The sequence below is a fragment of the Lissotriton vulgaris genome, chromosome 7 (genome assembly GCF_964263255.1).
Source record: "Lissotriton vulgaris chromosome 7, aLisVul1.2, whole genome shotgun sequence".
NCBI classification, from domain to species: Eukaryota; Metazoa; Chordata; class Amphibia; order Caudata; family Salamandridae; genus Lissotriton; species Lissotriton vulgaris.
Genome location: NC_141695.1, coordinates 1,370,386,963 through 1,370,459,051, shown reverse-complemented (window position 1 = coordinate 1,370,459,051; position 72,089 = coordinate 1,370,386,963). Strand labels below are relative to the sequence as shown.

The 72,089-nt window shown below is 46.2% G+C and overlaps 1 long non-coding RNA gene and 1 pseudogene across 1 annotated transcript; both read left to right on the top strand.

Moving 5' to 3' along the window:
- The first annotated feature begins 28,300 nt into the window (after positions 1-28,300).
- Positions 28,301-63,654, top strand: LOC147703732 (uncharacterized). The gene is made up of 3 exons (XR_015297315.1): positions 28,301-28,351; positions 43,851-43,986; positions 62,734-63,654. It is a non-coding gene; the product is annotated as an uncharacterized LOC147703732 (long non-coding RNA).
- A 4,957-nt stretch (positions 63,655-68,611) lies between these two features.
- Positions 68,612-69,661, top strand: LOC147703731 (uncharacterized; annotated as a pseudogene).
- Positions 69,662-72,089: the final 2,428 nt, after the last annotated feature.

The window sequence follows — 72,089 nt, the reverse complement described above, 5'->3', positions numbered from 1 at the left end:
GATCGATGAAGGGATTTACATTTATTTCTTCAAGCGAAGTTTTTGAAAACATTGCTTTTAAAAGTATTCAAAAGTTAAAAGCAGTGCAAATTTATATCAGACAACGTTTTCGTTTGATTAAAAATTAAGAAAAATAAAGGATGAATTGTGAGAGGTGTGAATGGATGGAAAGAATAGATAGTGACGATAGGGTAGTAAGAAGGAAGGAAGGATTGATGGATGATGAAGGAAGAAAAAAGGGTACGGGAAGGATAAAAATAAAGAAAGATGGAGAGAAGAGAAGGAAGGTGGGGATGGAAAAGACACGGATGGATGGATGGGTAGTTGAATGAATAGATGGAAAAAGTACAGAAAGGATGGAAAAGGGGGGGAGAGCAAGCTTGAAAAAGAGGAGGAAGGACAAACGAATGATGGATGGAGAGAAGGGATGACGGAACTGTCAGTATTTCTTCTGGGGAAGCAATTTCCTGAAAAACTGTCGACTTTCAACAAGGTTCAAAGTGGGTAGATGTTTTAATTTTAGTGCTACTTTCCTGCCTACAAGGGCCTCAAAAATTCCAAATACCAAATGAAAATTAATATTGTTGATAACTTTGCACCCTGCCGGGAGTAATAGTAGTATATGTGAGTATTACAAGAAGTATGTGAGAGGACAGTAATGAAGCCATGCTAGGTGTGTGTTGTCAGCCATTGCGTTAAGGATGACAGCTATGCAGACCCTCAAGGATTTCGCGATTTGCAAAAAAAAATGCGAATTTGGCAGTTTTGCAAAAATGTGCGATTTTTACAAAACTGCTCACGAAATTTGGAAATTGTGATCCATGCCCTGAACAGTCTAATGCTGGGGCCTATCAGCTGTCCTAAGATGTTGCAATGCCAGTGTTTTACTCCTGTTATCCGCGTGTGCTTGTGCTCACAGATGAGATGTACACCTTTCATCATACATTCCACCGCAGACACTGTTACTTTAAGTGGAAATAGTGAACTCTGATGAAATATATGTCTTATCGGACTACAGCTAAGTGAAGTCACCGTTCCACAAAATCCAGCCGCTTCTAAACAGAGCATGAAATGATTGCACGCGCAAAACTTTCAGCCTAATTCATGAAGCCTAAATCGGCTCGCAAAGGGCCAGATTCTGAGAATCTGGCCCTTTGTGAGTGCGTTTTTTGCATTTGGGATTCAACATCCCAAAGGCAAAAATCGCTATTTGCTAATTCGCATATTTGCAAGGAATTAGATTTAAGGAATCTCTATTTGAGATTCCTTAAATGTAATTCATCATCCATTTTCCAATTGCGAAATCGCAATTTCGGCCCGCAATTTACCGTGAGGTCAAACCTCGTGGTAAATTGCGAAAACTCAGAAAAATGCATTTAAATGCATTTTTCTGAGTTGCATGTTACACACACACATGTCCTTTGGACATGTGTGTGTGCAACAACTGTGTTAATTTCCATTGCAGGGGTGCTACAGGGTGTCCCTTGGACACCCCTGGCACCCTTGTACTCGCAATCTCATTTGCGATTAGCTAATTGCTAATCACAAATGAGGAATGACTCCCCATGCATTCCTATGGGCCTTTTGGCCCATAGGAATGCATGGGGAGTTATTCCTTATTTGCGATTAGCAATTAGCTAATCGCAAATAAGGAATCAGTGGGAATCGCAATTAATATTGCGATTCCTACATGAATACCGTTTTGCGAGTCTCAAATAGCGATTCCTTATGAATCGCTATTTGAGCCTCGCAAAACGGTACTTTGATGAATCAGGCTGAAAATCTCTTAAGAGCTGCGTGCGCTGTGACACATTATTGTGAATGGGCTGGTATCAATTCTACTTTGAGGCACTATTCTGTCGAGTGGTGATGGTTAAACAGCAGTACGGAATTACTTCCGAAAGTCTCAAAGGAATGATTCTCCCGTGTGCTGATCTCGCGATAAATTGATTCTGAGATAGAATACTGGAATAAAGCAGTGGCCTCATTTCTTAGTTTTAATCTGACCACCTCCAAGTAGATGCTGTTGCGATGGTTGTCAGTGTATGGGGTGGTAAGTTGCATGTGGATGCTCCTGCAGTACTTGCTTTTCAGCGAAGTGCCATCTCGTAGAAAAGGTCACATCTCCTCTGGTTGATTTTGGACCCCAATATGGCTACTTCCCTTAAAAACAGGCAAAGGTAAAGAAAAAGAAAGATTGGTTCAAGATCCAAGCACTTCCTTTGGTGCCCTGTCTATTATTATCTATGGACTCAGAGGTCAGGGGGGCAGCAATAGGGGCAGAAAGCAAGCAGAAGTCAAAGAGGCATGTTTATTTTCTGCAGTTTACACCCCTCACAATTCTATCTTGCTATATTTTGATAGGCTAACGTTGGGACAAATAGCTAAACTCGTAATGTCAATGGGAGCGAAAGCCATTTGGGTTATACTTCACTTAGGCTACCACTGTCATTGGTATGAATTGACATCCAGACTGCACACGGAGAAGCCTCTCAAGACTGACTGCAAACCTTGGATCACAGCCATATGGGAGTACCTATGTTACAGCAGGTCATGAATGACGCTTGGAAGTGACTGACAAATCTTTCTGAGATGAGGGTGTCTGTTTGTCAACCCCCAATGGCTCCCTGTCCACAGGACCACTGCTTAAGTCTCCTTACCCCTGTCTTGCGAGCATAAAATATACTATGCTTGTGCGGTAGAGGGGCTGTGCCCCTCGTGCTGCTGATCTCCAAACCACCTCTCCATCCAGGGAGTCACATAATCTTCATAGATTTTTGATTTTGGGAGTCTCTCTTTTGAACGTTATATGATCATTTTTTCAAGTGCATTTTTTAAAATGCAAGCGCACAATTGTAAGAAATGGGGTAGTTGGTTAACAGGGGTGTGCGCCCTGGAGAAACAGTAACTATAATCATTTTCAAGATAAGGTACAAGCAAACTCTAAATTAAGCTGTACGTTACTCCCTTGGTAGCTTGACACATAGGGGCCGATTAGGATGGCGGTGAATCGGCATCCTCCGGGCCGGCAGAAGCCACCGCCGGCCTGAAGGATGCGGATTCACCGCCACGGCCACAGAAAACACCCACCGCCAGATTAGGATGGCGGTGGGACCAGCGGCGGATGGCAGGTCCGTCTGCCGCTGATCCGCGGGGTGTGGAGGGCTATTTGGTGGCGGTGTCTGCAAGACACCGTCAGCCAAATTAGGATGTGTGGTGTAACATGCTTTTCCACGGCGGCTTTCCGCCGTGGAAAAGCATGTGGTCTTTGGTGTTTGGGGGCCTGTTGCGGGCCCCCAGGGTGTCGGGGACTGTGGGGTGCACATGGGGGGTACCTATGGTATCCCCCAGCATTTACATGCACATAGCGGCAGGCACCGCGCGGTGCCTGGCGCTTTGTGCATGTATATGTTAAACATGCGTTTTTAACCTTGCGGCGGGTGCTGCTTCAAGCATCACCCACCGCAAGGTTAAAGATACAGGGTGTGACCGCCAGGGTGGCGGTCAAATCCTAATTTCACCGGAGGGACCGCCGCTGCCCCTGCGGACGGTCCCTACACCTCAGGGGTGGCGGACGGACGCAGGTCCGTCCGCCATCCTAATAGGCCCCATAGTTAGTAAGGCTTAACTTAGTGTCGTGCGTAAAGTATTTGTGCAACACTTCAACCAGTAAATCAGTGAAAACACACAGCTAAAGGAGCCCACCACAGGTTTAGGAAAATAGAATATGTTTTAATAAATAAAACAAGACCAAAATGACAAAAATCCAATTAGTAGAACCAGATATATCAAATTTCCAAAGTTTTAGTGAAAATAGCACAGAAAAGCACAAAGCAGCAACTGGGCATATTTGATACCTCCAGAATGGGTCAAAGTCACAAGTTCAGTCTGACCTTGATGGAGTGTGGGCAGGCTTCAGGAACCCAGTTAGGTTTACTGAACAAAGAACCTTAAATCCTGGTTGTGGCGAATTCCATGGATCCGCATAAAAAATGAGCTGCTCAGACGAAGCAATGTGATGGTTCTGAGATGCAAAGAGGCTGCAGTGTGAGGTACTGCTGCATTGCTATCGAAGATTTTGTCGTCGGAGCTTGGGATACGGAGTTCTGGCATCAGAGATCCGGTGTGCAGCTGGCAATGCATCGGTTCTGAGAAGCTGCGAGGCTGTGTCTTGCATCGTCATCGAGGCTGACGATGATAGATGCGCGGAATTGGTTGTAGAGGTGCCTTGCATATCAGAGATGCCTTGATTCCGAGGACTGTAAGGCTGTGATGCGGGTCTTTGCGATGGTTCCAATTCACACAGCAGAAGAGATGCTTCGGTTCTGTTCGCACATTTGCCACTCAGCAGAGAAAATGTGTCGGTTCTGCTCTGAGATGCGCCGATCAGAAGAGGAGATGCATTGGTTCTGCTGCCAAGCACCCTAGATCCATTTCCAAGGGTCCAGGATTGGGGTGACACCACTTGGCAGGGTAGACTCCCAGATGGCAGAGTCAAGGTGTGGGTGCAAGGTTGTTGGAAGCCTTTTATGTCCCTAAAGCTTCAGATCAGGAGGTCAGCCAACTAGCTCTTGGAGTCACTGTGGGATTTGAGCCTGCCAGATGCTGTGGAGGCTTTGCTTACTTTTTATTTATTTATTTATTTAGATTTGTATAGCGCCTTATCACCCAGGGGTCTCTAAGCGCTTAACAGGTCTGATGTTGCTTCTAATTTTCAGTGAAGCATATGCCACACCCAAGTGTTACTTAAACATTTTCAATACCTATTTGACTGCATATAGGAAAATGAAGACCCCTCACTAATATTCTAGCAAACATGAAACGTATTCAAATTAATCTTGGATGTCATCATCATCAAAGCTTTATTTCGATATAAATATATCATAAAAGCATTTTACAAATTATGCAAAGAGGGTACAAAATATATTTAAAAAAATTGGACAAGGGTACCATAGTATAAAAAAATTAAAAACTCAGCGAGGTGATACAAATTTACTTTTTCCTTTCTCCATACCTCCCATACATATTTTTATACAATCAATAAATAACAATTAATCAAAACAAGAACACACAACACATGTTTTAAAAATAGATTAAACTATCTCAGCTTTGAAACAAAATAAAATCAAGATTTAAAAAGGATCTTCATCCAGAACATATCTTTTTAGATCTGATCAGCCATGCCCAACTGAGAAATTTGGCCACACAGCAAGCCAGAGTGGTATTAGTCTCTGTTCGTAATATTCTCCATGCCTCACGGTGATTCCTGGTTCCTAATTGACGACAAACAGGATTCAACCATTTTTCTCTTGGATTAGAATAAGCAATGCATGCGAACAAAAGGTGCGGAATGCTTTCAACCACTCCATCGCAGTGTGGGCAAAATGAAGCTTTATTTTAATCTAATTTTAAATTTGGTTTTATCTGCAATTTTAATCATTGTAATTATGAGGATAAATGAAATTAATAACTCATGTCATAAATCAGTAATCAAATCTATTGATGTTTTAAAAATTGTATTGTACTGTATCTTGTCCTTTTATGATTTTAACAAAAATCAAATAAAGTGTAAAAAAAATAAAAGAATGTGTCTGATAAGGAGGCTTCCAACTGCTAGTGTGTTCACGGACAGGAAGTGTGCCCAATCTAAACTGGATGTAAAGAGCCCTGTCTCTGGGTTTCTGGATAAAATCCAGGTAGGGTTCTAGGCTTGGAACCTGTTTATGCAAGTGAAAATCATCAGTCAGCCTACCTAGGCTGTGGTTTCTAGTCTCCTGACTGTCAACCAAAGCCCAGTAGGCACTTTTAATGACTGTCTTATTCAGCAGGGTCCCTGAGTCCCAGGATTCTCTGAATCCCAATGCTACAAGGAACTTTTTTATGTTTGAAAGCCAACTAATCTTATAGGATCCCTCAAGACGCATCACTTCTCTTAGGCCGTCCGCGTATTTAGATAACTCGGGTGTACGCCACAGGCGAGCCCAATAGAGAAGAGGACGTAAAATGACGAGATCTTTCAATGAGCGGCGCCCCAAATCGCTCAATAATGGCTTTGTTAGAGTTCCCTGTGGGAGTGAGATCAATTCTCTAAAGAATTTATTTTCTGCCTTTACCATATCATCGATTTTCTCAAAGCCCCAAAGCTCGGCACCATATAGTGCTGAGCCTACAGCTTTGGCAGCATAAATCACAAGGGCTGGAGCAATTGGCCTGGATCTTGAAGAGCGATGCTCTCTACCTATAACACCCACAACCTGCTTATGGTTCATAACCATTTAATTGATATGTGGTTTCCAAGTCAATTTATCTGAGATTCTAATACCCAAATAATCAAATGTTTTAACACACTCTAAGGGCGCCCCATTGAGTGTGAGGGTGGTCTTTACCTGCCTGCTAGGACGAGCTTGGTCTTGGAAGTGTTAATTACCAGGCCCCTCAAGTTATAGAAAAAATAAAACCTATTTAGTAATTTTTGCAGTCTGGCAGGGGTTTTAGAGATTAATAGGGTGTCGTTCGCAAAAAGAAAAGCGGGCACCTTATCGCCCGCCAGGACTGGAACGTCTGCATTTATCTCTAGTAGATAGGAGACCACCCCATTCACAAAAAGAGAAAAAAGGGTTGGGGCAATAACACAGACCTGACGGACACCTCTCTCAACAGGAATTTTCTCAGTCTTTTGTTCCTGTGTACCCCACCTGACTCAGGAATAGTTATCCTTATGCATGCGGACCAAGAAATTCAGAACGGGCAAGGGAATCCCCATCTCCTGTAAGACCAACCAAAGGCGATCTCGGGGGACCAGGTCAAAGGCAGTCTTCAAGTCGATAAAAGCGAGGTAAAGACTGCCTTTGCCAATGGTCACCACCTTCCAGTACAGGAGGGCCAGCCTAAAGGCCTGATCGATCGTGCTTGTGCATGACCTAAACCCTGCCTGGAAACTCGGCAGGATATTTTTCTCCTCGACCCAGGAAAGAATCCTCTCCAGTAGGACCCTGCCAACCACCTTCTGGCCAGCATCTATAAGGCTGATGGGACGATAGTTGGCAGGGTCCCCCCTGGGGCCCTTCTTGTAAATGGGAATTACATCTGCCCCCTTCCAAGAAGCGCGGACGGGGGCCCCTTCCAAGAGGGCATTGATCAAGAGGGCAAAATATGTGGCCCATTCTTTCGGATTCGCGCGATATAGGTCACCTGGTAGGCCATCTTGGCCCGGGGCCTTCACCGGAATGATCTTATCTATGGCTAACTCTCCCTCCCTCACCACTATTGCTTGAAAGGGTTCGTGGGGGACAAGGGACAGGGGGCAACAGGAGGACTCTCGATACTCCAGGTCAGCGACTCACTCATATAGTTTTTTAAAGTGATCATGCCACTCCTGATTGGTGATATGGTTCGGAATCAGGTCAGGGTCCCGACCATTAGATCTCCTAACCAGGCTCCAAAACAAGTCACCATTTTTAGACAGACTAGCTGCCTTCAAGTCTATCCAATGGGATTCCTCCCAGGCCCTCTTAGCCTCAACCATAGCTCGTCTGTAATCCTTTCTGTTCCGTTGGACCTCACTAATATTATGGTTCTTGATTGCGTATATCAGTGAGGTCTTTTTTTGTCTGCACTCCCTATTGAACCATGCCTCTGATGACTTACGAGCCTTGGATTTCTTATTGGAAGGGAAAGATTCCAGAAAGAGGGAACCTATCTGGTCAGTAGTGTGAACATAAACATCCCAGCAGTTAAGGCCCCATCCTTTTCCGTACATACTTTAAACAATTTAAGGGTCTGAACGCTCAAGATTTCTCTGAGGGCCAGCATTTTCCGTTCTTTGATAGCAACTTTTGGCCATTTGAGAAACCGCTTACAATTTGATGGTACGACCTCTTTAGTTGACATCATAGGGCTAATATTGGAACGGTGTACCTCACTGGGCCATACATCCATCATAGAGAGGGATAATGGATTATGGTCACTATCAGTTGACGGAACGATAATCATATCAACCACCTGTCTCCAGAGTCACTTGTCGACCAATATATAGTCGATTCTGGAGGGGCATGAAACTCTGTTGAATGTGTTCGCTCCTCTGGCATCCAAAATAGTACGTCCATTGACATCCCTCAATCCAAATTCTAATGCTAAGGCATTTAATTGAATAACCAACGGTGACCATTTCTTAACAGGTGGTAGTGTCAGTGATGGTATGCCCCATCTGGCGTCCTCATCCTCCATTCCAATAAGATCGTCAGAGGCCAGCGGTTCGAATGTACAGTTCAAGTCACCGGCCACCATGACGTGGGCACTGATGGGACAAGAGAGGAGTTCATTAGATAATGTGGAAATGATTGAGGATTTGGCACCTCCTCTTGTGCCTCTAGCATAAACATTAAATAATTCAATAGAGATACCTCCAATAGGCCCCTTCAAAGTTAATCTCATCAGATCCGGAATGGGACAAGGGTGATGGGTAACCCTGCAGTTAAGGGCAATGTTAACCCAGACCATAAGCCCCCCAGACGGACGACCACGCCCTACCGTAATTGCAGGTATAAAGAAAGACGAGTAGCCAGATTTGTGTAATGGCACTAAACTCCATGGGCCAGATGCATCAAGCGAAATGCGCTCGCAAAAGGGCCAGATTCTGAGAATCTGGCCCTTTGCAAGTGCAATTTTTGCATTTGGGATGCATCATCCCAAATGCAAAAATCGCAATTAGAGAATTCGCTAAATTGCGATTGTTTGCATTTAAGGAATCTCAAATTGAGATTCCTTAAATGCAATGCATGAAAGTATCAAAAATAGCGAATTCGCTAATCGGGCACGCAAATTACCACGAAGTTCAACTTCATGGTAATTTGCAAAAACTTTGAAAAATGCACTTTTGTGCATTTTTCAAAGTTTCATGTTGCGCACACACATGCCCTAAGGGCATGTGTGTGCGCAACATATGTGCACAGATCACATTCAGGGGTGTAACAGGGTGTCCTTTGGACACCCCTGCACCCTTGAACTCGCAATCTCAATTTGCGAATCGCTAATTGCGATTCGCAAATTGAGATTGTCTTCCCATTCATTCCTATGGGCCTCTAGGCCCATAGGAATGAATGGGAAGGTATGCATTAATTGCGACTCGCAATTTGCGAGTCGCAATTAAGGAATCGCTATTTTTTGTGTGATTGCATGATGCATTCCATTTTGCTATTCCTTATTAGCGATTCCTTATTTTTCGCTAATAAGGAATCGCAAAATGGATGCTTGATGCATCTGGCCCCATGTCTCTTGGAAAATACATAGGTCATAGCCATCTATGAAGCTATTCCAGTCTGGTAATGATAATTTGTTTCGAAGACCAGCTATGTTCCATGAGTTTATTTTGAGGTTTGCAGGAGTGGCCCTTTGAGGAATTACACTACAGCTAGGGGCCTAAACAGGAGGGGAGAAAACCCCAGCTCTAACAGAATCACCTATATCAATATTATTAAGTGGCATGGCTTTGTCTATTAGTTGGACAGTCAGATGGAAAGATGTTATATTTGCGGAATTAATGCTGACAGGTAGTCAATCATTTAAATCAAGTGCGGAACAACCCATCGTAGATGTAGCATGGACAGGATCAGATCTCTTAGTAGGTTCCATAATGGGAAACCGCCTAAACTGTATAGCAGATCGTCCTGGAGGAAAAGTTCTAAAATCAAGTGCTAATAAGCCCTCAGCAAGCACATGGTTAGTAAGGGTTAGCTCGATAATATCTGTGCAATTGTCCCCTGAACTTCTTCTTTGAGCCCTTGTTATGTCGTCCCTTATCAAAGACCGGCACCCCCTTACATGTCGAATCCAGTTTGTTGCCTTGTTAATCAAGGAACCCTCCTCTTCTTGTGAGCAAGATTTAGGAACATTAACCATATAAACTCTAGGTTGGCAGTTCTCAGGCCAAGTTCGAGCATTATGTGCTAATGAAGATGGTTGATCAAGGCCAGATTTAATGTGTACTCGTTGAGGGACATGGCTATAGCTAGGAAGGTGGCGGGGATTCTCGACTAAAGGCTGTTGTGTTGGTTTGTTTGTTTTGCGAGCCACTTGTCTACTTAGCTGTCTGTGATTACTATCTAAATTAGATGAAGATGTTAAGCTAGACAGCTCAACGCTTTTGGTATTAGAAATTAGTAGATTTTGACCCCGCTGCACTTCTCTATGAACTTTATTACCAACACCCCTAAGTAAGGGATTACTGGGTGGGTTCTTGATGACTCTTAGTAGTTCTTGCATTAGCAACCTTATCTCGCCTAGTTCCGATCTGAGGGAGGCAATAGACTGGACAACATCGTGTAAGCTCCCCACATTAGTGGATTCCCCCAAGATCCCATCAGACATAGTAGCTCTAACATCTGCTTCCGTCCCTGTTTCTTCTAGTATATCTATGGCATCAGCTAGTACAGGGTAGCGATTAGTACAAGAGATTACTATAGGCTCCAGAGGTATGTGATTAGAGATGGTTATAGAACAAGTAGGCTCAGGCCTACTTTCAGTGTGTTTGACTGGAGGTTTTTGAAACATTAACGGTACAATCAGTGGTCGGATGGGACTTGTAGTTTGGGGGCAACATGTAATAGAATTGCTCGTGGGGGTAGAGGGCTGTGTAGGGTCTTGTGACAGGATGCCCTCGCAATCATTGACTAGGGTCTCAATTCTATCGAGGGTCTGGGAGGTGCAAGGATTTTTTGAAACTTTCCTGGCCTTTTTCTTTTTAACCACCCCCCCCCCCCCCCATCAAGCCAGGTGCCCCTCCCACAGGGTCCATAAGTTTCCTTTTACCCATGTGTACTGGTAGATGGAATAAACCCCCGTGAAGCAAACACCCGCCCCTTAGCAAATACTACTATATTCTGTTTCAAGTAAAGTCAATGGGAGAGTTCCAATAACACAATCAATTACAATGGTTCCGCTGTATGGGTTAAAAGTACCTTTGCCACACTGTAAGTTAGCGGAATTGAATGTTTGTGGTGCAGACGTTAGGGAGGTGGCCCAACCCAGACTCCTCCGGTCTGTGACGGGCAAGGACGGGCCTGCCCTTGGCCCGGGCTTTGCCCGGGCGCTGCCCACGTGTGTCCCGCGCCGCGGGAAGGCAGCGCCGCTTTTAGGCAGGTAGTGACTCCTCCCCCTGCAGCTGAGATCGATAGCAATCAGCGCGGGGCTCCCTGGGACATGGAGTCCCACCAGGGAGAGCGCGAGTGTGTCAGAGAGCTGGGAGTCTGCGGGGAGATGCAGGTATGCAGTGAAAGGTCCTGGGACACAGGACCAGCAGGAAAACAGATATTGGCAAGCACAGTGCCCCCCAGCAAACAACTCCTTCAGGACCCGTGCAGCGGGAAGGCAGCACCGCTTTTAGGCAGGCAGTGACTCCTCCCCCTGCAGCTGAGATCGATAGAAATCAGCGCGGGGCTCCCTGGGACATGGAGTCCCACCAGGGAGAGCGCGAGTGTGTCAAACGCTGGGAGTCCGTGGGGAGATGCAGGTATGCAGCGAAAGGTCCTGGGACACAGGACCAGCAGGAAAACAGGTATTGGCAAGCACAGTGTCCCCCAGCAAACAACTCCTTCAGGACCCTGGATGTCACATTTGATAGCTTGTGGGCAGCCACAGCAATGCTGTGACAGCATTGGGTGGGGGCTTCAATAGCTGGTCCTAGACTGCTCTGGATGAACTCATGGAAACTAGACTCTACTCAGAGAGGTCTGCTGAAAGCATTACATTTAGAAATACAGCTCCCTCCTACGAGCTTAGGGCTGGAGCTGTGCTTCCGTAGAGCTGCACACACTTTAAACATGCCTATTTCAAAGTAGAATACTCTGCTAAAACAGTTTCCATTGATTTCAGGCTGAAAATGAATGATTATGAGTAAAATAAAGTGCCGCAAAACTGCAGCTAAATGTCCACATTTGTGTCGCTAAATTTCCATATTTGTGCCGCTAAATTTCCTAATCAATGTCGCAATATCCTGGGGGTTCTGGCTATTGGCGTTCTCTTGGGGAAGAGGTTGGTGTAGAGACGAGAACAGTGCCACCTAGTGGGCTATGAGACAGGTGTGTGAGGTTTAACTGGGGTGGAGCAACACCAAAAAGGCGTTTATGGAAGAAGCATCTAGGGGCCTCCATACACCTTGTTTAGAAAATGAGCGAGTTCCCTGCAGACATATAAATTCAATTAATTGCATTACTTTCTATTTCCGAGAACAGTGGATTGTATAAAACAATAGAAAAGTCACTAAATGTTCTTATAGGTGTCGCATATGAGTGGTGTGAGAGGATCTGTAGGGGAGAGAAGGAAGGGGGTGCAGCAGAGCACGGGCAATAGAGAAGGCTAGAAATGCGCCTCCACACCTAATTTCTGCACCCCTGTACTTTAAGTACAAAGGTAAAGAAAAAGCTCTGCCAGTGCACCTCTTCCCTGACCTGTATCACTCGCTGCAAGTTCAGAATTCTGAAGGCCCCTCACAGCTCCTCCAGTGCACCTCTAGCCTGTCCTGCGGCATCCCCGCAGCTTCAGTACTAAGACCCCTCACAGCTCCTCCAATGCACCTCTAGCCTGTCCTGCGGCATCCCCGCAGCTTCAGTACTAACACCCACACGCAGCTCCGCCAGTGCACCTCTATCCTGTGGCATCCCCTACAGCTTCAATACTAAGACACCCTCACAGCTCCTCCAGTGCACCTCTAGCCTGTCCTGCGGCATCCCCGCAGCTTCAGTACTAACACCCACACGCAGCTCCGCCAGTGCACACCTATACTGTCCTGTGGCATCCCCACAGCTTCAGTACTTTGACTCACAAGCAGCTCTGTCAGTGCACCTCTATCCTGTCCTGCTGCATCCACCGCAGCTTCAGTACTAAGACCCCTCACAGCTCCTCCAATGCACCTCTAGCCTGTCCTGCGGCATCCCCCGCAGCTTCAGTACTAAGACCCTCCCTCACATCTCCTCCAATGCACCTCTAGCCTGTCCTGCGGCATCCTCAGCAGCTTTAGTACTAACACCCACACGCAGCTCCGCCAGTGCACACCTATACTGTCCTGTGGCATCGCCCACAGCTTCAGTACTAAGACCCCCCTCACAGCTCCTCCAATGCACCTTTATCCTGTCCTGCGGCATCCCCCACAGCTTCAGTACTTTGACTCACACGCTGCTCTGTCAGTGCACCTCTATCCTGTCCTGTGGCATCCCCCGCAGCTTCAGTACTTAGACCCCTCAGAGCTCCTCCAATGCACCTCTAGCCTGTCCTGCGGCATCACCCGCAGCTTCAGTACTGAGACCTACACACAGCTCCTCCAGTGCCCCCCTAGTCTGTCCTGTGGCATCCCCCGCAGTTTCAGTACTAAGACCCCCCCTCACAGCTCCTCCAATGCAACTCTATCCTGCAGCATCACCGGCCTCTCCAGTACTGAGACCCACACGCAGCTCATCCAGTGCACCCCTATCCTAGCCTGCAGTATCCCCCGCAGCTTCAGTACTAAGACCCATGCACAGCTCCTCCAGTGCACCTCTATAATGTCCGGCAGCATCCCATGCAGCCTCAGTACTGAGGCCCACACACAGCTCCCCCAGTGCACCTCCATAATGTCCGGCAGCATCCCATGCAGCTTCAGTACTGAGGCCCACACACAGCTCCCCCAGTGCACCTCTATCCTGTCCAGCGGTAGAAGTGGAGGGGGATCGGTGGGCACGGCGTGCCCCTACTTCTAAAAATAATTTCAGCCCGTTCCCCTAGTTCTTTCTTTGAAATAAGCATCCCGGGACGGAGGGAATAGTCCTACTAAAAACGATAATTTTTTTTCAGCTTCCAGGGGCTGCTCGCACTTCTCTGTTGACCTCCAGAGGCTGCAGCAGCCCCTCCCTGACCTCGCACAGACCGAGGGCGGGCCATTGTCATTCCGAATGAGGCTGATTATCTCCTTTGGAATGACAATGCGCCCGCCCGCTGCCTGCCGTTAGCATATGCCAGCGAGATCTGCATGAGGTGTCTCTGGTATCTGGGTGCAGGCCATGGCTCGTTGTGCAACAAATATACGAGATGGGTCCGCAAATGTGTAATCAAAGCTTTAAAACAATCCCGCTGGGTTGTGAGAGGTGCGCTGTGGGCAGTGTAATCCGCTGTTTGGAAAACACAACCCTGACGTCGACGAGGCGGAGGAGGCGAGGAAAAGCATTACATCCGATCAAGCTATTTTTTATAGACAGCATACTTGTAAAAACACTTGTGGCTGTCAAAGGCGTGCCCGAAGGTGCTTGCTTCTTCTAATGCGTCTTATGGAATATATATTTTGCTTAGTGCTCTAAGCTGTGTTTTTATAAGTGTGTTTTGCTGCTCGGTACGTGATGTATTAAAGGGGAAATCCGGCGAATATTACATTAGTCTCAACACCCAGCAGACGTAATTGAACAAGGGAACATCGTGGGATGCCTATTGTTGGGGATTGTTCGAAATACAGGCCTTGATAAAGAGAACGGAGTTTTCCTTTAAACTACCAGACCCCTTTAACTGGAGGACAACGTGATCTTAAGCTCTCCTCTGCGATCCTGTGGCCTTTAAGGTGTGAGGCTCTGCTCAGAGGAGAAGCCAGAAAATCAAAATGCCCCAAACTTTGAACTACACTTATAATGGCAAGCAGCACGTGATGTGAGTGTGCTTTGCACTCCCTAAAAGAGAGGCCTCCACTGCTCCATCCAACCAAGGGAGTAGTCAGAAAATTAGAATGCCCCCCATTTTGCAGTAAACCTCTGATGCACACCAAGCAAAATAAGTAAATGTGCCCATCTTCCACTCGAAGAAGTGACGGGGACAGGAGAACTGACGGGACAGGAGAAGGAGAAGTGAAGTGAAGGGACAGGGGAAGGAGAAGTGACGGGGACAGGAGAAGGAGAAGTGACGGGGGCAGGAACAGTGAACGGGGCATTAGTGAAGGGACAGGAGAAGTGAAGGGACAGGAGAAGGAGAAGTGACGGGACAGGAGAAGGAGAAGTGACGGGACAGGAGAAGTGACGGGACAGGAGAAGTGACGGGACAGGAGAAGTGACGGGACAGGAGAAGTGACGGGGGCAGGAAAAGTGACGGGACAGGAGAAGTGACGGGGCAGGAGAAGTGACGGGACAGGAGAAGTGACGGGGCAGGAGAAGTGACAGGGGCAGGAGAAGTGACGGGGCAGGAGAAGTGACGGGGGCAGGAAAAGTGATGGGACAGGAGAAGTGACGGGGCAGGAGAAGTGACGGGGCAGGAGAAGTGACGGGGCAGGAGAAGTGACGGGGACAGGAGAAGTGACGGGACAGGAGAAGTGAAGGGACAGGAGAAGTGAAGGGACAGGAGAAGTGACGGGACAGGAGAAGGAGAAGTGACGGGACAGGAGAAGGAGAAGTGACGGGACAGGAGAAGGAGAAGTGACGGGACAGGAGATGGAGAAGTGACGGGACAGGAGAAGTGACGGGACAGGAGAAGTGACGGGACAGGAGAAATGACGGGGCAGGAGAAGTGACGGGGCAGGAGATGTGACGGGGAAAGGAGAAGTGAAGGGACAGGAGAAGTGACGGGGCAGGAGAAGTGACGGGGACAGGAGAAGTGACGGGGACAGGAGAAGTGACGGGGCAGGAGAAGTGACGGGACAGGAGAAGGAGAAGTGACGGGACAGGAGAAGGAGAAGTGACGGGACAGGAGAAGGAGAAGTGACGGGACAGGAGATGGAGAAGTGACGGGACAGGAGAAGTGACGGGACAGGAGAAGTGACGGGACAGGAGAAATGACGGGGCAGGAGAAGTGACGGGGCAGGAGAAGTGACGGGGAAAGGAGAAGTGAAGGGACAGGAGAAGTGAAGGGACCAGGCGAAGGAGAAGTGACGGGACAGGAAAAGGAGAAGTGACGGGACAGGAGAAGGAGAAGTGAAGGGAGAAGGAGAAGTGAAGGGGACAGGAGAAGTGACGGGGACAGGAGAAGTGACGGGGACAGGAGAAGTGACGGGACAGGAGAAGTGAGGGGCCGGAGCGGTGATGGGGGCAGGAGAAGGGAGGGGGACAGGAGAAGTGACGGGGACAGGAGAAGTGACGGGGACAGGAGAAGTGACGGGGGCAGGAGAAGTGACGGGGGCAGGAGAAGTGACGGGGGCAGGAGCGGTGACGGGGGCAGGAGAAGGGAGGGGGCAGGACTGTTCCCATTGGGCGCAGAATCTAGACTGATTTGCATATGGCTGGGTCCAAACTGGAATGGCATGGTGAGCAAAGAAACAATGGATTTAGGCCCAGATCTCTGTACTGGGGTGAATGTATGATACTGTTCTGCATTCAGTTGTTCTTTTTGCTATATTATGATTGAGCAGCTAGCTGGCGACATGAATATGAAGGAGCCTTTGTGGGTTTCCGTGAGTCTGGATTCTCCTGAAGAGTCCCTTTCTCTTCTGAGTCCTGCTTAACACATGTGTACAGGAGGAGCCCTGTATTCATGACCTCAATGTTTGAGACAAAAAATAATCATGGATTTCTGAACATTGAGTAAAGCAATAAGGTAACATGTTGTTCCTGCTTATATTTCACACGCTTTACATAAACCTGTATTCCCTATGACTGTTTGCTTTTTCCTGAATTAAACCTCAAACATGTTTATCCATTGTTTTAATTAAATAACGTTCTAAGCTGTAACTGGTCAGTGAAATGCTAAACGTACTAAAAATTGGTATGTTTTGCTATTTCTAGCCACGCCCCTGACTCCGCCCACTGATTTAATCTTCGGTTATTCCCGCCCCCTGATTCTCCGCCCACAGTTCCCCTACTTTTCTTTCCCCACTTCGACCACTGATCCTGTCCTGCTTGATCACCCACAGCGTTGCTCATTTTTGCTATAATACCATTTCATAATCTGAATTTTTGCTCCTAAATAAATCTATTAAGGTGTAAGTAAATCCGGAACTTTCAAAGCTACTTATTACTATACACCAAACAAGAGAAATGTTCGAAACGTTCTAAAAAATATTTGTATTAAACAATGGCAAGTTAAAAAACATACAATTTTGGAACCTAACTTTGGGAGCTCCCTTCGCAGGATAGCTCGGATGGTCACCACATTCGTTCACTGCACTGACTTCAGGATGATACTAAAAACGTCCAGCATACTCTCCCCCTGTTTTCTAGTTGGAGTACATTCCAGTGAGAGTTACCAGAGCAAGGGCAGAGGTGCGGGTGGCTGAGCGCCTGCCCGTTCCCCGTCACTTCAGGATGCTGCTGACCGCAGGACAACACCTCTCTGTCAGCGAGAGATGCTCTTGAACTATGACCCCCAACCCCGCCCCCCCTCCCCCATCGCTCTCCGTGGTTACCTTTGTTCTGCCCTCCGAGGACAGGTGAGTCCTGTTGTACACCTGAGAGGAGGGTTACCATGGAAGCAGAAACATGTCAACGCTAGACGCCCCACCAACCCCCCGGAGTGTGAGTGAAGGCATGTCCCGGAATTTCCCAGCATCCTTTGAAAGGGATATAAAATGCCTCCCTGGGTGCCACAATTGCACCTGTGCAGAGGGCGCGAGCCTTGGAGACAGAGGAAGCACAGAAGAGGGCAGCTCGGTAAGTTGGGGGGACCTACCCCAATCATGTGTTACGCACCCTAGACTTAGAGTCCTGGGACCAACAAGAAGCTCGGACAGTGCACCTCTGCCCTGCCTTCCCCTCTGATGTTGCAAAGTCGTGGCCCACAAGCACCACTACCAATGCACTACTAAAGCCATGCCCTGCAATCAGGGCCGCTGGAATTATGCGGCAGGGGATCACCAAATCATGCGGCAGAGTTGAGTAAATTATCCTGCAAGAAAAGGTAAATCATGTGGCGTAATGCATCACTTTCATGATAGCATTACTTCATTAGTTTGTCATATACTCGGGCCTTGTGCTACCTTCATTAAAAGGAGCAATCTTGTATATCATACATTTAAGAAGCCCCAAAAATGTGTCAAGTAGCTGTCGCCTTATTGCCTTGCTGGGTGCACGGGGGAAATTATTTGCCATACATCTATTTTCTCATCTACAGCTATAGGTAGAAAAAGCAAAAAGATTAACCTTTCATCAGCCAGGCCTCCACCCTAAGTGCCGTACATCAGACAATATCATAGTCCGGCCCATGATCGGGCAGAAAGCGTGTACCCAGCAAAACTAAAAATTCGATTGTTTCATATATTTTTCAACCGCCTTCGACAAGGTGAATAGAACTAAGTTGTGGAGGAAGCTTTAGGGGTGGGGTGCCCACCCACGGCTTTTACACCTGATAGCAGAGTGCTTGGTTTTATGTGAGAGGGGGATGTATGACGTTACAACGCATACCATTACAACTACCTACCATTACAACGCGACCATTACAACGCATACCATTACAACGCATAGCGCTTAGAGGTGCTGGATAGTGGTAAGTATAATTTACTATTCCAACTCCAGTCCCCGTGGACACTAGGGAAGGTGTTGGATAGTAAATTAAACGTATTCCCTATCCTAGAGCGCCCCCAGCGCAATGCGTTGTAATGGTATGCGTTGTAAAAGTTGCGTTGTAATGGTAGGTAGTTGTAAAAGTTGCGTTGTAACAGGTGTATACCAGTACAACTCCACAGCAACACATGAGTTAGAGTGAAGATGTCAGATGGTCACGGTCATTCATCCAAAATTCCCACCCTCAAAGGTCTAAAGGAAGGTTGCATCTTAGTCCCGCTTCTCTTTAACCTGTATACATCAATGTAGCAGATATACTCATTCACAGCCTAGACAATGCTCTGAGGCTCGGGAAAACTAAAGTCCCTTTTTTTGTTCACGATGATGATTTGGTCATTCTGGCAACAACCTAGATTAACCTTCAAAGGCAACTCAACCAAATTCAAGCACATAATCTACAAACAATCTTTTTGTAAATAGCTTTGGCCCAAATAGTTCAAAGTTCTTGTGGAAGATAGCCTTGTACCATTAAAATTGAGACGGTCAGAGAATACCAGTATGTAGGTTTGGATTTAGACAAAAATCTTTCCTGGGTTTGCCATGCGAGTATTAGAAAAATTAGAATTACTAGTAACTGCAAAGCTTTAAAAAGCTTTTCCACTCTCTATGGAGGGGGGGGGGGAGAGTTAGGTCTGGTATTGGATGCTATAAAGACAAAGGTTATCCCTGTACTTTTATACGGTGCCCTAATGGAGACTAGTTCACTTGTGCAAAGCCTGGATTGCATGTTCATGAATTGTATTACAAAATGATTTCACTTGAGGCTGTCGACCCTCTTAGGCTGCAAGAGGCTAAAACTAGGTTTGAAGCGGCTATCTGTGATTTTAATTGGATCCCATATTTCTTAGAGGCGGATGAGGCAGGAACCAGCACTTTTAGATCACTTATCCATGAAGCACTTACCGCATGCTGGGGAGGAGCATCCTCTTCAGAAAGGCGAATCGAAGAGCCACCAGAAGAGTACAAGCTCCCTTTGATGGCAGCACTAACTAGGGGTGGACGGAGAACTCTGCTCCGCCAGCGGCGCTTGTAGAGTTTCCAAAAAAAAAAAAAAAAAACAGATTCCGCCTCGTGGCGGAGGTTGCCCCTGCCCTTCACTTCTAAATTAGTAATGGACAAAGATTCCCACCGTACAAACTAATCAAGCCTTACTAAGAATCCTATAAATATGTTCATTGTTATTTATAATAAAAGGGCAACCATGTTTAATATCTGCAATGGTTCCTGTGGAGCCACTGCATATCCTCTTTCCCACTTTTTTCTGCACCCCCATCTCTGATTGCATGCACAGAACACTCGAACCTCCCACCCTCCCTCCCTCCCAGGGCAGAGATTGTAAGTGTGTAGAGGGCAGCAGGATGTTTGAGCGCAGAGAGGGATGGGGGTGTAGGTCTGGAGAGCGCACAGGGGCATGTAAAATGTCTGTTTAATGCTGTGCTTCTATTGCATCACTTCCCATTTGGTTACAAAGGTTTCACCTTTTGAGATATCAAGAGGTTGCAAACCTGCTTCAGTTGTGTGTCCAGCCTGGAGGTCCGAGGGGCTTCAGAACTTGAAGGGCGGAGAGGAACTCTCCAGAATTCCCCAGAGTTTTTATGCAACTCCTCGAAATTCCACGTAGTGCAACTCCATAAACTCTGCCCACCCCTATGTCTAAAGCAGCAAGCAGACTAGTGGTAAAAAAAGGGAGTGAAAAGCCTAATTCTGAATATGGACATTGACACAGCCTGCAGATAGAAGCATATTATATTCACTATAGAAACCATGTCTAGATTGAGGCTTCCCTATTTCAAATCTTTTATGCGGCCCAGGAGAAGATTGTGTTCATGCCTTTTAGGTTTTATTATCTACAGTTTAAGGTTGTTGACGGTGCGTGGAAATGAAAGGGTTGTCTAGTTGTGTAGGACGTGTGCCAAAGAGTCCACTGAACGTATAATGTGCCTATGTTCAGTACTACTTGACGCATACAAAATCTTTAAAACCAATGTTTAATTCAGAGTGCCTACGAATAATATCAGATGCTGTATTATTTGCCTTCAAAGCTGGGTCAGTAAAAGCGGTGGGTAATTTTTAAAGTTCTTGAGGCAGGCAATTAAGCTCAGACATAACTCTGCCTTTATTTTAATAGGCACCGATTTTTAATATGCGTTTAATTAATACTTTTTATGCGATTTATGAAAAATAATTGTTGCACATAACTTAATGTAACTGTGCATTTATTTTAATAAGCACCGATCTTTAATATGCTTTTTTACTGATATTTTGTGATATGTTTCATGGAAAACATTTATTGTCCATAGTATTATGTAACCCTTTTAGAATAAAGTATACAATACAAAAAAAAATACAATACAATTATTTTGTCATTTTAACACTTTTTACCACTGTCTGGGCATTGGTCCCACCTCATTAGCATCAATTTAGCACCCAAATATAGCTATAAGCATCAGAAAGCTGTCCAGTCAAGCTTTGTAAAGGGTCTTCCACTGTGCGGCAACACGTGTTGCTGCATTCTTGTAACTTTTCAACAGTTTCAGCTAGAAATAATTTTTAAATTAAAATCTGAGGATTATGCAGCAGATGAGGGATTATGTAGCATATGCAGCAAATCTACAACTATGTGAAACACGCTGCAACCACATAAGAGCACAGTTCCTGTGCCCCTGCATGTTATGTCCTCTATACTGGGCTTACACACAGCTGAGCCAATACACCTCAGCCCTTCAGCTCCCTTTTCTACTATGGTACTGAGTCAACATAGATCTCAATGACCCTTCTCTGTTGGCTGCTCAACGAATCCAGAATAATAACTCTTGCACAGTTCTTCCGCTGCATCTCAATCATGTCCTGCAGCGCTCTCTTGTAATGCAGCGCAGGGACGCAAGCTTACCCTGTAGCATTCATTAACCGTGCAGTATTGTGACCCACCAACAGCTCTTCGAGTGCACCTCAGTCCCGCAGCACCATCTGCTAACGCTGAACCCAGTGATAGAGTAGAGACAGCTTGATTGGCCTTGCCTACATACAACACCTGCAGGGGCATTTGATAGAGTAGAGGCAACATGAATGGCCTTGTCTACATATAACACCTGCAGGGGCATTTGATAGAGTAGAGGCAATATTAATGGCCTTGTCTACACTACATACAACACCTGCAGGGGCATTTGATAGAGTAGAGGCAATATTAATGGCCTTGTCTACACTACATACAACACCTGCAGGGGCATTCGATAGAGTAGAGGCAACAAAAATGATCTTGCCTACATATAGCACCTGCAGAGGTATTTGATAGAATAGAGGCAACATGAGTGGCCTTGTCTACATATAACACCTGTAGGGGCATTTGATGGAGTAGAGGCAACATGAGTGGCCTTGTCTACATATAACACCTGTAGGGGCATTTGATGGAGTAGAGGCAACATGAGTGGCCTTGTCTACATATAACACCTGTAGGGGCATTTGATGGAGTAGAGGCAGCATGAATGGTCTTGCCTACATATAACACCTGTAGGGGCATTCGATAGAGGCAACATGAAATCTCAGGTGTTGCTGTTTTCAATTGATGCAAACACAGGTTACCTATGTATGAAGGGGAGTCCTGATGGCCATTGTTAGGAAAGAAGGGATTGGAGATAGGATGGATTAGAGTGGCTAAAAAATGTAAATAGTGAAGTGTAACCCGATGTTAAGACAGGGAAAATGAGACATACAGGCACATATTACTTGTGAATCGAGCCACAGGTGTATATGTTCTTTGACAGTCCGTTGGGAGGAAGTAAAGCAGAGCAGCAGTATATTTATTGCATTCCCTGACAAAAGATGTCCACAGTGGTGTGGACCTGCGTCCATGCTGTATATATTAATGTGGGCTTGTATGTTGTGTGGCTCTCATTCATTCTACCAAAGCCAAATCTAAAGGCATTGTTGATGTTTGTTTGTACTGCAATTGTGGTAATATGAGGTTTCTGTATTATTTTCCAAGGGTCTCCTGTTCTGTGTGAAAAAATAGAGTTGTTTTGTTGGTGTTTTTTGATTGTTAGCAATACACGTGACGGATAGCTGAAGGAGAGAGCACACTATTGGCCTAGTTTGCTGCATTGTCTTGGTAAACACTGACACAAGGGCCGGTAACTGAGCATACATTGTTTGGGTTCTGGTGAGAGAAGTGAAATCTCTGCTTACATTGCACCTCAAGAAAAACAGAAGTGAGCAACATCATGCTCTCTTCAGCAGCTTGTTTCCGCCCAACTGAATCACGCCCTCTCTCTTACGGTGGGCGTTCTATAGAGACCCTGTATGGAACAAATGTAAGTGCATACTTGTCAAATATGCACCATCAATTACAACACTGTATTTATATTAAAAATCCAATTAGATAAGTTGACAAAAAAATTCACATTTTTCTTGCCACTCGCTCCTTCTGCTTTAGCAACCCAAGCACAGCTCTACCAGTGCACCTCAATCCTATAGGAAGCTGGCTCTGTATATGCTATACCAAAGTAAGGTATAATGTGCACAGAGTCCAGAGAGTCCCCAGAGTTATAACAGAGGCTAAATTAAGTAAGTATCAACAGCTCTTTTTGTGGTAGTGTGGGTGAGCAGTTAGGCTTATCCAGAGGGTGTGTTAACATTTATTGTATTCACTGAATAAAGAGTGATGGCACACACTCAGAGACTGAATCCAGGCCAATTGGGTAACTAAACAACAAGGTATACTTATATTTTATTTCTAGAACCATGCAGGACTTGGAACAGTAAGGTAAAATGTACTTTAAACTGTAAACCTTTACACAGAAATGCAATTGGTAATGGAGTTGCAGAAGTTACAGGTTGGTATGTTTTCAAAAAGCAGTTTAAATTACTTTTAGGATACTTTTTGAATAATTTTAGATTACATCAACTACTTGGGGTGGTATGCCTAGATATCACACTGGGGGGATCTGACAGTACAAGGTAAGTAAGACTTTTAATGCTTTGCAGTCTAGTTACTCTTTCTCCATATAAACATTTCAACACAGAACATTTTTAGGGTAAAAAACACATAACATTGATCCCTATGGGAGAAAAATGGTTATTGGTTTCACAGGTATTGAACTTATGAGTGAGAGTTCAGGGGGTTATGACCATGGTTCTCCAAGGTCTAGGGAGGCACTCAAGTTACACCACCACAATCACTGGGGCGGCCGGATGCAGAGTGCGGAGGCCCAATGTTAGCCAATGGGGCTAAGAAGGCCTATGGTTAGGGGCTGTTTTTAAGCAGGCCACTAAGGTGTGGAAGCAAAGCTCCTGGGGTGAAGGTCAGCACGGAAGGGGCCAACGATCAGCACAGAAGCTGCACTACCAGTGGCACAGGGGCAGCCGGCAGCAGGGTGCCAAGAAGATGTCAGAGGCCATTTGATTTCCAATGGACACCTTCGGTTGCGCAAAGTTGATGCAGGCTCAGGCAGGCAGACTTCCTGAAGGCGATCACCAGCTGGAGAGGTAAGTTGGATTCTTGGTGGATTCCTGGACACCATCGGTTCGGCCCCCGAGGCCGTGGGGCGTTGGGTGCAGGGTTGTCTTTTGGCACAGGGTTTCTTTACCATCTCCAGGCGCGGTCGTGGGTACCCGTCAGGTTGAGGCTGCATGCGTCGTCTGGAAGCTTGAAGGAGGTTGGGGATCACCAGATCCCTAGTCAGGATTGTTAGGGAGACCTTCTCTTGGTGTTGGGTCACTCAAACTTGGGCTGTGGGCGTTAGGTTCAGAGCTAGCCGCCTGGATACACGTTTTTCGGGCGAGTCTTGGCTTGAGCAAATCCGGTGATAACAGGAGACAGAGTTGGTTAGTTGAGTGCAGGCAGGTCTTCTGGAGGTTTTTGGCTGCTGGACTCGCTGGGGCTCTAGCTGTAGGCAGGTCATAGACGGGACAGGCCTGTGGAGCTGGGGCCAAAGCAGTTGGAGTCCTCTTCTTCCTGGGTCAGCACAGCTCTTCGATCCTTCTTCCTTCTTCCTCGAATCTGAGGAGCCAAGGTTCAGGGTTGCCCAGAAATGCTAAATTTAGGTGTGTTAAGGGGGTGTGCAGGTCAGGACCAATGGGCCTCTTCTTAGGGGTGGGTGCACCCTCTATTGTGCGACCTTCAAGTGGGAGGGGTGTTGCAGGAATTCTGCACAAATACAGAATAATATGCACAGGAGTATGGGACCCTGGTGTAAAGGGACTGGGTCTTTCTACCACCTTAGTACCCATGAACTCAGGATCGACTAGCTATAGTGTCTCACTTGCTCTCCTACTCTCTCCTGGAGAAACACATTTTTAGACACCTTAGAACACAACACTCCCAGACCTCTCAGGAATCGTGGTAACATGGCACGCCCTTTTGCCCACTCTCTTGTACTTGTCCAAAATAAGATCTGACAGAGACACAAAACAATTTAAAATATTTATTATAACTAACGTGCTCTAACATGCAGTATACGTGCAACAACAAACAGGAAAATGCATAGTCCAAATATAGTCAGCTTAGCAGCTAGTCCGTACATCATGAAGGGAGATGTCATCATAAAAAGACAAAGGAGAAAAGACTATTGTGCTTAAATTCCCTCCCCTTGCTAAGAAGAAGTATTACTATATAATAAAAGATCTCTCTGCTTTGTCAGCAGACCCCATACCTTAGGCTATAGATGGAAAAATCTACATCATGGGTGCTGTCTCCCTCTTCTCCCTGTAAAGCTCCCTCTTCAAGTGTGTGTTACCTATTCGTGTATTCTAATAAAAACCCAAGTACATTTGTCCAAACAACAGCTCCATTAAGCTGTTTACTGCACAGGGTTGTCTATCCTGCAATTTTTCTTTATGTTTATAGTCATGAGCAGGCATATGCTAGAAGGAGAGATGAACATCCCATACATGAGCGCTATTATGAAGTGTCAAGCATGTAGTTAGTTGGGATCGGCTGTGTTGAGAAAGTTAGAGTCCTCTAGTGGCCAGTGTTGCGTACCTCTTCAGTTTTTTTCATGCCTGTTCAAATGAGGAAGGGTGATTTGTTTCTGTGGAATGGTTCAGTACTGGGTGCTAGACAAGATCTGTGGTCGTTCTGTTTAATGTGAATGTAAGAGGATCATACTGTGTAGATACGGGTCAACCTTTCATAGCTTACCAGCAACCAGAAAGTTGTTACTGTTCCGTAGAGCTGCACACACTTTAAACATGCCTATTTCAAAGTAGAATACTCTGCTAAAACAGTTTCCATTGATTTCAGGCTGAAAATGAATGATTATGAGTAAAATAAAGTGCCGCAAAAATGCAGCTAAATGTCCACATTTGTGTCGCTAAATTTCCATATTTGTGCCGCTAAATTTCCTAATCAATGTCGCAATATCCTGGGGGTTCTGGTTATTGGCGTTCTCTTGGGGAAGAGGTTGGTGTAGAGACGAGAACAGTGCCACCTAGTGGGCTATGAGACAGGTGTGTGAGGTTTAACTGGGGTGGAGCAACACCAAAAAGGCGTTTATGGAAGAAGCATCTAGGGGCCTCCATACACCTTGTTTAAAAAATGAGCGAGTTCCCTGCAGACATATAAATTCAATTAATTGCATTACTTTCTATTTCCGAGAACAGTGGATTGTATAAAACAATAGAAAAGTCACTAAATGTTCTTATTGGTGTCGCATATGAGTGGTGTGAGAGGATCTGTAGGGGAGAGAAGGAAGGGGGTGCAGCAGAGCACGGGCAACAGAGAAGGCTAGAAATGCGCCTCCACACCTAATTTCTGCACCCCTGTACTTTAAGTACAAAGGTAAAGAAAAAGCTCTGCCAGTGCACCTCTTCCCTGACCTGTATCACTCGCTGCAAGTTCAGAATTCTGAAGGCCCCTCACAGCTCCTCCAGTGCACCTCTAGCCTGTCCTGCGGCATCCCCGCAGCTTCAGTACTAACACCCACACGCAGCTCCGCCAGTGCACCTCTATCCTGTGGCATCCCCTACAGCTTCAATACTAAGACACCCTCACAGCTCCTCCAGTGCACCTCTAGCCTGTCCTGCGGCATCCCCGCAGCTTCAGTACTAACACCCACACGCAGCTCCGCCAGTGCACACCTATACTGTCCTGTGGCATCCCCACAGCTTCAGTACTTTGACTCACAAGCAGCTCTGTCAGTGCACCTCTATCCTGTCCTGCGGCATCCACCGCAGCTTCAGTACTAAGACCCATCACAGCTCCTCCAATGCACCTCTAGCCTGTCCTGCGGCATCCCCCGCAGCTTCAGTACTAAGACCCTCCCTCACAGCTCCTCCAATGCACCTCTAGCCTGTCCTGCGGCATCCTCAGCAGCTTTAGTACTAACACCCACACGCAGCTCCGCCAGTGCACACCTATACTGTCCTGTGGCATCCCCCACAGCTTCAGTACTTTGACTCACACGCAGCTCTGTCAGTGCACCTCTATCCTGTCCTGTGGTATCCCCCGCAGCTTCAGTACTTAGACCCCTCACAGCTCCTCCAATGCACCTCTAGCCTGTCCTGCGGCATCACCCGCAGCTTCAGTACTGAGACGTACACACAGCTCCTCCAGTGCCCCCCTAGTCTGTCCTGTGGCATCCCCCGCAGTTTCAGTACTAAGACCCCCCTCACAGCTCCTCCAATGCAACTCTATCCTGCAGCATCACCGGCCTCTCCAGTACTGAGACCCACACGCAGCTCATCCAGTACACCCCTATCCTAGCCTGCAGTATCCCCCGCAGCTTCAGTACTAAGACCCATGCACAGCTCCTCCAGTGCACCTCTATAATGTCCGGCAGCATCCCATGCAGCTTCAGTACTGAGGCCCAGACACAGCTCCCCCAGTGCACCTCCATAATGTCCGGCAGCATCCCCTGCAGCTTCAGTACTGAGGCCCACACACAGCTCCCCCAGTGCACCTCCATAATGTCCGGCAGCATCCCATGCAGCTTCAGTACTGAGGCCCACACACAGCTCCCCCAGTGCACCTCCATAATGTCCGGCAGCATCCCATGCAGCTTCAGTACTGAGGCCCACACACAGCTCCCCCAGTGCACCTCCATAATGTCCGGCAGCATCCCATGCAGCTTCAGTACTGAGGCCCACACACAGCTCCCCCAGTGCACCTCTATCCTGTCCTGCTTGATCACCCACAGCGTTGCTCATTTTTGCTATAATACCATTTCATAATCTGAATTTTCGCTGCTAAATAAATCTATTAAGGTGTAAGTAAATCCGGAACTTTCAAAGCTACTTATTACTATACACCAAACAAGAGAAATGTTCGAAACGTTCTAAAAAATCTTTGTATTAAACAATGGCAAGTTAAAAAACATACAATTTTGGAACCTAACTTTGGGAGCTCCTTTCGCAGGATAGCTCGGATGGTGAGCACATTCGTTCACTGCACTGACTTCAGGGTGATTCTAAAAACGTCCAGCATACTCTCCCCCTGTTTTCTAGTTGGAGTACATTCCAGTGAGATTTACCAGAGCAAGGGCAGAGGTGCGGGTGGCTGAGCGCCTGCACGTTCCCCGTCACTTCAGGATGCTGCTGACCGCAGGACAACACCTCTCTGTCAGCGAGAGATGCTCTTGAACTATGACCCCCCCCCCCCCCCCCCATCGCTCTCCGTGGTTACCTTTGTTCTGCCCTCCGAGGACAGGTGAGTCCTGTTGTACACCTGAGAGGAGGGTTACCATGGAAGCAGAAACATGTCAACGCTAGACGCCCCACCAACCCCCCGGAGTGTGAGTGAAGGCATGTCCCGGAATTTCCCAGCATCCTTTGAAAGGGATATAAAATGCCTCCCTGGGCGCCACAATTGCACCTGTGCAGAGGGCGCGAGCCTTGGAGACAGAGGAAGCACAGAAGAGGGCAGCTGGGTAAGTTGGGGGGACCTACCCCAATCATGTGTTACGCACCCTAGACTTAGAGTCCTGGGACCAACAAGAAGCTCGGACAGTGCACCTCTGCCCTGCCTTCCCCTCTGATGTTGCAAAGTCGTGGCCCACAAGCACCACTACCAATGCACTACTAAAGCCATGCCCTGCAATCAGGGCCGCTGGAATTATGCGGCAGGGGACGGCCAAACCATGCGGCAGAGTTGAGTAAATTATGCTGCAAGAAAAGGTAAATCATGTGGCGTAATGCATCACTTTCATGATAGCATTACTTCATTAGTTTGTCATATACTCGGGCCTTGTGCTACCTTCATTAAAAGGAGCAATCTTGTATATCATACATTTAAGAAGCCCCAAAAATGTGTCAAGAAGCTGTCGCCTTATTGCCTTGCTGGGTGCACGGGGGAAATTATTTGCCATACATCTATTTTCTCATCTACAGCTGTAGGTAGAAAAAGCAAAAAGATTAACCTTTCATCAGCCAGGCCTCCGCCCTAAGTGCCGCACATCAGACAATATCATAGTCCGGACCATGATCGGGCAGAAAGCCTGTACCCAGCAAAACTAAAAATTCGATTGTTTCATATATTTTTCAACCGCCTTCGACAAGGTGAATAGAACTAAGTTGTGGAGGAAGCTTTAGGGGTGGGGTGCCCACCCAGGGCTTTTACACCTGATAGCAGAGTGCTTGGTTTTATGTGAGAGGGGGATGTATGACGTTACAACGCATACCATTACAACTACCTACCATTACAACGCGACCATTACAACGCATACCATTACAACGCATAGCGCTTAGAGGTGCTGGATAGTGGTAAGTATAATTTACTATTCCGACTCCAGTCCCCGTGGACACTAGGGAAGGTGTTGGATAGTAAATTAAACTTATTCCCTATCCTAGAGCGCCCCCCAGCGCAATGCGTTGTAATGGTATGCGTTGTAAAAGTTGCGTTGTAATGGTAGGTAGTTGTAAAAGTTGCGTTGTAACAGGTGTATACCAGTACAACTCCACAGCAACACATGAGTTAGAGTGAAGATGTCAGATGGTCACGGTCATTCATCCAAAATTCCCACCCTCAAAGGTCTAAAGGAAGGTTGCATCTTAGTCCCGCTTCTCTTTAACCTGTATACATCAATTTAGCATATATACTCATTCACAGCCTAGACAATGCTCTGAGGCTAGGGAAAACTAAAGTCCCTTTTTTTGTTCACGATGATGATTTGGTCATTCTGGCAACAACCTAGATTAACCTTCAAAGGCAACTCAACCAAATTCAAGCACATAATCTACAAACAATCTTTTTGTAAAAAGCTTTGGCCAAAATAGTTCAAAGTTCTTGTGGAAGATAGCCTTGTACCATTAAAATTGAGACGGTCAGAGAATACCAGTATGTAGGTTTGGAATTAGACAAAAATCTTTCCTGGGTTTGCCATGCGAGTATTAGAAAAATTAGAATTACTAGTAACTGCAAAGCTCTAAAAAGGTTTTCCACTCTCTCTTGGGGGGGGGGGGAGAGTTAGGTCTGGTATTGGATGCTATAAAGACAAAGGTTATCCCTGTACTTTGACACGGTGCCCTAATGGAGACTAGTTCACTTGTGCAAAGCCTGGATTGCATGTTCATGAATTGTATTACAAAATGATTTCACTTAAGGCTGTCGACCCTCTTATATTTAACAACAAGGGGTGGTGATGGACAGAGTTTCTGAACTAAGCAGAATACTCTCACCCGGTCAAGAGATCAGGGCTAGATCCAACACCGTTTTTTAGCTCACTGCACCATCCCAGCTCAGAACCTGGCTATATGCAAATTAGTCAAATCGACCCTCTTAGGCTGCAAGAGGCTAAAACTAGGTTTGAAGCGGCTATCTGTGATTTTAATTGGATCCCATATTTCTTAGAAGCGGATGAGGCAGGAACCAGCACTTTTAGATCACTTATCCATGAAGCACTTACTGCATGCTGGGGAGGAGCATCCTCTTCAGAAAGGCGAATCGAAGAGCCACCAGAAAAGAGTACAAGCTCCCTTTGAGGGCAGCACTAACTAGGGGTGGGCGGAGAACTCCGCTCCGCCAGCGGCGGTTGTAGAGTTTTCCCAAAAAACAAAAAAAAAAAAACAGATTCCGCCTCGTGACAGAGTTTGCCCCTGCTGCCCACCTCTAAATTAGTAATGGACAAAGATTCCCACCGTACAAACTAATCAGGCCTTACTAAAAATCCTATAAATATGTTCATTGTTATTTATAATAAAAGGGCAACCATGTTTAATATCTGCAATGGTTCCTGTGGAGCCACTGCATATCCTCTTTCCCACTTTTTTCTGCACCCCCATCTCTGATTGCATGCACAGTACACTCGAACCTCCCACCCTCCCCCCCTCCCAGGGCAGAGATTGTAAGTGAGTAGAGGGCAGCAGGATGTGTGAGCGCAGAGAGGGATGGGGGTGTAGGTCTGGAGAGCGCACAGCGGCATGTAAAATGTCTGTTTAATGCTGTGCTTCTATTGCACCACTTCCCATTTGGTTACAAAGGTTTCACCTTTTGAGATATTAAGAGGTTGCAAACCTGCGTCAGTTGTGGAGAAATGTGCCTCAATGTGCCTCAATGGTTAGAGCGGCAGACCCTGATGCAGAGGTCTGGCCCGGGACCAGGGTTCAACTCCCTGCCTCGGCGGGTATTGGGCTCAAAATTCGGACATGATAATTCTCGCCTCGCCTCGGTGCCTATTCCAATCATGGAGTCCCACTCTGCGACTCTGGGCAATAGCTTGCTTAATCCCCACACCGCTAAGGATGCCTGGCCTCCTCCTTGGGGGTGCCCAGGAGTGGACGCCTCACAGGGAAAGCCAGGATGGGTTCCACAGCGGTATTAGTACAAGCGCCTTGAGAACCTTGCGGGTGAGTAGTGTGCTATACAAGTATCAATTTACAGTTGTATGTCCAGCCTGGAGGTCCGAGTGGCTTCAGTACTTGAAGGGCGGAGAGGAACTCTCCAGAATTCCCCAGAGTTTTTATGCAACTCCTCGAAATTCCACGTGGTGCAACTCCAGAAACTCTGCCCACCCCTAGCACTAAAATGTATGTGTAAAGCAGCAAGCAGACTAGTGGTCAAAAAGGGAGTGAAAAGCCTAATTCTGAATATGGACATTGACACAGCCTCCAGATAGAAGCATATTATATTCACTATAGAAACCATATCTAGATTGAGGCTTCCCGATTTCAAATCTATTATGCGGCCCAGGAGAAGATTGTGTTCATGCCTTTTAGGTTTTATTATCTATAGTTTAAGGTTGTTGACGGTGCGTGGAAATGAAAGGGTTGTCTAGTTGTGTAGGATGTGTGCCAAAGAGTCCACTGAACGTATAATGTGCCTATGTTCAGCCCTACTTGACGCATACAAAATATTTTAAACCAATGTTTAATTCAGAGTGCCTACGAATAATATCAGATGCTGTATTATTTGCCTTCAAAGCTGGGTCGGTAAAAGCGGTGGGTAACCTTTAAAGTTCTTGAGGCAGGCAATTAAGCTCAGACATAACTCTGCCTTTATTTTAATAGGCACCGATTTTTAATATGCTTTTTAATTAATATTTTTATGCGATTTATGAAAAATAATTGTTGCACATAACTTTATGCAACTGTGCATTTATTTCAAAAAGCACCGATCTTTAATATGCTTTTTTATTGATATTTTGTGATATGTTTCATGGAAAACCTTTATTGTCCATAGTATTATGTACGCCTTAAACAATAAAGTATACAATCCCCCAAAAAATACAGTGCAATTATTGTGTCATTTTAACACTTTTTACCACTGTCTGGGCATTGGTCCCACCTCATTAGCATCAATTTAGCGCCCAAATATAGCTATAAGCATCAGAAAGCTGTCCAGTCAAGCTTTGTAAAGGGTCTTCCACTGTGCGGCAACACGTGTTGCTGCATTCTTGTAACTTTTCAACAGTTTGAGCTAGAAATAATTTTTAAATTAAAATCTGCAGATTATGCAGCAGATGATGGATTATGTAGCATATGCAGCAAAGTTACAACTATGTAAAAAACGCTGCAACCACATAAGAGCATAGTTCCCATGCCCCTGCATGTTATGTCCTCTATACTGGGCTTACACACAGCTGAGCCAATACACCTCAGCCCTTCAGCTCCCTTTTCTACTATGGTACTGGGTCAACATAGATCTCAATGACCCTGTTGGCTACTCAACGAATCCAGAATTATAACTCTTACACAGTTCTTCCGCTGCATCTCAATCATGTCCTGCAGCGCTCTCTTGTAATGCAGCGCAGGGACCCAAGCTTACCCTGTAGCACTCATTAACCGTGCAGTATTGTGACCCACTAACAACTCTTCGAGTGCACCTCAGTCCTGCAGCACTATCTGCTAACACTGAACCCAGTGATAGAGTAGAGACAACTTGATTGGCCTTGCCTACATACAACACCTGCAGGGGCATTTGATAGAGTAGAGGCAATATTAATGGCCTTGTCTACACTACATACAACACCTGCAGGGGCATTTGATAGAGTAGAGGCAATATTAATGGCCTTGTCTACACTACATACAACACCTGCAGGGGCATTCGATAGAGTAGAGGCAACAAAAATGATCTTGCCTACATATAGCACCTGCAGAGGTATTTGATAGAATAGAGGCAACATGAGTGGCCTTGTCTACATATAACACCTGTAGGGGCATTTGATAGAGTAGAGGCAATATTAATGGCCTTGTCTACACTACATACAACACCTGCAGGGGCATTTGATAGAGTAGAGGCAATATTAATGGCCTTGTCTACACTACATACAACACCTGCAGGGGCATTTGATAGAGTAGAGGCAATATTAATGGCCTTGTCTACACTACATACAACACCTGAAGGGGCATTTGACGAAGAAGAGGCAGCATGAATGGTCTTGTCTACACTACATACAACACCTGCAGGGGCATTTGATAGAGTAGAGGCAATATTAATGGCCTTGTCTACACTACATACAACACCTGCAGGGGCATTTGACGAAGAAGAGGCAGCATGAATGGTCTTGTCTACACTACATACAACACCTGCAGGGGCATTTGATAGAGTAGAGGCAATATTAATGGCCTTGTCTACACTACATACAACACCTGCAGGGGCATTTGATAGAGTAGAGGCAATATTAATGGCCTTGTCTACACTACATACAACACCTGAAGGGGCATTTGACGAAGAAGAGGCAGCATGAATGGTCTTGTCTACACTACATACAACACCTGCAGGGGCATTTGATAGAGTAGAGGCAATATTAATGGCCTTGTCTACACTACATACAACACCTGCAGGGGCATTTGACGAAGAAGAGGCAGCATGAATGGTCTTGTCTACACTACATACAACACCTGCAGGGGCATTTGATAGAGTAGAGGCAATATTAATGGCCTTGTCTACACTACATACAACACCTGCAGGGGCATTTGATAGAGTAGAGGCAATATTAATGGCCTTGTCTACACTACGTACAACACCTGAAGGGGCATTTGACGAAGAAGAGGCAGCATGAATGGTCTTGTCTACACTACATACAACACCTGCAGGGGCATTTGATAGAGTAGAGGCAATATTAATGGCCTTGTCTACACTACATACAACACCTGCAGGGGCATTTGACGAAGAAGAGGCAGCATGAATGGTCTTGTCTACATACAACACCTGCAGGGGCATTTGATGAAGAAGAGGCAGCATGAATGGGCTTACAACACCTGCAGGGGTATTTGATGAAGAGGAGGCAGCATGAATGGTCTTGCCTACACATAACACCTGCAGGGGTATTTGATGAAGAAGAGGCAGCCTGAATGGTCTTGTCTACATACAACACCTGCAGGGGCATTTGATGAAGAGGAGGCAGCATGAATGGCCTTGCTTACATATAACACCTGCAGGGGTATTTGATGAAGAAGAGGCAGCATGAATGGCCTTGTCTACATACAACACCTGCAGGGGTATTTGATGAAGAGGAGGCAGCATGAATGGCCTTGTCTACATATAACACCTGCAGGGGTATTTGATGAAGAAGAGGCAGCATGAATGGTCTTGCCTACATACAACACCTGCAGGGGCATTTGATGAAGAAGAGGCAGCATGAATGGTCTTGCATACATACAACACCTGCAGGGGCATTTGATGAAGAAGAGGCAGCATGAATGGTCTTGCCTACATACAACACCTGCAGGGGTATTTGATGAAGAAGAGGCAGCATGAATGGTCTTGTCTACATACAACACCTGCCGGGGCATTTGATGAAGAAGAGGCAGCATGAACGGTCTTGCCTACATACAACACCTGCAGGGGTATTTGATGAAGAAGAGGCAGCATGAATGGCCTTGTCTACATACAACACCTGCAGGGGTATTTGATGAAGAAGAGGCAGCATGAATGGCCTTGTCTACATACAACACCTGCAGGGGCATTTGATGAAGAGGAGGCAGCATGAATGGTCTTGCCTACATACAACACCTGCAGGGGTATTTGATGAAGAAGAGGCAGCATGAATGGTCTTGCCTACATACAACACCTGCAGGGGTATTTGATGAAGAGGAGGCAGCATGAATGGCCTTGTCTACATACAACACCTGCAGGGGTATTTGATGAAGAGGAGGCAGCATGAATGGCCTTGTCTACATACAACACCTGCAGGGGTATTTGATGAAGAAGAGGCAGCATGAATGGTCTTGCCTACATATAACACCTGCAGGGGCATTTGATGAAGAAGAGGCAGCATGAATGGTCTTGCCTACATACAACACCTGCAGGGGCATTTGATGAAGAGGAGGCAGCATGAATGGTCTTGCCTACATACAACACCTGCAGGGGTATTTGATGAAGAGGAGGCAGCATGAACGGTCTTGCCTACATACAACACCTGCAGGGGTATTTGATGAAGAAGAGGCAGCATGAATGGCCTTGTCTACATACAACACCTGCAGGGGTATTTGATGAAGAAGAGGCAGCATGAATGGCCTTGTCTACATACAACACCTGCAGGGGCATTTGATGAAGAAGAGGCAGCATGAATGGTCTTGTCTACATACAACACCTGCAGGGGCATTTGATGAAGAGGAGGCAGCATGAATGGTCTTGCCTACATACAACACCTGCAGGGGTATTTGATGAAGAAGAGGCAGCATGAATGGCCTTGTCTACATACAACACCTGCAGGGGTATTTGATGAAGAAGAGGCAGCATGAACGGTCTTGCCTACATACAACACCTGCAGGGGTATTTGATGAAGAAGAGGCAGCATGAATGGCCTTGTCTACATATAACACCTGCAGGGGCATTTGATGAAGAGGAGGCAGCATGAATGGTCTTGCCTACATACAACACCTGCAGGGGTATTTGATGAAGAGGAGGCAGCATGAATGGTCTTGCCTACATACAACACCTGCAGGGGTATTTGATGAAGAGGAGGCAGCATGAATGGCCTTGTCTACATACAACACCTGCAGGGGTATTTGATGAAGAGGAGGCAGCATGAATGGCCTTGTCTACATACAACACCTGCAGGGGTATTTGATGAAGAAGAGGCAGCATGAATGGTCTTGTCTACATACAACACCTGCAGGGGCATTTGATGAAGAAGAGGCAGCATGAACGGTCTTGCCTACATACAACACCTGCAGGGGTATTTGATGAAGAAGAGGCAGCATGAATGGTCTTGTCTACATACAACACCTGCAGGGGCATTTGATGAAGAAGAGGCAGCATGAACGGTCTTGCCTACATACAACACCTGCAGGGGTATTTGATGAAGAAGAGGCAGCATGAATGGCCTTGTCTACATACAACACCTGCAGGGGCATTTGATGAAGAAGAGGCAGCATGAATGGTCTTGCCTACATATAACACCTGCAGGGGCATTTGATGAAGAAGAGGCAGCATGAATGGTCTTGTCTACATACAACACCTGCAGGGGCATTTGATGAAGAAGAGGCAGCATGAACGGTCTTGCCTACATACAACACCTGCAGGGGTATTTGATGAAGAAGAGGCAGCATGAATGGCCTTGTCTACATACAACACCTGCAGGGGCATTTGATGAAGAAGAGGCAGCATGAATGGTCTTGCCTACATATAACACCTGCAGGGGCATTTGATGAAGAGGAGGCAGCATGAATGGCCTTGTCTACATACAACACCTGCAGGGGTATTTGATGAAGAAGAGGCAGCATGAATGGTCTTGCCTACATATAACACCTGCAGGGGCATTTGATGAAGAGGAGGCAGCATGAATGGTCTTGTCTACATACAACACCTGCAGGGGCATTTGATGAAGAGGAGGCAGCATGAATGGTCTTGCCTACATACAACACCTGCAGGGGTATTTGATGAAGAGGAGGCAGCATGAATGGTCTTGTCTACATACAACACCTGCAGGGGTATTTGATGAAGAGGAGGCAGCATGAATGGTCTTGCCTACATACAACACCTGCAGGGGTATTTGATGAAGAGGAGGCAGCATGAATGGCCTTGTCTACATACAACACCTGCAGGGGTATTTGATGAAGAAGAGGCAGCATGAATGGTCTTGCCTACACATAACACCTGCAGGGGTATTTGATGAAGAAGAGGCAGCATGAATGGCCTTGTCTACATACAACACCTGCAGGGGTATTTGATGAAGAGGAGGCAGCATGAATGGCCTTGTCTACATACAACACCTGCAGGGGTATTTGATGAAGAGGAGGCAGCATGAATGGCCTTGTCTACATACAACACCTGCAGGGGTATTTGATGAAGAAGAGGCAGCATGAATGGTCTTGCCTACATACAACACCTGCAGGGGCATTTGATGAAGAGGAGGCAGCATGAATGGTCTTGTCTACATACAACACCTGCAGGGGCATTTGATGAAGAAGAGGCAGCATGAATGGCCTTGCCTACATATAACACCTGCTGGGGCATTCGATGAAGAAGAGGCAGCATGAATGGTCTTGCCTACATATAACACCTGCAGGGGTATTTGATGAAGAAGAGGCAGCCTGAATGGTCTTGTCTACATACAACACCTGCAGGGGCATTTGATGAAGAAGAGGCAGCATGAATGGGCTTACAACACCTGCAGGGGTATTTGATGAAGAAGAGGCAGCATGAATGGTCTTGCCTACATACAACACCTGCAGGGGCATTTGATGAAGAGGAGGCAGCATGAATGGTCTTGTCTACATACAACACCTGCAGGGGCATTTGATGAAGAAGAGGCAGCATGAATGGTCTTGCCTACATATAACACCTGCAGGGGCATTTGATGAAGAGGAGGCAGCATGAATGGCCTTGTCTACATACAACACCTGCAGGGGTATTTGATGAAGAAGAGGCAGCATGAATGGTCTTGCCTACATACAACACCTGCAGGGGTATTTGATGAAGAAGAGGCAGCCTGAATGGTCTTGTCTACATACAACACCTGCAGGGGCATTTGATGAAGAAGAGGCAGCATGAATGGGCTTACAACACCTGCAGGGGTATTTGATGAAGAAGAGGCAGCATGAATGGTCTTGCCTACATACAACACCTGCAGGGGCATTTGATGAAGAGGAGGCAGCATGAATGGTCTTGTCTACATACAACACCTGCAGGGGCATTTGATGAAGAAGAGGCAGCATGAATGGTCTTGCCTACATATAACACCTGCAGGGGCATTTGATGAAGAGGAGGCAGCATGAATGGCCTTGTCTACATACAACACCTGCAGGGGTATTTGATGAAGAAGAGGCAGCATGAATGGTCTTGCCTACATACAACACCTGCAGGGGTATTTGATGAAGAAGAGGCAGCATGAATGGCCTTGTCTACATACAACACCTGCAGGGGTATTTGATGAAGAAGAGGCAGCATGAATGGTCTTGCCTACATATAACACCTGCAGGGGCATTTGATGAAGAGGAGGCAGCATGAATGGTCTTGTCTACATACAACACCTGCAGGGGCATTTGATGAAGAAGAGGCAGCATGAATGGTCTTGCCTACATACAACACCTGCAGGGGCATTTGATGAAGAAGAGGCAGCATGAATGGTCTTGTCTACATACAACACCTGCAGGGGTATTTGATGAAGAGGAGGCAGCATGAATGGTCTTGCCTACATATAACACCTGCAGGGGCATTTGATGAAGAAGAGGCAGCATGAATGGTCTTGCCTACACATAACACCTGCAGGGGTATTTGATGAAGAAGAGGCAGCATGAATGGTCTTGCCTACATATAACACCTGCAGGGGTATTTGATGAAGAAGAGGCAGCATGAATGGTCTTGCCTACATATAACACCTGTAGGGGCATTTGATAGAGTAGAAGCAGCATGAATGGTCTTGCCTACATATAACACCTGCAGGGGCATTCGATAGAGGCAACATGAAATCTCAGTTGTTGCTGTTTTCAATTGATGTAAACACAGGTTACCTATGCATGAAGGGGAGTCCTGATGGCCATTGTTAGGAAAGAAGGGTTTGGAGAGAGGATGGATTAGAGTGGCTAAAAAATGTAAATAGTGAAGTGTGACCCGATGTTAAGACAGGGAAAATGAGACATACAGGCACATATTACTTGTGAATCGAGCCACAGGTGTATATGTTCTTTGACAGTCCGTTGGGAGGAAGTAAAGCAGAACAGCAGTATATTTATTGCATTCTCTGACAAAAGATGTCCACCGTGGTGTGGACCTGCGTCCATGCTGTGTATGTTAATGTGGGCTTGTATGTTGTGTGGCTCTCGTTCATTCTACCGAAGCCAATTCTAAAGGCATTGGGGATGTTTGTTTGTACTGCAATTGTGGTAAGATGGGGTTTCTGTATTATTTTCCAAGGTTCTCCTGTTCTGAGTTTGTAAAAAAATAGAGTTGTTTTGTTGGTGTTTTTTGATTGTTAGCAATACACGTGACGGATAGCTGAAGGAGAGAGCACACTATTGGCCTAGTTTGCTGCATTGTCTTGGTAAACACTGACACAAGGGCCGGTAACTGAGCATACATTGTTTGGGTTCTGCTGAGAGCAGTGAAATCTCTGCTTACATTGCACCTCATGAAAAACAGAAATGAGCAACATCATGCTCTCTTCAGCAGCTTGTTTCCGCCCAACTGAATCACGCCCTCTCTCTTACGGTGGGCGTTCTATAGAGACCCTGTATGGAACAAATGTAAGTGCTTACTTGTCAAATATGCACCACCAATTACAACACTGTATTTATATTAAAAATCCAATTAGATAAGTTGACAAAAAAATTCACATTTTTCTTGCCACTCGCTCCTTCTGCTTTAGCAACCCAAGCACAGCTCTACCAGTGCACCTCAATCCTATAGGAAGCTGGCTCTGTATATGCTATACCAAAGTAAGGTATAATGTGCACAGAGTCCAGAGAGTCCCCAGAGTTATAACAGAGGCTAAATTAAGTAAGTATCAACAGCTCTTTTTGTGGTAGTGTGTGTGAGCAGTTAGGCTTATCCAGAGGGTGTGTTAACATTTATTGTATTCACTGAATAAAGAGTGATGGCACACACTCAGAGACTGAATCCAGGCCAATTGGGTAACTAAACAACAAGGTATACTTATATTTTATTTCTAGAACCATGCAGGACTTGGTACAGTAAGGTAAAATGTACTTTAAACTGTAAACCTTTACACAGAAATGCAATTGGGAATGGATTTGCAGAAGTTACAGGTTGGTATGTTTTCAAAAAGTAGTTTAAATTACTTTTACGATACTTTTTGAATAATTTTAGATTACATCAACTACTTGGGGTGGTATGCCTAGATATCACACTGGGGGGATCTGACAGTACAAGGTAAGTAAGACTTTTAATGCTTTGCAGTCTAGTTACTCTTTCTCCATATAAACATTTCAACACAGAACCTTTTTAGGGTTAAAACATATAACATTGATCCCTATGGGAGAAAAGTGGTTATCGGTTTCACAGGTATTGAACTTATGAGTGAGAGTTCAGGGGGTTAGGGTTTTTTTGTATCCAGGGTCCTCAGTCACAGGCAGTCGTTTCTTCTAAATACCGGGAGTTAGAAACCTTCAGCCATTCTCAGCAGATATGGCAATATGAACGTTAATTATTACACAGATCCCAACTCCCGGGAAGCAATTCTCTGGCTATCCCAGATAATGAACAATTCCTTTGATGCTATTATTGTTTATCCTCGTCATCCATTTGCCTCATAACTTAAGTGTAAAGAAACTTCATAGACATCTTTTATTTTCATGTCCAGCAAGTTCATTCCTATACTACCCCCAGTGCCAATAAACTGTAGATAACGGACAGGAACTGATCTAGTGACTCCTAGATATCACCCCCATCCGTTGACAGCTACAACATATATGTTCTTCGCTTTCATCTACCTGCATTTGAAGATATTAAGAAACCCTAAATATCGACTGACCCGTCACATCCTAGCCAAGATTTAGCTTTGAGTTCGCCCAAATTTTTAGCAATAGACGGTAACCTGAAGAAGGCTCAAGAGCCGAAACGCGTGCTGTGACATCTACCGCTTTGCCTTCAACATTTTGTTCAGTCTCATGTCTATTGGTTATGTATATTTTTTCTAGTATGCTTTTAACTGACTTTTGTTATATTGAAAAATAACTATAAGAAAAGAAAAGAAAACAGAAGAGAAAAACACAAAAAGAATATAAAATATGTAAATCTTAAAAGAATTGATAAATATATATAATATATACCAATAAAATCAAATGAGAATATTTCATTGTTTGAGATTATCTATATATAGTTGGACTTTCCATTCTCAATCTCATATGTAAGCTATATCAACCATGATCTCCACATAAACATATTTAGATTTTGTCACTTGGCTATAGACCTTTCTTAACTCAGTTCAGGGGGTTAAAACCATGGTTCTCCAAGGTCTAGGGAGGCACTCAAGTTACACCACCACAATCATTGGTGCGGCCGGATGCAGAGTGCGGAGGCCCAATGTTAGCCAATGGGGCTAAAGAGGCTTATGGTTAGGGGGCTGTTTTTAAGCAGGCCACTAAGGTGTGGAAGCAAAGCTGCTGGGGTGAAGGTCAGCACTGTAGGGGCCAACGATCAGCACAGAAGCTGCACCACCAGTGGCACTGGGGCAGCCGGGAGCAGGGTGCCAAGAAGATGTCAGAGGCCATGTGATTTCCAATGGAGACCTTTGGTTCCGCAAAGTTGATACAGGCTCAGGCAGGGAGACTTCCTGATGGCGATCACCAGCTGGAGAGGTAAGTTGTATTCTTGGTGGATGCCTGAACACCATCGGTTCGGCCACCGAGGCCGTGGGGCGTTGGGTGCAGGGTTGTTTTTTGGAATAGGGTTTCTTTACCATCTCCAGGCGCGGTCGTGGGTACCCGTCAGGTTGAGGCTGCATGCGTCGTCTGGAAGCTTGAGGGAGGTCGGGGATCATCAGATCTCAAGTCAGGATTGTTGGGGAGGCCTTCTCTTGGTGTTGGGTCACACAAACGTGGGCTGTGGGCGTCAGGCTCAGAGCGAGCCACCTGGATCCACGTTTTTCGGAGGAGTCTTGGCTTGAGCAAATCCGGTGCTAACAGGAGACAGAGTTGGTTAGTTGAGTGCAGGCAGGTCTTCTGGAGGTTTTTGGCTTCTGGACTTGCTGGGGCTCTAGCTGTAGGCAGGTCATAGACGGGACAGGCCTGTGGAGCTGGGGCCAAAGCAGTTGGTGTCCTCTTCTTCCTGGCTCAGCACAGCTCTTAGATCCTTCTTCCTTCTTTCTCAAATCTGAGGAGCCAAGGTTCAGGGTTGCCCAGAAATACAACATTTAGGGGTGTTAAGGGAGTGTGCAGGTCAGGACCAATGGGCCTCTTCTAAGGGGTGGGTACACCCTCTATTGTGCCACCTTCCAGTGGGAGGGGGTGCTGCAGGGATTCTGCATAAATACAGAATACTATGCACAGGAGTATGGGACCTTGGTGTAAAGAGACTGGGTCTTTCTACCACCTTAGTACCCATGAACTCAGGATCGACTAGCTATAGTGTCTCACTTGCTCTCCTACTCACTCCTGAGAAACAAATTATTAGACACCTTAGAACACAACACTCCCAGACCTCTCAGAAATCATGGTAACAAGACACACCCTTTTGCCCACTCTCTTGTACTTGTCCAAAATAAGATCTGACAGAGACACAAAACAATTTAAAATATTTATTATAACTAACGTGCTCTAACATGCAGTATACGTGCAACAACAAACAGGAAAATGCATAGTCCAAATATAGTCAGCATAGCAGCTAGTCCGTACATCATGAAGGGAGATGTCATCATAAAAAGACAAAGGAGAAAAGACTATAGTGCCTAAATTCCCTCCCCTTGCTAAGAAGAAGTATTACTATATAATAGAAGATCTATCTGCCTTGTCAGCAGACCCCATACCTTAGGCTATCGATGGTAAATCTACATCATGTGTGCTGTTTCGCTCTTCTCCCTGTAAAGCTCCCTCTTCAAGTGTGTGTTACCTATTCGTGTATTCTAAGAAAACCCAAGTACATTTGTCCAAACAACAGCTCCATTAAGCTGTTTACTACTTAGGGTTGTCTATCCTGCTATTTTTCTTTATGTTTATAGTCATGAGCAGGCATATGTTAGAAGGAGAGATGAACATCCCATGCATGAGCGTTATTATGAAGTGTCAAGCATGTAGTTGGTTGGGATCGGCTGTGTTGAGAAAGTTAGAGTCCTCTAGTGGCCAGTGTTGCATACCTCTTCAGATTTTTTCATGCCTGTTCGAATGATGATGGGTGATTTGTTGCTGTGGAATGGTTCAGTACTGGGTGCTAGACATGATCTGTGGTCGTTCTGTTTAATGTGAGTGTAAGAGGATCATACTGTGTAGATACGGGTCAACCTTTCATAGCTTACCAGCAACCAGAAAGTTGTTACTGTTTGCCAGTAAAAAATGTGCTTTTTTTAAGTCTGGCTTGACAGTGCAGCTGTTGCTAGACAATTATGGGAGCATTACTAGAGAGGGGCTTTTACTCTGCCCACATGTTGGGAGCCAGGGTAAATGCTTCAATAATCAAACATTGTGTGCTTCCACAAAAATGTGCTGTGCCCTCCCCACAGCTATGATCATTTTGTTAATTTATCCAACTGCATCAGCTTGATTATGCAGGAGCACACATGGCAATGGAATGTTATTAAAGTGTCTTAAATAACTAGATAATTGGTGTTGTTTTTCTCTGGCAGCAGAACAGATGGGAGGTGGGAAGGCATTAATCTACAAGGACTTTTTAGGTCTGGCTTGGCTGTGCAACTGTCAGCTGGAATGTTAACCTACACCAATATAATTCTACAGTTCTTTGCTTCCACAGAAATACATATTCATGTCCATGCTATTTACTTGTACAGTTTCATATTACCACACAACATTCTTCTAATGCCTGAACTGTTGATATGCTTATTAGAATTTAAATACACATTCCTCTCTTTACTGTAGAGTACATACCTTGGGAATTCACTGCTGGAGACGAGTCGCTCTCATCAGGTCAAATCTTTCAACCACATGTAACTTGTCCTATTTGGATGTTTTGAATACAGGAGGCCACAAGTTCATCACACGTGAAGATCAACAGGTAAAAGCAATGCCTTTATGTGTGTTTCTTTGAATGAATGTGTGTGTGTGTATACGTGTGTGTGCGTGTGTGTATGTGGTCTGGACAGTGCATTGTGTTTATTTTTTGTGTGAGAGACAGAGCGTGAGAAAGAGAAAGCAATACGCTGTGTGTGGTGGCCTTGTGTTTACTATGTTTATTGTGTGTAGTGGTGTTTGGCATGTGTTGTGTGGGCATTTCAATCTGTTTAAAAAAAATATATATTATTCAGCTTGAAGGCAAAACAATAACACATAGCATTTGAGTTTATCATGGATATCGGTATGAATAGCACATTTCAAATGTCATATATAGCATCAAACAACAAAAGGAAAAAGAAAGAAGGAAAAAAACCAGATACAATAAACCATTAACAAATCTAGTTCTTCCGCTTCAGCTGTTCAGCCATTGTGTAAATGGAGCCCATATTTGTACCCCCCACTCCCGCCTCCTCCTACCCCCCTAAAAAACACAGCTGATTCCAAATTATGGAGAGCTAAAATCCTTGCTCTCCAATTCACAAAAGTGGGGGCAGCGGGATTTATCCGTTCGGATGCAATACATAATCGTGTTAGAGACAGCAATAAATATTAGGGCTGAGGCATGACTCGTTCTGACAAACAAAGCATCAGTCTCACAGCCCAATATTACTAATTCGGGGGATAAAACCACAGGAATTTTAAGACTTAGATTGATAAATGTTTGGACGTCTTGAAGGAACGGATCAAGTTTGGGGCAAGTGAAAAACATGTGGACATCATTAGCTGTTACTAACCCACATCGCGGGCAGATATGGCCTCCCCTACCACCCCATTTGGATATTTTGGCGGGGATGTAGTAAAGATCAAATAAGGCCATATAGCTTTGGGAGCATAAGCTCCCTGAAATTAACACCGTACTGGATAACTCTAGTGCCTGCGAAATATCCATACCAACCTTACCTAACTTATTCTCCCATTTAATATTATGAAGACCATTATTAATAATGGGGTAGCCCCTAACGTCAATCCAGACCTGGGCGCAATACTGAAATAAAAACAATGGTCCGTGCCCAGAATTTATAATAGTAACGATTTACTTTGCAAAGCGCATTGCAAACGAATTAATAAATAATATATACAAGATAATGATGTGTGTACAGATTCCCTATTTCTGCATCAATTCAATGAACCACACACAAGAAAACAAGTGCCACAATGTATAATAAATTGCAAGTTATTTATTATCAAGCCAATCAATTGGTATTGTAATGACCATAGGTTGCGCGCAAGGAGAAGGGGTGAAAGGATAGGATGGGGTGTTGGGTAGAGAGATAGTGAATCAAAGATTAAGAAAAAGACAATTCAACAATTTTACAATACTGATAACAAAGATCAGTTATAGCAAGCCTGTCCATAGAAGATTTACATGTAATCTGTAATTTATCGGTCTGCATTTAATGCAATTTCAATGAAATGGTGAGGTAAGTAGGTACAGGTCTTGATCAAGGGAGAGCGTCGACGTTTCGACTCGACTATGCAATGCGGAAGTTGGAACCTTTGCTGCGAGTCTTCATCAGGACAGTGTGTTAGCAACCTAATCCTGCCGCCAAGCCTGGCTGAACAGGTAAATACTCAGTGTAACAGAAGGCCCAAGGTTGCCTAGGTACGGTTAATCCGGTGTACAATTCACCAGGAGTGTGTATCATCAATACAGCGTATTATCAGCATGTGCCTCTTATCTGAGCTGAAGGCTTCAGCGTGAATGTCTGCCACTCCCAATTTGGGAGCGGCAGACATTCACGCTGAAGCCTTCAACTCAGATAAGAGGCACATGCTGATAATAGGCCGTATTGATGATACACACTCCTGGTGAATTGTACACCGGATAAACCGTACCTAGGCAACCTTGGGCCTTCTGTTACACTGAGGATTTACCTGTTCAGCCAGGCTTGATGGCAGGATTAGGTTGCTAACACACTGTCCTAATGAAGACTCGCAGCAAAGGTTCCAACTTCCGCATTGCATAGTCGAGTCGAAACGTCGACACTCTCCCTTGATCAAGACCTGTACCTACTTACCTCACCATTTCATTGAAATTGCATTAAATTCAGACCGATAATTTACAGATTACATGTAAATCTTCTATGGACAGGCTTGCTATAACTGATCTTTGTTATCAGTATTGTAAAATTGTTGAATTGTCTTTTTCTTAATCATTGATTCACTATCTCCCTACCCAACACCCCATCCTATCCTTTCACCCCTTCTCCTTGCGCGCAACCTATGGTCATTACAATACCAATTGATTGGCTTGATAATAAATAACTTGCAATTTATTATACACTGTGGCACTTGTTTTCTTGTGTGTGGTTCATTGAATTGATGCAGAAATAGGGACTCTGTACACGCATCATTATCTTGTATATATTATTTATTAATTCATGTGCAATGCGCTTTGCAAAGTAAATCATTACTGTTATAAATTCTGGGCACGGACCATTGTTAATATTATGAAGAGATAGATCAACAGGGAGGCCTGGAAGTAAAATTTGGTAGAGTAGCCCAATTCGTGACCTCTTCAAAATCAAATCTATAAGTGTATTCTTAACAAATAAAATGGGGGTTTTGTGCAAATGTTTATCTAAATAGCTTCGAACCTGTAAATATCTTTAATTCATGCGTATCCAAGGCAAACTTATCTTTCAGAAAGAGAAAAGAGGCCATGCTCCCCTCATGAGCTAAATCCCCTAAGACAGTAATACCGTGCAACCTCCACCGGATTGTAATTTGATCTTGAAAAATGGAGGGTAACAGTCTAGCTGCTGCAAGAGGAGTATACAAATGAATACTAGGAATTAACCATTTCCGCCGTACTTTCCTCCAAACTGAATGCATTGAGACGATAACTTTAAATTTAGTTTTTTTGTAATAACTAGGTTTGTGGACCGACAACAGTATCCCCTTGGCGTCCTAAGCCAATCTCAATAATAGAGGGTCTACAACATGGTGAAAGTACTGCTCAGTCACCAAAGAGTGGCACAGCAAAGTGTTGAAGTAGGGCTGACCAACTGTAGAGCAGCAGATTAGGAACTAACCACCCACCCCTGTCCAGTGGCAATTGCATCCATTTCGCCGCCCTTCGGGACTGGTGGTATCCCCTTAGGAACCTACTTTAGAATCTCTCTGCACGGGAAAGACTTGACTGGGCAAACTCTAATGGAATGGTCCTGAATATATAAAGAACTTTCGGTAAAATCAACATTTTTAGCACATTCCTTCTTCCAAACAGAGATAGGTGCAAATTATCTAATCTACTCAGAGTAGAACTAACTGTGTCTATGATAGGAAAAATTTTCATATCTGGCAACTTACCTACTGCAGCTGTAATTCTTATCCCTAGGTACATTACACTGTGAACCACTGGTGCGTAGGCATGGGCGGAAAATCCGTTCCGCTCGCGGATTTTGCGGATTTTCGGGAAATCCGCAATCCGCGAGATTTGCGAATCTCCCGCAAAATCCGCAAATCCGCGAGCAGCGGATTTTGCTCGCACTGCTCGCACTGTTCGCGTGAGTTCACGTGAGTTCGCGCCCCGCGAATAAGTGCAAAATTGCAGAAATACGATCTTAGCAAAACTGAAAGTAACTACTTACCAGGTTCAAAAGTTCAGGCTCATCATTTGTAGCCATTTCCTGTAGTGCTTCCTGAGGGGCCCCTCCAGAGTTCAGTTGCCAGTTGAAACTATTATGTGACCCTGCTCTGAACCTCAGAATAGTTACACATATGCCACAAAGGTCCTGAATTACAGCTAAGGGAGACAAGCAGGAGCCAGGCTGGAAGTTAAAATCCATGAATCAGCCCCTAATTCATTATTGTCAGTTGGGGCAGGGCAGGTGTTGTAACTAATTTTGCAACAATGAAAGCACTTAGCAAGTGCAAAAGATCACTAATCAGGGCGCACTAAGGAAGCAGGTGCCAGCTAAAAAAATATTCTGTGACACATTAATCAGCCCCAAATTAATTCAGGTCACTTGAGGCAGGGAAGGTGTGCTTTGCTTTGCCGAAAATAATGTACACTGGACAACCAGAGGGTGTGGTGATGAAACAGAGGGTGGCATGGGTGGGCCAGAGGGTGGCATGAGTAGTCAGAGAGTGGCAGTGGTGACAGAGAGTGGCAGTGATGAAGAAGAGTGTCCCAAACAGGCTGGACACGTAGAAACAACAAGTTCGCGAAACTTGCGACCCGACAGGTAAGTTCGCAATTTGCAAAAGTGTACAAAACCCTCGCGAACTGGCAGAAACACGGGCGAACACAAAAAAAAAAAAAATCCGCAAATTCGCGGGAATTCGCGGATTTTGCGGATTGCGAATCCGCAAATCCGCAAAATTCGCGAACGCGAGATCCGCAAAATTCGCTCATGCTTACTGGCTCGTCAGAGGGACCCATAGCGGTAGATTGAACCACCTGAGTTTTCTGAGCATTAACTTTTTAGCCCAAGCAGTGGCCATACTGTGCCGCTAAGTTCTTAATTGCTGGAAATGAGACTGATACATCGCTTGTTAACACAATAATATCATCAGCGTATGCCAGAGCTTTAAATCCAAATGCATTAATCCTAACCGGGGATATATTCAGGGAAAGCTCAAGTTTACTTAGAAACGGGTCTATGTACAGAGCGAATAGCAGGGGCGAGCAGGGACAACCCTGCCTGGTGCCCCTACTAATTTCAAAACATCTTGAGACTAATCCTGATATAGATAAAGTTGCTTGAGGTGTGATATAAAGTGACTGCAGAGCGTAAATAAAGTTTGAACAGAACCCCTTCCAGTGCAGAACTTTCCAAAAGAACCTCCAGACAACCCTGTCAAACGCCTTTTTGGCGTCTAACAGGATTGCACCGAGGGGGGATCCCGTGGCTTGAGCCCAGTCCAAAAAGTGCTATAACATGGCGGACATGGTACGCTGTGTCCCTGCCAGGAATAAATCCGTGTTGGCGAATAGGAACTAATGGAGATATCACTGACGGTAATCTAGTAGCCAAAATCTTTGCAAAAATCTTGCTATCGGTATTGATCAGTGATATCGGGCGGAATGAAGCAGGGTCCAGCTCCGGCTTGTCTTTCTTTTTAAAAAGAATGATGTTTGTGTGGCGCCAAGAGTCTGTTATAAGGCCAAGCTGCACATCTCAAAGGATTGTTAGAAAGTCATCCCGAATCTCAGACCGAAATATAGTATAAAACTCCAAAGGAATAGAGTCCGGGCTGACGCCTTTCCCTTGGCCAATGAGTTCAGTGCCAGTTCGATCTCCTCCCATTCTATAGGTGCAGCCAGAATAGTATTCTGCTGATCGGTTACTTTTAAGGTGTTAAGCTCATGTACAAAGGCGCCAAACTCGTGATCTATATTAAAGTCCCAAGTTTCCTCCTTATATCGAGAGCCATAAAACTCAGAGAAAACAGTTAGGACTCCTTCAGGAGTATCATGAATGTGGCCCTGAGAGTCCTGAATCTTGACAATGCGGTTAGCCAGGGCTCGCTGCTGTAGTCGTTTAGCTAATACCCTGCCCGATTTTTCACCAAACTCGAACATCATCGAGCGGTACTGTAAATATTTGGCATCGAGGTCCTGCCCAAAGAATTCGAGTAGGGAAGCCTTAATACGCGCAACCTGTGCTTGACTATAGGCTATATCATTGCCCTCCTTGATTGCGCTCGTGAGCAGGACCTCTGCGAGACGTAATTCGTCCATCCGCCCATTCGTTTGCTCTTGGATTTGCCTCTGACGAGGGAATGAGAAGCTCTTTGTTTCACCACGAATCGCTGCCTTGAGTGTATCCCAAACGATGTTGCTAGGGGCTGACCCTCTATTGATGTTTAAAAATTCAGATATCCGGGGCCTCATGTGATCTAAATATAATTGTTCTGATAGGAGCTTTCTCTCGAAGGACCATGATCTAGGAACCTTCTCGATGCAATTTAAGGTACAACCAATAATCAGCGGATTATGATCTGATATGATATGGGGTAAAATCGAAATGAATGTGGTGTCGGCGAGCTGATCAGACAAGAAAACATAATTCAAACGTACCATTTTATTGTGAGGAGCTGAAAAATATGTGTAGCCATCTAAATGCTTATAATGATGAAACCAAAGGTCAGTCATAAAGTGTTCCTGCACCAGCGCTTGCAGAGCCCTAAATACTCTAGGTTTCTTGCCCACATATTTTTGCCCCCCTGTGAGATTAAAGTCAGCTGACAGATTAATATTAAAATTGCCGCAAAGACAGATGAAGTGGGGCCACAAAGCCAATTCTACATTTAAATGATGCAAAACTGCAGGGTCATCCACATTCGAGCTGTATACAGTGCAAATAGTCAAAGGTCTACCGTTAATCAAAAGCTCAGAAATAACCCATCGTCCCCCATTATCTTGGCTGGTTCTCAAACAGTATCCTATCCCCCGCCTTACTAATATTGTCACCCCCTTATAATTGAGGACTGTCAGGAGCACCCTATTAGGTCAAATCCAGGATTTTTTAAATAATCTCGATTGTTCCAGGGCACATGGGTTTCCTGTAAGCACAGTACCTCTAAGTGTAAAGCCTGAATAACTCTTGAGAATAAAGCTCTCTTCTTCCCATTGTTCAAACCACAAACATTCCATGATGCTATACGGATTTTACCCAACGCCATTAAGTCTTTTGTGCACAAAAATCAGAATAGTGACTGTGATAATCAGAACGAAACCTTGACAAAAAAATGTCAAGCTTTTTTTTTAATGCGCCCCCAACCCACCCCCTACCCCAACAACCCCCTCATCCAGCCACCCACCCCTGACACCCACCCAACCTCAATACCCTCACACCACCACCCCCCAACCTAGGCAGTAGGACCGAAGTCCGAATGATGGAGGAGCTAGTATGAGCCAGAATCCCCCCCCTGGAGTCGCTGCCAACTTAAAGATACTGGAGGACACGCCCTGGGAGATATCAGAAACATAACAAAGGCATGGTATACCAAAAAGTATCATCCCCACAATAGAGCAGTGTCCCCACTAATAATTCAAAAAGAAAGAAAAAGCTAGAGACTTAGATCCATACAAATTCGGCTTACTAGAATGAATCCAAAAAGGCCTTGGCCAGAAATTCAGACTCAAAACATGTTGTCTGGCCTTGATAGATAACTTTAAGTTTAGAAGTGAAAAGTAAAAATACCTGTGCCCCTTTAGACTGGAAAGGGGCAATTAGCTGGCGGAGCTGCCACCTCCGCTCAACCGTAGCTGGGCAAAAATCAGGTCTAACGAAAAATTGTCAACCCTTCCCTGCTCTTTGCCTATCAGGCCTAGCTAGATCGTAAATCCTTTCTCTAGCTAAAAAATTATGCAAGCAGATTAAAATAGCACTGGCCTATTGTCCGTTTGACCAGATCAGTGTTTAGGCTTGAACGGGAACCAATGGGCACGTTGGATTTCTAATTGCCAATCCCATTCCTTAACCTCTTGAAAGGCCTCCGAAAATAGTTCAGCCACAAACTGTCGAGTAACCGATCCTTCGATACCTTCGTGGACCCCTAAAATTCTTAAATTATTTCTCCGAGCCCTGTTTTCAATGTCCACTAGTTTCCACTGGATGTCGTCCCCCTGGGATTGGAGTAAATCTACAGTGGTCTTCTGGGTGACCATGTCGTCTTCAAGAGTGGAGATCCGGGTTTCTGCTTCGGCTACCATAGATGCAATGTCTGCACAGGTTTTGACCACCCTGCGAAGTGAGTTTTGAACCCTGCGGCATGCCCCCTGTGCCCGGGCACTTTCCTGTCGAGTCTCCTCTAGGTGTGCAATTATTGTCTGGTATATAATTGCCAGTGTCATTTCACCCGGAGGTGGGCTTGAGCTGGAATCAATGTCATTGGTAGCAGAGTTTAGGGGATTACCTTGTGCTCCAGACTGTGCGGAAAATGAATAATCCCAAGCTAGGGAGCCGATATTAGAATCTTGAGGTACTTTTCGAACCGTACAGAGGCCCTTAGAAGTACTAGCAGAGTTAAAGAAATCATTAGTTCGCCAGTCACCCAGATCACTATCTTCATCATCAGTCCAGTTCTTATCTAACCCACTATCGTCCACAGAGGAGCCTGTGTGTTCTGATAGAGAAAAAAAATGATCTCCATCTGTGCCGCCATCTGTATTAATTGATGCCGAGGGTGGGGGAGCTTGCAATACCTCTGTACGAGGATGATCATTTTGAGAGGCTGTAGGGAGAACCATAAGGTGGGCAGCTGCTGCTGCTGATTGTGTGTTAGAACAGAGTCCGTGGGAACTATAACTCCCAGTAGCCCACTGGGTTGGGCAGTCAAATCCAGTAAAGGATCCATGTAAGTCGAAATCCCTGAGGCATTACCACCAAGCACCCCCACCTCAAGTTGCCCGATTGTACCTCCAACAGTGCCCCCATCGATGTCCTTAGGCAAAACTGTCGAAAAAGATAGTAGAGAAGCACTGTCTGCCTTATCAGTTGTCGTTGTGGAGGCATTAGGAGGAGCAGTAAGGGGATTGCAAGATTTCACAACAGCTAGGCTCTGTGGGCTCTGTGGCTTTTTGTTTATGCTGCTTGCCCGACATTGGAACATTCCTGGAACTGGAGTAGTTTTTTCTCTGTTTTACCAGATGCAGTGTCTGGCTGGCCCCTTTTAATATTCTCGGCGGATGGGATTGCAGTTTGAGCAGCTGGAGGTTGAGGCGCCGAAGAGCCGGTCTTTGAGGTAGCCCGAGGCAGGATTTTCGTCTTCCCTTTCGGCGGCATTGCAGCGCTGACAGAGCACCGCCGATGGAATCGCTGAGGTGAGCACAAGCCGCTGCCCAGCAGACGCCGAGGAGCTATGATTAAATATGACAGGCAGCGTCGATGAGTACAGGACCACCGGAGAATCTCCCAGCACAGGTCAGAGTGGCGTTTATTTTCAATGGTTTAGATCCTATCGGCCCGTGCTAAAGGCCAAGAAAGTCAGCAGGTCATCCAGGGGGAGAGAAACGCTAAAACCAGCTCACAAGGCCAGAGAGCCAGCCGCCATCTTGCCCCAAACCTGCATCGTGGGCATTTCATTCTGAATGTAACTTGTTAGTTTGTGCGCAATAATGCGAGGTGTCTGCTGTGTGCAATTTTTCTGTGTGTGTTTGTGTGTACTTTAAATACCTGTCATGTAAATCATCGGGTTATGCGAACTAACCTTTCAAATGTTTTACTGGGCATTGTTTGTCTTTAAAATGTACACACTTTACAATTTATGAATACTAATTCAGTACATTCATGTGTACAAATTAGTGCACATATTTCTTTTTTAAAACCTTGTTATAACATTAGATGTGCATCTCTTAAATAATCCATCATAACGCAAAATGTCCTCCCTAAACAGGTGCAGAGACCATCTGCAGAGCTCTCCGCCCAAAGGCACGCTCACCCAGTAGGTACACTGAGTGGTCAGAGGGTCTGACCACTGCAATGACATGATGCTCCCCTTTTCCACTGAATCTCCATCTACTCAGATCATGCTTACTTGTCTGACTAGGTTCCATCTTGTGAATCCAGGTTCAGCTTCACCTCCTTGCCTGTCACTCTATGTCACACACTGCCTTTGGCCTCCTGGTTTCCACCTGTTTCTGCAGGCACCCAGGCCAATGAGGGTGGCTTCATGTGTAAGGTCTCAGCATTAAAACAAGAGAATTTAAATTCAAAGGACAGTCAGCAGCGGAGCCAAACCGGAGCAGGTATCACGTCATCAGTGTCTGATCACCGCTTTGGATGCATGCAGGGACATAACAAGACCAGAAAATCGGGGGTGGGGCTAACACTCGCTGCCAGGGCAGGCCTGATCACTGGTCGTACGCAGTGCAACAGTCTTTTTTGGCGCCCCGCCCCTATTTCTACCTTCTCCATGAATTCCCTCAGTACCACTCACCAACAGTGCATCTCATCTCTCTATAGCACCTTTCTGACAAATATTTCAGTTTTTTATACCGCTACTTATAGTTCAATCACACTCAGTTCTGTGATCTGCATGGTACACGTTCTGTGTAGCAGGCACATTAACCCTCTGCTCCGTGTGGGTGGCATGAGTGCCCATGTGAGTGCATGGTGAGCGATGTGACAGTGTGAGAGTAGGGTAAGAGGAGTGACTGCAGGTTGAGTGAGGTGACCATATGAATTTGGGTGTGGATGTAAGTGCAGAATGAGACGAATTAATGCATGGTTAGTGATGCACTTCTTTGAGTGAGATTGCAGGTTGAGCAGTGAGGGGGACAGGGGAGTGAAGTGTCACATGAGTGCAAGGTGAGTAATGTGCTCATGTGACTGCAGGGTGAGGTACAGGGTGAACAGCACAGTGCATTGTGAGTGCAGAGTGATCACTGTGAGTGCAGGGTGAGCGGGTAAATGGTGTGAGTGCATGGTGATCATTGTGAGTGCATTTTGATTGCTGTGAGTGCAGGGTGAGTGTGAAAATGAAGGGCTAGAATGAGGAGTGAGTGTCTGAATGCAGGGTGCATTCCCAGACATTTGAAGTAACTCAGCATGTTATTGATGGCGGCATATGGTTTCAGATATAAGTTAAACTATTGCTATTACGCAGGGGTTGAAGTGGGATGAAACAAAATGGGAGATCTCTCAAAGGGGCGTGGCTGATATAATTAAGGGTGTGGCTTAAAATGTTTTATGCTAAAAACCTGTGCTCAGCATAATGTGCCGCCTAACTAATATTTTGCTGCTTCTGTTATTGCCTCCACATAAGTAACATTACACCCATAGCAGGCCATGACTATTGGCTTTGTCAAAGGTTGTTAGTTGCATAAGATACATATACTACATGCAGACATACACCTATGGCTTCATTGTATATAATATTGAAAATGCTATAGTTCATGCGCAAGAGGTTGTAGCGGAATGGTTAAAGCTGCCAACTTTGGAGCTGAGGAAGCAGGTTTGAGTCTCAGCGTCGGGCAACATCCTTTGTTTCTGGGCAAATCACTCAATTGTCCGTGCCTACCTCTTGTTGGTGCTCATGTAAAGCACTTCGAGTTTAGCAATACAGAATTACAAAAAAATAAAAGTCACATCAAAACAGTGAACTGCTGCAGAGTTAAAATTTGAAGAGCCCGATAGGGACCCTTCTCAGTGCCTGCTTTTAAGAACTGCCGGTGCTGAGCATCGGCTGGACCAGGCCCGCTTACAGCCCAGCTATTATGGCATTAATGAGGGATCGAGGGAGGAGGAAATAAATAATGTTCTGATCCTGCAACAAACTTCAAGTCTTATGATTAGGGCTGCCAGCTCATTATTTTGATGTTCCAGATGGTACAAAAATAAACAGTAACTTAAAGCCGTATTTTCAGCACTCATCTCTGCATACTTCGAACAGCAAATATAAATAGACAGCACTTTTAAATGTGTTCTAGTGCTGCCTGAATGACCCATGACTGATAATTAAAGGGAACAAAGACAGAGAAGTCACATTACAAATGCATTCATAGTTTCTTATTTATAACCCTTTTAAGTGTCAAGACAAGTAATTTGCAGGCTCTTTAAACAACACAGTGCTTGCATTTTTCTTATGACAACCCTACTTTATATTCCTTTTCATGACATGCATTCTCACACTACGGCAGTAAATGTAAAATACATATGTAAGGAGGCCCAGGGGGGTACTGGAACCAGAAAAAAAAACTAAGCCTCGATAACCAATTTACAAAGGTATGTAAATATGCAAATAGTCTTTAAAGACCTGTGAAAAACTCGGGTGTGTCTGAGCGAAGCCTCCAGACATTGTGCAACTGAGCCCACAGCACCTCGAGCAGCAGTAACCCGGGTTCAGACCAATGACGGGTTGTGTGGGTCAGTGGGCTGAAACCCTTTTAGCACTAAGGGGGTTGCACGCCTGGATGCATGTGTTATGTTTGACAAATGTTGCTGCACTGCCTGTTCGTGGTCTAGGTGATTAGGGACTGCCAGAGTGGCAGCTTTGTACACATTGACCTCGAGTATGGGGTACATGCTCATTGTTAAGATCATTATAATGGTGCTATGTGGCAAACTTTACTTCCGGGAAGAGGTTGTACTTCTCGGGGTGCTTGTAGTTATGGCCAGCCATGGCCTGGGCTTCACCCACACCTGCCTTGTATGTGTACAAAATGGTTGATGTTCCCCTTCATTACAGTAGTGGCCAATGAGGCACTACATGCCTGAGTAACGTGTGTTGTTTGTTGTGGGGGACATATGATTATGGTCAGCTAGGTTGCAGGCTTGGCCCACGCCGACCTTAGGTGCATGTGATATGATAATGTAATATGAATATTACTAAGTGGTAGCTAAATATTGAAACAAGAGTAGAGTAGGGTGGGCCCAGCAGATTAACATGGAGAGCTGAGAAAGAGATGACCCAGTCGTCTGGATTGGCTCTAAAGGCATACACTAGCCGGCTCAATAAATATGTGGCAGGTAAATCATGCAAAAGTCTGTAAATCATGCAAAAGACATGAATAACAGACTCTTCGAAAATTTAAATAAGTGTATTTCTTTAGCATACAGAAGTGATTTAAAAGGTAGATTTCTTTAGCATCCAGAAGTGTTTCACCTACATCAGATTATCTCGCTTTGTCAAGAAGCATTGATCAGTTGATAGGTTTTGCCCATGAACTAAGCAGCAAGTCAGTATGTGTGCCCAAAATATGGCTCCGGTTCGTATTATAGATGAAGCAACATTATACGCTATTAAATTAATCACAGCGCATAACCTGAAATAAAGAGGCTCCGTGAAATAACGTATTTGCCCAAGATCACACAATGTGTTCAAGTGGGAGAAGCCGGGATTGATTCCAGGTTTACATTGTACAGTTCAGCCACTAGATAGGTATTACCCCCAGGTCCCTCCTGACCTCGTCCCATTCCTCACAAATTGGAGATGACCATCTCCACGACAGAAAAAAAGAAAAGGAGCATGCTGGGATACCCTACCTGCTCCCTCCCACTGGGAGTACATAAGCGGTACCAGCAGAGCATGCAACCTGTTCATTTTTTTTGTCTTCCGACAGAATGGATGTGGAGTTTGCTCTTACCGGCTGTGGCTTCAGGGTCGTCAATTCACGCTGCCGGGCTGTCCTCTCCGTCCCTGGAGTCCTCCTCGTTGACATGTTGTGCTGCTGGGCTTCTCGACGTCCTGTTCCGCGTTCTCCTGGCCTGCCGGGCTTGCCGGGAGACGCGTTGGGTGCGGCCGGTCCTTTGTGGCTGGGGTGCCGCTCTTCCCGAGGCTGTTCCGGGTTGAAGGCCACATTTTCCTGTGGCTGGGCCGGTCGGGGAGACGCGCTGCTGCTGCTGCTTGGAGCACCTCGGGCCAGACTTGGTGTGGCTCCTGGTGTTCCTCGTTGCCGGTTGGAGCTGTTTGGCTTTGGATCTCCTCCCTGGACGCTGCTTGGACGCTTGGGGGTGACTGTTTCTCCCGGTTTTGCCTATGATGACTCGGAGCTTGTTCTTGATGGCATCTGGGCTGGTGGTTTGGGGGTCAGTCTTTGTGTGGTGGTGTTGACTACCCCTGTGGTAACTACCGCATAGCGTTTTCTTTTTTCTCTTATCTGCAATATGTGTGGACTCTCTTTTCTCCCTCGGAGGCCAGGTCTGGTGGATTGGTTTCCTGCTCCTTGCTGTTTCTCCTCCCAGTGCTGGTGTCCTGTTGTGCACCTGGGCTGGTTCATGAGCATTAGGGCTTGTGGTGTGCCCTTCCTGCCCCCTTGGTGAGTACCGCGTATGGGTCCCATTTTATACGTACACGTGGCCTGTGTTTGACCTTGTGGTGTTCACATGGGTTCCCTTGTGTTGGGCGCAGGCCATGGGAAGGGGTGGTAGTGGACGTGCTTTCTGTTGCCTGCTGCGTTGTTTGGACGGGGTTGTGACTGGTGGTACGCTGGGTCTGGTGGCTCGGTGGACTTTACATCCACTGCTGTGGCCTGTGTTCGTCCTCATGGTCACTGGTTCAGATCCCGGCCGGTCCTCTCCGCCTTTATCTGTTTGTGGTAGATGTACTGTGTGCCTTTGGGTTGGGTAGCACTGTGCATCTGTTATTTCAGCGCCATTGCATATGCGCCTGTTGACTCTGTTCTGTGCTGTGAACGGGGTGTCTGGCTTGCTCACCCATTGTCCTAGTTTGGGGGTTAACATTCTTGCATTGTTGTTTGGTGGAGTGTCCTTGCACTTTGCTGTTCCATTTGTTTGGCACCCGGGGGTCTCTGTGTGTGCCTTTCCCTGTTGTGCTTGGTTTCTTGGCCTATTCTTGCCTGATGTTATTATCCGGGTTGCTGCCTTGCTGAGTCCCTGTGGCCTGGTGGTTGTGATCATATGCTTTTTTTTCCGTTGTCTGTGTTTCACTCTCTTGTGTTTCACTGCCTGTGTTGGCTGTCTGCGGGGTGGTTTGCCTCATTTCCCCTTGTGCCGACTGCTGTGTGTCCGTCTGTGCTGCTTGTGGTCTGCTGTTGCACTTTGGATGGGCTTGGTGCTGGGGGGGGTGCGGCGGCGTTGTTCTCGCCTCCTTCTGGTTGGGTGTTCGCTTGTGGCCATGGCTGCTCTTCCCCATTGCTGGGGTTGCTTCCTCCCTGTGTGCCTGGCTCCTGGGGGTGGTCTGGTTTTGGTCCCGGGCCCTCCTCCTTGCGCGGCCTGCGCTCTGCTCTGGGTTCGGCTGGTGTCCTCCCTTGCTGTTCCTGAGTGCTTGCCCTATGTACTTTGCTGGTTGCTTGTGGTCCTTTTGATGCCTCGGTCCGGGGTCCTTGGTGTCTCCGGCCTGGTTCTCTGCCTCCACTGCCACCTGCTCTGGCTGCGTCGTTGGCTCCCCTGCCTTCGATGTCCTGTCTTTGGCCATGATTCCCCTGCTGCCTTTTGTTTGGGGCGGTTCTGTCAGGGGGGGTCCTTCGGGTCTTCCTCCGGGGGTTGTGTGTTCCTTGGCCTTGTGGCTTCTCGCTTGATCGGCGCTCCTTGCTGGTGGGTGTCTGGGCTAGGGGATAGGTCCCTGTGGGTCTGCTGTGGCCTGTCCCCTTGGTGCTTGCCGCCTGGCAGTTTTCTGCCTGTGCTAGCCTGCAGCCTTGGTTTCTGTTGCATCTGCTGCCTGGCCTGTGGTTTGGCTGGGTTGGCTTTGGTTCCTCTCTGGGGTGGTGTCTGCTTGCTGGGCCGTAGCTCGCTTTGGGCGGTCTCTCCAGGGGTTTGTTGGCTTCTTCTTGGTCCTCTCCCTGGTTGTCCCTGGTGGATGCCGGGGTTGGAGTGCGCCTGGGTTTTCCCATTGCTGCTGCCTGTTCTGGTCGGCTCTGGCTGCTTGTCACTGGTGCCGGGTGCTTCTTGGTCTTCCATTGGTTGCCTGTCGCCATTCCGCCCCTTGGTTCCTGCCCGTCTGTGGGTTCGGGCGCGTGCCTGTCTGGGTGCCAGCCTGCCTGTCTGCGGTTTTCGCTGTTGGGCGCTTCTTGCTCCCTTCGGGTGCTTTTGCTTGACCCGAGCTCTGGGTGTCTGCCTTCTGGTGGAGTCTCCCCCTTGTTTTCCGGCAGGGGGAGGGGGGGGGGGGGTGTTGTTGTGCTCCTCCTCTGTCCTGGTGGACCTTGGCCTTATTATGGTGTTGGCTCTGGTGTCTTCTCGCCTGCTGCCCTGTTTCCCTCAGGTGGTGGCTGGGATTAGTTGGTCTTCCTTGGCTTCTGCCTTGGGTGGCCTCTTGTTCTTAGGTTGCTCGGCTCTTGTGCCTTGCCCTGTTGGCCGTGCCATTTCCCTTCTTGTGGGAGTTTGGTGTCTGCCTCCCCTGGTGTGTGGATCGTTTCTGCTTCCCACCCCTCTCACTCTGCTTTGGGTTGAGGTTGGCTTTGCTTCGGGTCTGGGGCTTTGGGGGACTGTTATTGGCCCTGTGCTCCCACACGGGCTGTTTTCGGCATGTGCCCTTTGCTCTCTTGTTGGCGCTGGGGTGTTCCTTCCCGCTCCGTTGTTGAGCGGTGTGCCTTTGGCTTCTTCGGGCTCCTCTCCTTTGCTTTCAGTGCCTGGGTTTTTCCTGTGTGCTCTGGGGGCCTGAGCTCTGCCTCTGTTGGTTTTGCCTTTCCGGTCCCTGTTTTGGCCTCCTGTTCGCTTGTGCGTTTGGGTCGCTGGTGTGCCTCTCGGCTTGGTTGTCTTGGGCTTTGTGCTGTGGGGCCCTTCTTTGCTTGGGGTCCTTTTTTTGGTCCCTGCTGGGGTCCTTTCCTGGCTGCTCATTCTCTTGGGCTTTGTCACGGTCCTGGACTGGTCTTCTGTCCTTTCCGGGGCCGTTCCCTTCGGTTGGCTGTGGCGCTGAGTCCATTGTGTGGGCTCTGGGCTTCCTCCCTCTGCTTCTCCTTTCTCTGGAGGGCCTGGCTGTGGTTGGCTGCTGTGCCTTTCCCTGTGCCCCTTCCTGCTTGGGGGTTCTTTTTGCCTCTCTTTCCGGGTCCTGGTGGTGCGGTGTTGTGTGCCTCCTGGCTGGCTGGCCTGCCTGTTCTGCGGCTGGCTTCTTGGGGTTGGGCTGTGGGCCTCCTTGTTGGTCTTTCCTGTTTTTGCCCTTCTGCCTTTGGGGTTTCGCCTTCGGTGGTTCCGTGGTGTCCTCCTTTCTCCTCCTGGCGGTTGGTCCGGCTCTTGGTTGGTGTGGTTTCCTCCTTTCCGGGTCTGGGGTTTTGGTTTCCCTGGTTCCGTGTGGGGCCTTTGTTGTCTTTCTTGGATGTGCCCTGGTTTTTGACGGGTCTGTTTTGGGTTGGACGTTTTGCTCTCCCTGGCCTCTGTTGGGTAGGTTGCTGTTTTTTTTGTCCAGGTGTCTCCTGCTTTGGTTTGCCCCGGTCCTGGTCAGTACTTGGGCGCCGGGTTCTTCTCCCGGTTGGTTGGCATTTTGGGTGCTGCGGCTCTTCGGTGTCTCTGCTGGGATTGGCCTTTGGTCGGTTCTGCCCTGTGGCCTGGTCCTTCGGTGGGTTTCTGGCATCTGGGTTCCCTGTTGCTGCCCTCTTTGTGGCTCTGCTGGGGGCTTCCATTGGTGTGTTGGGGTCGTCCCTCTGCTTTGTTACTTCCTGGCCCTTCCGCCCTACCGCCCTGTGCGGACTGTTCTCCTCTGCCCTTGTCCGTTGAGCTGGATTGGCCTGTTGGTCCCTGGTTGGGTGGCTGCCTGGTGGTGCTGGGTCGGGGGGCTTCGCCCTTGGGGGTTTCTCCCTGATCGGTTGCCCTTTCCAGGCTCTGTTCTCTGTTGGGGTGCACCCGCTTCTCCTGGGCTTCCTTTGGTCGTTGAGGGGGGGGAGGGGTCGCCTTGGTTTTGGCCCTCTGGTTGCTCCCTTGGGGGCTTGGCTCTGCTTTTGTGACTCCCTTCTGGCTTGCCTGGGGGGTGGTTCTTGTTTGGCCGTCCCCTTCTGGATTTTTGGGGTCTTGGTTCGGGCCTGTGGGGTGCTGTTTTTGGTCTGGTGCCCTTGGTGTTGGTGGGGTTCTGGAAGGCCGGGTTCTCTGCTTTGGTATTCTCCAATTTGTGAGGAATGGGACGAGGTCAGGAGGGACCTGGGGGTAATGTCCTATTACTTACCGGTAATCTTCATTACTCCTGGTCCCGCTGACCTCGTCCCATTCCTTACGCCCCTCCCTCCCTCCCTGGCGGCCGGCCTTCCTGTTGTTGACTTGGTGTTTTCAGGCTGCATGCTGGGCTGGTACCGCTTATGTACTCCCAGTGGGAGGGTGCAGGTAGCAGAGCCGGTCCTAGGCCTTCTGAGGCCCCGGGCGAAAGGGAAGATGTGAGGCCCCTCTAAGTGCCTTACTGCCTGCGCGAGTGCTCTTTTCCCTACTCTGCGGGGCCGGCAGGGGGCCCCCTGAGCGCGAGGCCCTGGGCAGCTGCCCATACCGCCCATGCCTAGGACCGGCCCTGGCAGGTAGGGTATCCCAGCATGCTCCTTTTCTTTTTTTCTGTCGTGGAGATGGTCATCTCCAATTTATGAGCAATGGGACAAGGTCAACGGGACCAAGAGTAATGAAGATTACCAGTAAGTACTAGGACATTCCCTTCTCTCTCCTTTTTACCTCAAATGTTGGTGCGGTTTTCTTGAATTCTAGTCGCATGAAGGGAGATTGTGGGTGGCAGGAAGAAGCCACGTGACAGCTCTGGTGTTTTTGGGGTTGAGGATCCACGAGGACCTTCAGCCGAACCACAACCAGATCGACATATGTCTCGAGCCTTGCTCCAACTTTCAGTGTCTAATTCTAAACAAGAGCACTTTTAAAACAAATTCCCACATTTATTGCAGTGGCTCATAGCTGTTAGTAGTACCACAACAGAATAACTGGCTTTAGATAACACTGCTTAATGCCCCACACATTCCATTCTAGATTCACTTTTATATAAATCTACCACTCTGGGTTAGGCAGTACAGCACTGCTACATTGATGTTAGCTGTCCGTCACTAATTCAACTTTAAACCTGTGGGTGGCGCCCCAACACTAAATTAATCACCCAGGAAATGCAGCAGTGTGAACGCCGCAGCTAACAGGCAAATCAGGTGCGGGTACTTGTGGGAGACCGTTTCAAAGCCCCTTCGGCATTTTTTTGTGGTTTCAGAATTTGATGTGTGCACCCTATAAATGACATAATAAACCAAATCGTTATATTGTTGAGAATACTTGGTATTACATGACTGTTTAGCATGAACCTATGCTGTTTGGCTGCGAGGCCCTGCAGGAAAAAAGGCAAATAAAAAAATCTACCTTTTGTTTTTTTCCAGGAACCACGTGATGTCCAACAGAATGGTGTGTTTTGCGGTGCTTGTGTTGCTGTTGGGCCTACATTTCAGAGTCGCGGCCAGTACCAACACTACAGGCGAAACAACCACTGACATTATCGTTTCAACAAACCCCGCCGCCTCAACAAACTCCCCTGCTTCAGCAAACCCCTCTACAACCGCTGTTATCAGCCCACACTCCTCAAACAGCACGTCAGCCACTGGAACCACCAGTGGGGGAGCCACTTCAGCAAACCGCACCATAACCTCTTTCCCCGTCTCAGCCACTATCATCGCCACAAACTCTACAAACAGCACGTCAACCACTGGAACTACCACGTCAACCACAATAAAGACTACTGTGACAACGACGAAAAAAAATGAGGCAGTCGGCCATAAAGGCTCCCTCCTGGTCTTGCTGAGTGCTGTCCTTGCATTTTACTTCAGCAGGCCTGGATAAGCCCCTGATGTTCCTTCTGTATCTTTATTTCGGCTAAAAATGCCATAAACGTACACCTCGTTCATAAGAATCAGTACCTCTAAAAAGCATTCACTTCAGCTTCATCCACTATACAATTAAATTAGTCTAATATATTATTACAAATGTAAATAATTAAAACATATAAAGGAATAAAACAATCGTCCCTCATACACCTACCTACCCATGGTCATGGTTGCAATCATGTCCAACACATGAACCAAGTCAGAGCCATATCAGGGCAACCGAACTGAATTTGTACCAGGCTGGGACAGTTTTATTCAGGTGTTTCACACAGGGCGCCTTTGCTCTCAATGTCCATGCCCACAGCCAGCATCTAGATTACGTCAACACAATCAATTCGCTTGTATTCCTTCATTAACTATGTAGATTTCTAGTCTCATTTCAATTTTGAATGATTTGGAATAAACCTTGTTTTGGTCGTCTTCAAACGGATGTTGTTTCTGGTGAGGCCACAGAAGTTGCGCCTGAATATTGTTTAAAGTCTTATATGCTTGCTGCGAAGAGTCATTGCATTGGGTGCTTCTGTGTTTGTCCTTGCCTACAGTGAATGAGTACATGAGCTGGGGGCTTGATGTAAATCTCTATTTAAAAGATGTGTGTTTTAGGCATCCCTTCCAAATAGCGATTTTTTAAGGTATGTGTCAATGTTCTGCCATCTAAATCTGATCACAAAACACTGAAACTATACAATAACTCAAAGGAGGTGCAAATGGGAAGGGACCCATTCCTCTTTGTGAATATTTTAGAAAAGGGTTTTTGGGGGAGTAGGCATTGGTCCATCGGAGCACTGTCACTCCAAAAAAAGAAAAAGCAAAAACATGAACTCTTCTTTTTAATTGCAGTCCTGTTTTCTTTAAGGCAAATAGGACTGCATTTAACAAAAAAAAAGTTGATTGAATTTTAAATCCGATCACAGACATGGTTGTTCTGCTGAGTGCAGCAGGTCACCATCCCTGTGATGACATAGAATCGTAGTGAGTCGCAAATGGCGCCCTAAGCCACAAATACAGAAGAGTTAGTTTGGATTGGAACACTCTGATTTGGGAATTTTGGGTAAGCCTGCAAAAGTCCTTTCCATTCGCAAATTGTTTGCGTACAATTTGCAACCACGTTTTGAGAACTGACATTTCGAACTTCAACCCCTTACACATCTTTAACGCTCACGCCTGAGCACCGCCTCTTACGAAGGATATGGCGGTCACTCGCAATGTGGAAGGGACATGGGCCTCATTTATGACTTTTTGCCGTAGGGAAGCGCAGCAGGCCTTCCTGCTGCGCTTCCCTACGGCAAAAGAAAAGGGCAGAAATGCGCCGTATCTATAAGATACGGCGCATTCCTGTCCTTTTCCTCTCCGCCGGCGCACAATGGGCTGCCTGCGCCAGCGCAGGCACCCTTGCACAATGGTGCAAGGGTGCCTGCGTTGCGGGGAAGATTATTTTTGTACAGGAAGGAAAACCTTTCTGTACAAAAATAATCACAAGAGGCTTTTCCTCTTTCTATGTGTGCTGCAGAATGAAGCACACATAGAAAAAGGAAATACGAGGAGAAATAAAGACATTTCTCCCTGTTGTGCCTCTCTTACGCCTCCCCTGGGGAGGCGTAAGCTTTTGGCACTGCTTCAGAGTTACGATTTCTCGTAAATCTGGGGCAGTGTCAAAAGGCCATGGATGTTGCTGGGAACGCCCCCAGCAACACCCATTGCACGCCCCTTTAACGCAGTATACTGCGTTAAAGGGACTGATATTTATCAGGCAGCAGTACGCCACAAAAACTGGCGTACTGCTGCCTGATAAATACCACGCAGGCTTCTGCGCCACGGAACTTCATGAAAAGTGAAGTTCCGATGGCGCAAGGGGCCACATAAATGAGGCCCCTGATTACTCCAGATTACAGTTGGTGTTCACACTGAACGACTAATTGGCTGAAGCATCGTTACTACTCTCAGTCTTCTGCTCAGAGGTGCGCGCAACTGCTGTGCTGTTATTTGACATCATTTTGATATACATTGGTTATGCAGGGTTGCTACTGGAGCCACAGACCGAGGCCGGTTTTCCATATTATGAAGCTTGGGAAAGACGTTTAAAAGATGGTGGCTCTGGGATAGTGACCCTGGGGCGAGAGAGGAAGTAAAAGGCTGGGAGTGAGGGTTAGGTTGGAGTTAGTAGACTAGTATTTGTGGAGTTATGTCACAACACGACCCTAGCTCTGGAAGAACCAGGGGCATATTATCAAGTGGGTTTATCTCCGCTTTTTTGGCTTTAAAAGCCAAGAAAGCGGAGATAACATTATCTCCCTATTACCTAGCTGTCTCTAACACCAGTTAGCGACAGCTAGTAGGAGATAGCGACCATCTTGGGCCCCATTTTGCATGTCAGTGATATTTATCACTAATGACATGCAAAGTGGGCGTGCCAAGATGTTAGCGACTGGAAACAGTCTCTAACATCACTATCTCCTATTACCAACTTTTGGAGATATTCGCGCTAAGCGCGAATATCTCCAAAAGCTAACACCTGCCCTGAGCAGTTCTTAGCCATGTTATCCAATGTGAGGTGGATAACATGGCTAAGAGCATTAGCTCGGTAATGCATGAATATCGCTGACTTTTCAGCGATATTCATGCATTGCGGCCAATTTTTATCGCATTTGCGATAAACCTTGGTAATACCAAGGTTTATCTGCGATAAAAATCGCCGCAGCTCAGCGGTAAATTTTTGTCTCTAACCAAGCAATAGCGATAATTATCGCTCTTGCTTGGTAATATGCCCCCTAGTTCTATATTCATTATTTTGACATTTTTACACATGGTAACATTGTTTGGGAATAGCTTTCACCTTGTTAGCGCCAGTTTATAACCCCAAATAATGGAATAGGCAAATGAAAGATGACTAGTCAACCTTTGAGAAGGACCTTCTGCTGCTAGGGAACACGTGTCTCCATGTTTGCTACTCGTCGATCCGTTTGAGCTAGAAACAAGCATTTTTTTGGTTAATATCTGCAGATTATGCAGCAGATTATGGATTACCTGGCAAAGGCAGAAAATCTAAGTTTATGTGCAAATTGCTGCAGCTGCAAAAGTACCTTATTCCAGGGGGCCTTGGTATTAATGAGTGTGAGTCAAAATATGCCTTTTAGGAACAGCAAACAGTGAACACAATTCTGTTGCAGAACCTCAAAGAAAATACGATGGCAAAAGGCAGCGATTAATCTGAGCTGGTAGTTGCAGGTGGAGCCCACAGCATTCATTTTTAGGGGTCCACACTTGTTCTTCCTCACCAGACTGTGACCCGCTGCAAGAGAGAGAAAAAACAAAAGGGGAAAGGAGGAACAGAAAGACAGAAACCTGTAGGAAAGAATGAAAGCAAGGATGAAAAAGAACGTCTACGAGTGAGATAAAGGGGCGTGGAGTGTCTTGTGATGAATGAAGAGGCATGAAGGACATCAAGACTCCTTGTTTCGCACCCCAGATATTCAAGAGTGTCGGATGCGGGCTCTTGAGCAAAACTCTGGACAACATCACTCATTCTTTTATAAATTAAGCACTGGCAATGGGCATATAGAGATTAAACAAGGATTAGTAATGCCAATAGGTCTGATTTATGAATGAAAGTGACTTTTGTGTCAGTGATGGGCTTAGGCGTTTTATATGCCACCATACATGTACTCTGTCTCTTATCATTTCACACATGCATTCAGTCATCCATCTACTGACTCATTCTTGCATTCACCTTGTGACACAACCATAATAAAACACATAAACTCAACAACATATGAACAATCAACTAAAAGATTACAAGTAGAAAAAAAGAAAACATAATGTTGTATAAACATGGTTGGCATATGCTTTCAATACCCAAAACTAAAAATAGCAACAGGTGTCTGTCTTCTAGAGGTACTGTAAATAGTCTCTTGTTTTAAAGTTCTAGCATAGTTGCCACGTTTAGATCAAACATTTTGGTCATCTTGGAATGGGAAAACAATGATACTGTGTGTCAACCCCCTTCCATTATGGTCTTCTGATTAGAGTTCTTTGGATGCAACCAGTCTTAACTGGCACAATAAAGATAACTTGGCAGCACGTTGATTCACCTCGGCAGAGGTAGAGAAAGTCATAAAAAAGTCGCGGCAGACTGTGCCCCCGGCTCAAATGGGCTTCCCAAGGCACTGTTTGAGCACTTTACATCATGGTGAGCAGCCTTTTTGGTGTCAATGTTTAATCACATTCTGGCAAATGACATTGGGCCCGATTCAGGTAAATCAGATTTACCGATTCTAAAATACAGAATTTTACCGATTCGGTATTTTAGAATCGGTAAATGCTATGTAGATAAAAAATCGGTAAAAATACCGATTCGGTAATAATCGGAAACGGACAATCGGTATTTACCGAATCGGTATTTACCGAATCGGTAATTACTGAATCAGTATTCCCCATTCATTCCAATGGTCCTTTTGGCCCATAGGAATGAATAGGAAATACCGATTCGGTAAATAAAGATTCGGTAAATACCGAATCAAAAAGCAAACAAAAGTGGAACTTAAGTAGGCAGCCAATCAGGTGCTACCCCCCTCCCCCTCCCTACCAGAAGTGGCTACACAGACAGCTGCAACTAATTAGAAGCTTCTGGAGAGGCAGATGGAGCAGAGAGTCCCTGAGCAGCAGAAAGAGTTTTGTGCACTTTTAAAGCTGAAAAATGGCAAGCAGCAAAGACAAAGAGCAGCCAGAGAGGAGCAGGAAAGTGAAATTCAGCAGCATGGAGCTGCAGGTCCTTGTTGAAGAGGTGTTGAAGGTGCACCAAAAACTGTTTGGCAGGCAGTCCCTCACTGTGGCAGAATCTGCCAAAAGGAAACTCTGGCTGGACATACTTGACAAAGTAAATGCAGTTGGAGTGACTACCAGAGACACAGAGGACCTGAAAAAGAGGTTCTATGACCTCAGGAGCAAAAAAAAAAAAACAATTGGCTGAACAACACAAGCAGGCAACAAAAACTGGTGGAGGGAAGAACCCAGCACCCCCCTTACTGACCTGGAGGAGATGGTGGCCTCAACCATAGAACCTGACAGCGTCTACGGACTGGGAGAAGTAGACAGCACAGCCAGAGCTGCAAGCAGAAAAGGTAAGATGCATGCACAGCATTCCCCCCCAACCATTATCCTTACCTTTACCCATTGTGTCTAAGTGAACCCCAGTCCAGTACTGCTGGCACTATACAGGAGCAATGCATCATGAGACATGTAGTCAGGAAAACAATGACAATGCCATACAGCACAGCAACCAGCAAGTTAGGGAAATGATTGCAGACAGAATAAAGCGAAAGTGAAAAATATTTAATTGTAGTGACTGTGAGTCTGTAGCGCTTAGCTAATGTACGCTCATATGTCCACAGGTGACACATCTTGCAGGCGTTCCAAGGAGACTGAAGGCACAGAACCAGAGAGGGATGAAAGTCAGGTGCCAGGTCCAAGTGCACACAATGTATCACAGGACACAGGTGCACCAAGTAGCCATCATCCTTCACAAGACACAGAAAATGTTCCAGAGTTGCAGGCGTCCCCAGAAAGATCACAATCCCCTCTGTTGCTGTCATCCCCAGAAATGCCAGCATCACTGCATGAGACAACACCTGCATCACAACCAAGCAGGAGGCATGTTGTAGCCCCACTGTTGGAAATGGAGTCAGCAGTAGGTGACATGGAGGGGGAGGACACACACACCTTGCCTGTGGATGGTAGCTCTGCCACACTGCAGTCCAGTGCAGAGGTGGCCCATACTGGCACAAGACGCCGCAGAGTCCAAGAAAGCAGTGTAGCTGCACGTGTGGAGGGTCCAAGTGTGTTCCGTGGCCTGGAGGGGAGCATGGTAAAAATCCAGAGGATGCAGGGAAAAGCCATCATGTCTTGCCAACGCCAAATGAGGAACCTGAGCAACCACATGGGAGACATAGGAATGGGCATCAGGGAACTAGTGGATGTCAACAAAGAGATGGCTGCAGGGATGCATGAAATGTCACAATCGGTGCAGATTCTGTGCACCAAACTAGACAATGAATTTGCATCAAGGCGCAAGGAAAGGCAGCGTGCGCATCAACAAAATAAAGCCATCAACCGCCTGGCCACAGCAACATCCCTGCTATGCAGGAGAGGCATAAACATGCAGGAGGGACTAACCCAAAACACTAATGAGGTCACTAGGGGCATGGCCAGGATGGCCAGTGCTCTCGAGGCGCTGTTAAATGCATAAACCGCACATACTGCTGCTCTAGATGTGCCAGAGAGTGAAGAGAGCACAAGTAGGAGCATCATGGCAAGCTCCCTTGTCCTTGAGACAAGGAGGAGCAGCAGGCGCCATGCTGAGGCTACAGCCCAAACGCAAAGTGAGCACAGTGAGCAACAAAGAACTGGCACTGGAAAGCGTGGATGCAAATGATTATTACAGTTCATGGGGAAGTGACCCAGGACTCACATCTTAGCATGTAAATATTTAATGTTGCACATTTGTGCTTTAGAAACCTACGTAGTGAGACAATTAAACTACGTTGTGTACATACTCCACCTGTCTGTGTCTCTTTATTTACTTTAAAAAAATTGCATGTGATCTCTTCCCGTCTGTGTCTGCCATCAGTTTGTGTGGCAACTCCAGCTGTGTGTGGTTCAGGCACTGGTTGCTCGTCATCATGTTCCTCATAATCAGAGATATCAACTTTGTTGCCTTTCTTAACCGCAAGGTTGTCCAACATTGCACAGGCTGCAATCATCTTGCAGCAGGTGACTGGTGTGTGCTGGCGGGCCCCTCCACCTTTATGTGGGCAGCAAAACCTGCTCTTCCACAGACCAAAGGTGCGCTCCACAATGTTTCTTGTAGATTTGTGTGCCCTGTTGTATCTCCTCGGGCTGGGTGTTGAAGGGTTGAGATAGGGTGTGAGGATGAAGGACCGGAGGGCATAGGCACTGTCCCCTATTTGTAACAAGAAAAAACATTACTCACATGCACGCAAGCACATCCATCTGTAATATGTATCTTGGGAGTTTCACACAGTGTGTTACCTAGCAAGTATCCTTCGCCAAATTCCCCCGCTGTCAGACGTGCGTAGATCCAACTGTTTTGGAAGATGTAAGAGTCATGGGTACTCCCGGGAAATTTGGCTACTATGTCCGTGATGATGTACTTGGAATCACAGATCACCTGTACATTTATGGTGTGGGTGGACTTCCTGTTCCTATAAATGTACTCTGTGTCAGCAGGTGGACATATTGGCATGTGGGTGCCATCAATACAGCCAATGATGATGGGGAAATGCGCCATCTGATAAAAGTCTGTCTTGGTCCTGAGCAGTTCTGCATGCGTTTCAGGAAAGCTGATGTAGTAATGCATTCTCTGTAACATGGCGTCTAGGAATTTCTAAAAGAAATGGGACAGGCAGCTCTGGGACACCCCACCTGCCACAGCAACCACACTCTGGTAACTTCCGGATGCAAGCAGGTATAGGCTGCACAGCACCTGCACATGGGGTGGGATGGCGTGCGCCCTTGGGGTTGGGTGGTCCAACAGTGGGTGGAGGTCCCTGATGAGGTCCAGGATGGGTTGGGGGTCTAGCCTGTACCTTTGTAGGATCTCTGGCTCAGTTAGCTGGAATAGGGTGATCCTCTGCCTGTACACCTGCTCCTCCCTTCTCCAGACCCTCTCTCCTTCTGCCTGTAGCCGTAGCTGCCTCGCAACCACATAGAATGCCGCCATTTTGGTGAAACTGTTGCATTTTGGGGGCCTTTTTCATAGCCTACACCTGGTTACCACCTGATTTCAATCCATGGTAAATACCGACTCTTAAATACCGAATTTAAGGCAAATTCGGTATATAAGAGGTTACCTACATCTCTATAGTTATTTTTTCCATTTCTTCATTTCCGAATCAGAAAATTGACCGAATCGGTAAATTTTCTGATTCAGTAAATTTACCGATTCGGTCAATTTTCCGAATCGGAAACTTTACCGAATCAGTAAATTTTCCGATTCGGTAACTTCCGATTCGGCAAATTTTCCGAATCGGAAAATTTACTGATTCGGATGTTTTTGTGTCCCCTACATCTCAAAAGCCAAATACAGGTCGGTAAAGGCCGAAATTCTGTATTTTTGGTCTTTACCCACCGGTATTTGGTTACCTACATCTGGCCCATTATCCCTGAAAGCTGTAGGGTTTCAATAATCCATCCCATTTTTAAAGGAGGACTGGCGTGTTCACCTAGCAATTATCGGCTAATCGCTCTCATGGACATAAAACTCAAATACTTTTCCACACTACTATTACATGATCTGGAATCATGGGGGTATGAAATGGGAGAATCCCTTGAAATCAAACCAGTTCAGTTCAGTTCAAAATACTTTATTCGGTTAAAAACAGAGAATAACCATAAAATTAGCATGAAAAAGTACAATTTACAATCGGTCAGGTGGTCATTATTTAAAATCTCCACAAAAAGAGAGACAAACAACCAAAGTAGATACATACATGCAGCATACAAATTAATTGATTTGAATGGATTTACGACACTTAAAAACTGATTTAAAAAATTCAGCAAATGATGCTACCATAAAAACAGTTTCCATTTTCTGACACTCTAAAAACGCTAAGCGACATCTATATACATTTAAATCTTTGAGAATGGGGATAATAAGTTTTCTACGATAAAAACTATAAAATTTACAAAAGAATAAAATATGAATACCGGATTGTGGGGACACATCATCACATGGGCAGGGGCATAAATCTTTCGCCCAGCAATTCATCACAGGAAAAGATAATAACCTAAAAACAATGTTAAATCTAAACCGGGTTAAAAGGAAACGTTCATGGTTGGAC